The following is a 70,800-nucleotide window of genomic DNA, read 5'->3' as shown; positions in this document are numbered from 1 at the left end:
ACAGCTGCTTTGACAACATAGAACCAACAATTTAGATATCAACTTCAAGGAAGGCTTTTGACCTTGCCTCCCATAAAATTCTCAACATGCTATGGAATCTCATCAGACCTTGATGAGACCTTCAGGAAGATATAAAATTGGCTGCAACACATTAGTGGAAAGCAGCTATCAACTTTTTAGTACAAGAGAAAAATGTGTACTTGAGCAAAGATTTAAGCCCATCTTCGTTCAGTGTTTGTAGTGTAAAAAAGCAATGTTCAGTATACTTTCTATAACATATAGCTCAGGAAAGGAAAGGGCAGAAGTGCACGTACTGAAGAACACTGAGACACAGAATGAGTGTTATGAGATCCTAAAAATGCCAAATAAGTGGGTAAAAACAAACAAAAACGATAAAAACAGAATGCTAGTCCCAAGAACAAGCAGAAACACTCAAGCAAAAGTACCAGCTGCCCAAACACAAAGTGAAAATTCATAAGCAAGTTAAAAGTTCTGAAGGAACTCACCAGTAAGACCCTCAAAACATCACTGTAGATGTTTAAAGTTAAAAGTAACTCTAGTTACTTTTAACTAGAGTTACTTTTAACTTTAAAATCTACAGCATTTGCTCTTTTTGAAACAGTGTAACATTATAAGGACATTCCTCAACAGGAGTTTGGAACAGACATGGTTGTCTAACAGAGTGGAAGGATTATGCCAAGGTGTCTCACATGAGTAATGTACTCCAGACATAGCCAAGTGAGAACACGAGAGACTTCATGTGAGAACAACAAGCTGGAAAGACATAAAATACAAGATCTATAAAGGAAAGATTTGAAGAGCTGAGGAGACTACTAAAAAGTAAAAAGAAAAAGAAAAAAAAAAGCATATGATTAAGACCATGCAATAATTAAGATTATTTACAGAAAGGGAATGAATACTAGCATAACACCTTGTAAAATGCTAAAGGATAGAGAAATCTTGTAAGAGCCCCCAAGGACCCTTGAAAAACATCACTGGAGGAGTTTTATAAGCACTTAGGCACGTATAGAGTGGTATAGTTACAGTTGGTCCTGTCTTGGGTTGGCCAGATCCCTTTGCAACCTAATTGCTCACAATCACTGTACAACAGACAGTATTGCTAGGTAGTAGTCATAAGTGCTTTTAAACATGTATCAAAAAATATGGTACATGTACCCAACATGTACTGAAAAACAACCATGTCTGTTGCAAAGGAATTGTTCGAGAGCCTACATAGCAAATTTCTGTTTTCTCATCTTGAAAGCACGATTGGATCTTTATTTGAAAGTATTTGTTTTCAAACAGCAAAAATCCAAAGGATTTGGATTTTTTTGGACCCGAAGTAAAGGTGTCTCCCATTATCAAGATACAGTAATGGGAACCTATGTATGATACTTTTGATAGAAATTCAACTGCAGGAAGCTATTTTGGGCACAAAATTTGCCTAGAATTGCACCCTGTGCATTATCTTCCATTCTGTAACCCTATTCCTTCTTAGAAAATGCTTCTTGTCTATTTTCATTAATCAAAATGATAAGCTCCTGGGCATATCAACAATCACATTTACAAAATAATGCCAAATAACTAAGTATGGCCTCTAAGCACAAAGAAACTGTATTCATAACATAAATACATACCAAAGTAGCAACCAGTGAGTTTTTAGTAACAGCTCCTACTGTTTCAGTGTTTTTAATGGATGGCTATAACCCTCAAATAATGTATTGTTTGCAATGCATATCTTTCTACCAAGAACTGTATTACACAGTAATATATAGAAGTCATACAGAAGACTAAAAGAATGGCATTCAATTCAGCCGCTCAGGCAATTATTTTTATGACCTCAGAAGTACTGAAATGGAGGCTTTTTCTAATCATTTTTGCCCATGAGGGTTTTTTTTTTTTTTTTTTTTTTTTTTTTTTTTTTTTTTTTTTTTTTTCCATACAAGAAAGCACAATACTTTCTTGATGAAAGCTGAATCAGAATTTGCATTAGTCTTTCCCATGAAGTGTCATTTACAGAAGCCATGACTCTTAGTGAGGTACAAATATCAGCTTTGGAAATCCTGAAATTACAATAAGGTAAGATAAATTGCATTGCTGTAGCTTGATCTTAACTACTGAAAAAAAAAATTGAGTCAAATACCTAGATATATTTGATGGAATCTAAGGATAGATTTATATCACTTTTTAAAAGGCAACAGCCAGTTTAATAGCCCTGCAAACCTGAAGGTAAATATTGAAAGCCTCCTAATAAATGACCTGAAGAATACATAGGTCCACTATAAAGAAGCAAGGTCCAATGTGATCAAGAAATGAAAAGAAAGGAAACACAAAAGAATAAATACTAGCTCTAGAAAAACATTTGACAAGAAATTGATTAGGCTGTGTTATACAGGGGAATAACAAAAATCAAAAAACTATTCAAAGTACCATGGCACACAAATTAAATATATTGTATTGTTTGGGGGATTAACACAACTTCTGCAGAAATTCAGGAGGCTGCAAGTGCAACTGAATTGGCTACTAGAAATTAGTAACTTGTATACATTTTTCTTTTTTTTTTTTTCCTGAAAATAATAACTGGCAGTTTTGAGTGCTACAAACAGCAGAGAGAGACGTTGTTGGACATCAAGAGAACCTGAAGACCTCAGGAATTATAGCTTTATGACTCTCACTTAGACCTATCACCAACATCTAGCAAGTTCTGAGAAAACAGGAAGGTTTAAAGCCAACTGGCAAATTCTGTTAAATGCTTTTGTTATTAAGTATACCTTTCATATCCTATGTTCCACATTCAACTGAGGTCAGAACATATTTACAAAGAGCTTAAATTCTGGGCTATAATTTCAGCTACCATGAAGAGGAAACTCATACAAGCCTCTCAAACGAGTAATAGCATCATAAGGTTGTTTTAAAAAGTCAAATAGCTAATTTAATATTTAGCTATATTAACAAGTATTGTGCAATTTTGACAGATTATCTACCCTACCCATCAGATTTAAGCTCACTAGAGGTGGTTTTTTTTTTGGAGATGCAGTAATCTTCATTCATTGCCAAGGACAGATCTTTTTCCTCCCATCTATAACTTTGTAACATTAGCAGTAAGTTAATAACAACACTATTTAAAAAAAAAAAAGTCAAAATTTCATCAGCTTAAACTCTTGAGGCGTTGTACTGTTTCACATAAAAAATATTTTGTATGCTAATCAGTACTACAACTTCTGAGCTAAGAAATGAACCTTGGCAACCAATAAATACACCTGAACCATTAAGGGCAGTGGAGGAAGTCTTTGGAACAACAAAAGATAAAATTGATACATTTCAACCCCTTTTGCCACTTAAGGAACATTCAGTACAAGTAATTAACTTATTCCTAAAAGTCTCTTACTCATACAGAAATATCTAGTTACTTATTACTTAGGCAGAAGTATATCTTTGGTCTGAATTATCTCATCTGAACATGGATAATAATATCAAAAAAGGATTTCTCTTTTTTCGCTCAGATCTTCAAGGTTTATTCCTAAATCATTCCCAATGAAGCTTTAAGTTCTACAAAGGCCCTTCATGAAGAAGAGACATTTGCCTGGTATCAGAAATTCATCAATTACTACATTGGGAATTTATATTACTGTATTATAAATGTATTTTTAGGATGATACAGGTATCTCTAACACCTCTTCCTTATCGGCTGCCTTAAGAAAATCAGGATACAGGTTTTACAGCTTACCCAAATTAAACAGGTAACCAACACTATGCTAGCCCCTTGGTAGTCATCCTCAAACCTTAGAAGCATAATCTTCACTGATGAACCAAATGCAATCTGCATTTCTTAAAATTAAGTTAGACTTTCTGTACATAAAGCCTACCAACACTTTGAATTTTTCTATGTTATTATTATGGCATTTAAAGCATTTAAATGCTTTAGATTAGATTTACGGACTTTTTTTTTTTTGAGTATATATGTAAAGATATAGAAAAAAAATTATATTGCATTAGTAGCATTTGCCGGTTCAGATTTCAAGAAGTGTATCTTCCAATACAGGTCATGAATATCACTAAGTTTTACTTCTTTGCATTTAGAAAGAAATATTTTAGTCAGACTATACTTGTTCAGAGTTTCTCCTTCAGATGCCCCTGGGTGCTCAGCTGTTTCTGCAGTGTCCTCCGTTGGAGCAGTCTGTTCCATCTCACTAAAACACAAAATACAAGAAGTTTTCACAGTGGAAAAAAACTTTTATTCCCCTTCAAAAGAAAAATATGCACGAAACACAATCTGTTCCAAAGATGAAACCTAATGGCAATGCTTGATTATAGTACACTGAGTTTTGGGTTTTATCTCTTTTTACAATGGTATACTTATTGCATTACACTGATAAGCACACATTTCATAAAGTTAATATCTTCTACCATTAATGCATTATTAAGTACAATTAAGGCATAACAGAGATGCTTTCAGAATTGCTTAGATAATACCAATTAAAATTAATTAATGGTATTGGTAAATGGTATGACCAATTAATGTCACTTCCACTAGATTTATCACATTCTACAAGAAGGCATTGCTATGCATGTTTTGCATATGCTATGCTATGCATGCTTTATACTCATAAAACATGAAGGTGGTGCTATTGAACTGAAAGTTTTAGGTAAGAGACAAAATAAATAACCTTAGCTTTCCTGAACTTTTTAAAGTTTCTATGATCTTCCATAATATACTAAAAAATGGTATAAACTTTGTACCATTGAACAAGTACTTCATTATAGCTGCATAGTTGATTCACATTTTGGAAAGCACAAGTATCTAACCAATCTTTTAATAAGAAATCAAACTTGGTTCAACTTTTCAGAAGAATTTGGAACATGAAAATCCAAAACTATTAGCCATGGAAGTTCTTTTAAAACAAAGAGAAACAAGCAAAAAATCTTTTAGCCAGAAAATCTTAATAAATACAGCATACATTGACAAATATTGGCATGCTCAATTGCCTGAAGTCACATTTCTAAACACAAAATTGTATTCGTAAGCATGATTGCAAATGAATGTGTATGCAAGTCAAAGATCTCTGTTATAAAGAGGAAGCTCTGAGTTTTCTCTGTCTACAGAGAACTCCCATTTAAAAAGTGAAGGTTCATCAAAACTTATGTCAGTCTAACCATATAACAGAATAAATTATTTTCATGTTACTTTGCAAATCCAAAGAAAAGCAAGTACAGAAAAATACAGAACTGAGGCTTTTAGACACATGACGAAAACCTAACTAGTAATAAATTTCTTAATTCTGTCACTGAACTTTATAGATGTCATAATCTATTTCAACAGCATGGTCAGCATCTCTAAAATTTCATTGCATTGCATTATAGCTTTACCATCTGTAATTTAGACATGATACATAAAACTTGAGAAAATGGGACTAGATCTTCTGCCCATTAACTAGACTTCAGTTCTTAATTAGCACTGAAGCAACGTTACAGACAACAGAGTCCCATTTACAAGAATACATGCGGCTTACACGAGGAAAGTGCCATAATTTATTCCCATTAAAAGATTTCTTGTCAAGGTTTCCCAGTCAAGAAGTTTTTCATTCATTCAAGGAGTGTCACCGTGCTTTTGGCTACAGTTCATCTCACCAGCACAAAGGACAGAAGGGTTCAAAAAACTGTAAAACAATGCTCATCACAAAAATAAATAAAAAACATGAGGAATAAAGTTTAAAAAAATAAAAGAAATTTTGAAAACATTGCATATAAAATGATAATCGATGGTGGGCACAAGTATATATTGTACCTCATATCATCTTTAACTGTTCCCCAGTTGCGAGCTCCACTTCCACCCTTTTTGTCGTCTGCTCTAATTCCTCTAGAGAGAGAAAAATAGTATTTTTAAGAGTTTTTCTTCCATCAGAGCCTCAAGCTAAAGCCAGTACTGAATTCTGATAAATTGGGCACAGAAAAAACAGAACACCTAGATACAGTAGTGTTGTGTGTACTGTTTACCTGTACACTGCATAAATGAATAAACACACGAGAACACTTACGTTTTATCACTCCCACTCTGCCTGTCAAACTCCCGTTTTCCTCTGTTATCAAAGCCATCAAAACTTCTGTTAATTCCACCACCTCTTCCTCTACCTCGCATTCCACCTCTTCCTCCTCCACGTCCTCTTATTGGCCTTTCACGGTCAAATCTTTCACTTGGTCTAAAAAGAAGGTTTCTGGTCAGATTTTCATACTGATTTTGTATCATTTAAAACAGACATAAAATGAACACAAAGTTGAAGTTTTTACATAAAATGGGAATAGATATTTCAGCTGCTTATGGAAAACAGTGAAAACATTAGAAAAAAATAAAACATTTTAAGGTACTGTATCTTTGGTGACTTTATTAGGTAATAAACCCATTATTGAAATCCATATTTGTACGTAGCTTCTAATAGGGTCTTTGGAATATCAAAATACTGTGATGGATATTGTGATGGAAATATTGTGATGGAAAATATTGTGATGGAAAAAAAAACCACACATGTTCTTAAGTATCGAGAGTTCAGATATAATTATTCTGCCACCTACAGAGAAAGTAAAAAGAGATATGCATTCACTATGCTAGTAGTAGGCTTATGACAAATTTATATTTTGAGTTTGAACTGTTAAATCTGTTCTAATTTGAATCTGCACATGCAAAATTTGGGGTTATATGAATTCAAAAATAGAGCATTTGTCCTGCAGACTAAGGATTAAGTTTCCGGATAATAACACTTCCATGAATTATTAGAGATACAATATAAAGCTAAAAGCAGCTGCAAATCAATCTGCAGGGAGGCTGAGGCTCAGAGGCACAGCTCTGGCAGACATTAAGAGCCTCAGTAATCTCACACCAAATACATGCACTACTAACACAACTATGCTTCAAACCACCTGTACTAGGAGGTGGTGTTCATGATGTCCAAAGTCTTCCCCCTCCCAGCCACTGTGTAGACTCCTACACCTCCTTACATGATACCTACTTTTCTACTGCCAATTCTGCTTGTCTTTCAGTTTCATAGGAACGGTATTCCCTGAAAGAGGGTCTCCATTCAGATTTATCTTGCTTTATTTCTGTTCCTCTGTTGTCAGTCCATCCTTGTTGTTCTCCCCGTTTAGGAGCTCGCCTCTGGCCTGCACACACATACACACATACAGTTTAAAACAATTCACATTAATCAACTGAATTACAGCTAAATAACAGACTGAAGTTGACGATACCCTACAGCCTTCTTTACCCTCTCCAGTCCTGAGCCCATCCACCAAAGTATTATAAGCATAAAGCAAATGTTACCACTTACTTTCCGTTCTGCACTGATGAGCATGTCTCAGGCTGGTGGAGAAACAGTTGAGTCATTAAAAATAAAACAAAACAAAACAAAAGCTAAAGGAAAATCTTTTTTGTCTACAGATATCTTAAAGAACAAAAACTGCTTCTGCTAGGCTGCCTCAAAGAACTTAAGGAGAGAAAGAAATTTGGCTGAAAGAATATGAATAGCAAGACTGTTGCAGGAGCAATGAAGAGAGAAAGACGAGGCTAGTTATAGAAGGGCTTTAGTTCTTTATCATCAGACAACACACTTCCTGCTAGATGGACTGAATTTAAAAGCTAAGCCTACATTTCTCTACTTAAAGCTCACAGGATTATGATCCCCAGCAACAAAATGGTGGTCACCTCCTTCTCTTATTACTCTATGGGGAAGGAAACCATTTACAAACACCATGAGTCACTAGATTTAAATAGCAGAAATCCACATAGTAAGAACAAGGGCTCTAACAGCACTAATTAATCTTAGAAATCAACATAGTCCAGGATGAAATGTATGCATTTTTGTTTTCCCTTTTGCTTGGCTATTGTCATAGTTGAAGAGGAGGTTATGGGCGTGGGGAAGGGGAATGGAATATTAGAAAAGAGAATAAATTAGTGTTAACCATTCAGCCCATGTACAATTAGTAGGAGAATAAGGTTAGTTCTACACTTTCTTCTCCACTTTCCCAAATTCTCGGCTCTATTTAGGACAAAGTTCCTGGAAAGAAGTCTACCTTTCCCCTATTAAATCCTTACAGTACTAGTTGCAGAAGTTTGAGGTTTACACAAATCAGGCAAGGAACCACAGAAAGAAAATTCTGATCTTAGCTTAATGAAACTGGAAGTACTCTTCCTGTGCAATACTGAGGAAGTTTCTGGATTCAGGTTAGTAGGTAAATGGCAGTCCTAGCTACTGAGCTACAACTGAGCTTCAGTTTATAGCACAAAGAAAGGAATAAATTAACTCTGGGTCAAAATATGAAGAAGTAAATGAATACATGGCTCTGGAAGAGGGTGGAGAGGGGAGAGAAGACTATTCAGACAGGTGGCAACCTTAATGCTCTGACCTCACTGTTAGAAAGAAAGCATTGGGGAACTGTCCACACAATTGTGGCATATATATGAATATATATGAAATAATATATATTTATTCATATATATGAATAAAGAACAACTTCAAAATTAGCCTCTGATAAAGCTTTTCAAGATAGACTGATTTAATAAAAAACAAAATTATAAATAATATAAAACAAAGCAATTAAAGCATATTTAAACTTACTGCAGTGCTGCTTGGAAAGCGTGCTCATTGTGTGCATATTCCAATTGTACCACCTTTCATACTAGTGTTACTTTCAAACTGGGAATCTTGCTATGCATAGCCAGTAGAAACACTCCCTTTGATCTCCTTTTTGATAGTCTGTGGATCTGAACGGCAACTGCATTATTTTTTGAGCCTCTCACTGCCTTTCAGAAACATCAGTTGCTTCAAATAGAGTAACTTAAGAAGAAAGCAGTAGTCAGAGACCTCCTTCTCTACATACTTAACATTAACCTTAATTAATTAACTCAGACATTCAGAGAACTCTTTGGTAGTAGTAAAACAATGCCAAAACAAAGGGGATGAGAAAGTAATTTTAAAGGAGACAATCGGAGACTCTGTTGGCAATCACTGCTTAGAAGTACTTCAGGAACATGTACAACATGCGAGTGTGGCACATTTCACTTGCACTAGGGAAAACACTTGGCTCTACTGATTTCAAAGTAACACTATTTCACTTTGATTCTAACAGATGGCTCTAATTTTTTTAAGACATTGAAGATGAATTTAAAATACCAAAAAGATTAATCGGGATACTTATAATCCATCCATATATATATATATGGATATATATGGATATGGATATATATATATATTTATATATATATATGGATGTTTTGACAGTCAGCAGTGGATTAAAACCGTATCACTCTAGCAACACCACCTCTCTAAAAAACAACAGGGCAGAAAGTTGTGTGTTCTTGTGAAGCAGTACAAAAGCAAGACAAGTTCAGCTTGCCAAATGAGGGCAGAGCAAACCAGCGTTTTTCAGTACTGAAAGCATAAGCTACTCATTTTTAATCCTCTGCAATATGTCCATCACAAGAATGACCGATTTTAAAGTAGCTGAAGGGTCAGGAACCCTTAGGAAGAGCTGGGAGAAATTAAAACAAGTGCACTCATCACCATGATGGTTTTCCTTTACAATGAAAGAATTGAGCTAAACTTTGAATATTCATTAATTCTAGTGTACTCCAATTCTGTCTATTTATTTACATATGTAGAAGACAGGCTTCCTTCAAAACTTTGAAGGAGCCCAAGATTTTTGCAGGTCACCTACCTGAGGTCTTAAAAACACCATGCTAGAAAAAAAAAGAACATGGCTCTACTCTAATTACCAAGTTCGACCTCTGTTTAAGGTGTTTTTCACAAGTTTTCCAGTTGCACGTGCATTAAGCTGAAGGAATCACCTTTCCTCACCTCACCGTTACTCTCCTGGGAAGTTTCTGGCCAGACTCCTGGTCTACCAGCCCATCACTTCTGAAAGGATGAATCTGAAAAATTCTCATACTTAAACTGCTTCAACAAACCTATCTTTTCTTCCCCCATCTCAGCCTTTGACAGAATGACATCTGCAAAAAGTAAAATTACCAGATATGAGAAGTGGACTCAAAAAGCACCCATTTTATCAACTACTGCTGAAGACCAACATCCTTCAGAGCTAGAACAGTTCAATAATTATCATCAGTATTATTTTCACTTTTACTGCAGTATTTAAGCAGAAAGACTTTCTAAAAAAAGTTTTTAATAAGTTTTTTTCACTAAACTGTCAACTGCGAAAGCAGAAATGCTATTTCTAAGCACTTGCACTGTCTAGTTCCCTGCCACTAGACATCTATGTATTAACAAAAGGATTTAAAGCAACTCAGCAAATTCTAGTGCCTTTTGGGTCTTTTCATCTAGCTCACACACAAAACAAAACAAAACAAAAAAAAAAAAGTAGGCTTCCTGAAAAAGAAACGTTTTCCAGTTTTCCTAAGTTACTCACTGATCCCTGCTGAGCTGAGATAGCATGCTCATAGCATTCCCACTTTTTTTTTTTTTTTTTTTTTTTTGCAGAAGACGGCATACCCCCTCCCCGCTCCCCATAAGGTAAGAGGAATCAGGCTGCTGCCTGCTCATTTATTTCCCACTTGCCAAACACCTAAAAGCTCAACTTGTAGTTGCTATCAGTAATTTCAGGCTATAGCAGAAGCCTTGCTCTGGCTCCCCCATTCCCTTATCTAAGCAGCATGCAGGTGATAGTGTCAGTTTCACACAACTTAATCAGTTGAAGGAGATTACAACCAAAGGGAACAGCAGGATTTTGTATCTAAAATATAGCTGTCCATATATTTTGTATACTAAAATACAACTGACAATGCTGTACCAGAATGTTTTATGGATTCTCATAAACCTAAAACTAACTGTCTCCAAGTGGCAAAATCCCACTAAAAAGTTGCTCTTCAAAACTAGTTAGAAAAAATGCATCAATATTTTGTTTTCACAGACACAGATGGAAACCATAGCAGACCAGACTGAAGATTTGCATATTTGCAGTAAAATAAAATTAGGGAAAGAAAACAACGGCAAAACACTTTTCAGTTTCTGCAATCTACTTTTTTTGGCCAGGGGGGCAAAGAGAGGGGGGGCTGTAAGCATCAGCTTAGGGAGGGACAGACCCATAAAAGCACTGACATTTTTACTGGAATTTCTTTCTGATAAATACTTTCAGCATATTGCCATACTTTTGCTACAGCAAAAACTGAGGTAACTCAAAAAAAAAAAAAAAAAAAGTCTTTCTCCTTAATCCACAAGATCTGCTTGAACTATCTCTTTATTTCTATACAATAAGAAACAATAAATATTCTATCTTCTCAAAGTCCCACCTCCAATTCCAGATATGTTTCTATTGTACCCTCACACAACTCTGCAGAACAAAAGCCATAGCATAACTTCTCCCAATACATAAATGATTCTATAACTTTGACCGCACTTGTCACTGATTTGTATTTCTAGTTTTTGAAGCAACCAAGACATCACATATTCTCCAAAATGCAGAAACATCAGATTCACTCAAAATCACATTTGTTGTTGTTGTTTGTGTTTGTTTGTTTACTTGTTTTCTTTGCTACTACTGTTTCAGTAATTCCTAACACTATTTAGCTTTTAGACTGCAACTGGAAATAAATCTGCTCTTCTCATACTACCAGTTCTAACCACTCCAATTTAAACTACTGTAGTTCAGGAAAGAGAGCTTAGAAAAATCCTTCGTAACACATATAGCTAGCAAAGTTGCTTTCCCCATCTCCATGCACATTCTCCTATGCATATTCCTTTATATTTACTGATACTGAATTTATCATTTTTAGCTTATTCACAACATACATTGCAACATCACTTTGCAACTCTTGGCCATTTGCATTTGCTAAGCTAAACTAGCTTGTATCAACAAATCTCACTGGTCATTTATTATTTATAAGTTTTACAGATTTTTTTTTGCCCATTTCCCACCCATATAAACACAAAATAAAGAATTCAGATTGAGTTTTAAATTTTTCACTTCCATAGAAGTTTCACATGCTTTGTGGATATCCAAACAAAGCTAACAGCAGCAGCATTTTCACTGGTATTAAAATCTAATCTCTCTTTTCACTTATTCTAAGAGACTCATATCCACTATCCCTCAGCTTTATGTTTTTAACAGATCATTTTAAAACAAGGAGTCTGTGCCTCAAGAAACAATTTACTAGGACTTGAAAAGAAAGTAGGAACAAAACCAGAAATACTGCTGTAGTTGGTCTGGAAGATCAGTAGTAGAGAAATGGCACTATCATTCCAAGGACCCTGCCATGAATTAAGGCTTCATAGAAAGATGCTACTTCATTAACATTTCAGTAACACAATGCAATGTGCTGATATACATTTCTTTGAAATTGTATAATGGCAAATATCAAAAAGTAGTTTTAATTCACAGACACTTTTTAGTGGGAATTAGAATACAGCAGATTTAAGGCTTCATGTACAACCTTAGTTCTTCCCCTATGAATACATGTAAATCCATGTGATTTTAATTCTAACCTTCAAGTGCTTAATTTTGTGAGCCAAAGCCCAGGCATAGCTAATTAAATGATTTGCAAGTAAATATACTGTCTCTCAAAATATGAAAAACAGGCTACAGCTATTTCATGCTACACATCAAAGGCAGCTAAATGGAGCTATACTCTACGTTGTGACATTTTGTTTCCATATGCGCCAGTACTCAATCACTGGATTGCCCGAGCAACTTTCTTCTGGACAATCCTTATGTCTGTTTCGGAAAGAATGATACTCAAATTATTTAAAGAAGATGATAAATGCAGTCATTATAACTCAAAATTCCTCAGAAGTATTCCATGCCATACTGACCTAAAAAAGTAGCTAAAATTGCAGTCAGATAATATTCAGGAATACACCTAAATGCTATATGATTTCACAAACATATATGAACCTTTTGGAGGTATTAGCAACAAAGGTTTAGAGATTTCCACTGAACAGAGCTTACTGCTGCACACTCAACAAATTTAATTTGCCTGGACTGGTAGAGAATGCAAACTCTGCAACTGGGCCTTCTGAATAAAGAGCTGCCAAATGCTGTTTGTTAAGAGTGAACTAACTTAACATTAAGGGGTGCAATTACAAGGGATGTTATACCTACGAATGGCCTTTACCCTAATCCTCAGTGTGCAATTTAAGAATGACAAAATGAAAATGTCAGGAAAATAAAATAATGAGAAACAAATACAAAACATAATGAGCAAAAAGTAGGCTTCATATAAATGAAATAAGGACTTTAAAAAATATTTTAAAAAAATCTTAGCATTGCATCAGCTCACAATAGTTTAGATTCTAAGAGTCTGAACATTGAACTACCAGGTACAGTAAAATTCAGACTTGTTTCATATTGGAATGATTTTTAGAAATTACATTAAAATGCTCTGGAAATGACAGTCACAAACCAAATTAAAATTAAGACATTGGCTTACCATGTCTTAATGGTAAGACTTAACAGAAACCTCACATCTTAACACCAATATGTAGAATTATAGGAAGGTCTCTCAGGACTTCAATGCTTTACATTTATTGTAAGTTCGAAAACATACAGAATGTCTAAGTTTGCTTCAAGTCTTTAAGTGAAGACTATTTTGCTCAGATTTAGTAGGTTCAAGAAATAAAACAATCATTACAAAAGTAAAATAAACTTTTGCCAACATTTTTGCAGCCCTGACAAGCAATGTACCTAAAGTAGTTGGATAAAAGCAAGACAATCCAGACTGAAATTTGTCATTTCAATAATAAAACTAGAATCTGACTCAGCTGTTTGGGATATTCCTATTTGGCATTTAATTCCAAAATGCAATTAGGAGTTGCACTCTAACTTCACATAAATAAATAAATAAGTCATAGAGAGAGGAAACAAAAATATTTCACCCCGTTTAGCTTTTCATGTCTGGTCAATGTACTGAATATTATTTATCTCTCACACAAATGCCACTCTCACAGCGACATGGCCATCATTAGAAGTCTTACAGTCAAGTTCAGCTGGTGCGAGGAATTATAGGTTGCTCATTATTACTCATTAACCTGAGAGTTTTACTCTGTGCAGAAGTGCTCAGGCTGAATCCTGTATACCAAGTTTCTCAATGCTGTATGACTCAAATAAACCGCAGTTATCCCTCTTCCAAAAGCCTAGTTTTTTTTTTTTTTTTTTTATCTCTGCCCCTCACTTGCTCTGTATCTGTCAGCTAGGCTGTGTGCCCTAGGCCAGGTGTCTTTATCCCAGCAAGGCTGCTCTGAAAGAGGGAGTTGTGGGGCCTGTGGAGAGCACGTCAGCACAGGCAGGACCAGGTCCCACTCCTCCTTCCCAGCTGGTCCTCCCAAGCTCCGCACAGTTACACTCCAGGCTTCACAACACTCAGAGACACACACACAGCGAGCTCCCAAAACCCAGAAGGATCTCCGAAGGAGGAAGTACACTAGTTTTCAGAACAAGTCAGCTCTTCTTAAATTAGATGTTTGTTCACTCTCCTAAAATCTCCTACAAATCAATATTCTTTTTCTTATCTTCATTTAGCAGGAAATAAGAACAAGGTGCACCCACTTGATGCCTCTGCATGGAGACACTGAGTTTCTTGACATCAAAGAAAATATTCAGAAATAATCCACACTATTTTATGCAGAATTATGCCCAGACTCTACAAACTAAGAATTTCCATATCAGTAAAAGTAGTTATTTATCTATTTCCGCAGTCCAGCAGGCTGCTAGCAATTGCCAATACTTGCTCTAAGGCTTCCAAATCAAACCTTCACAGGCCTTATGTTCATAGCCAAGGGAAAGCATCCCTAAATTAAGCCAGTTAGTAATGTGAATAACGGGTCTTCTGGATAGGGACCTATGAGTTGCATAGGAATCTCAGAATATGATCATTTTAGATAACTGTTTGGAAATGACTACTTTCAAGAATATTCTTTACCAAGATGGTGATGAAATAGTACGTATTTGGCATTAAAGAGTCTTTGACAGTAATTTATAAATAATGGAATTGGAGTAGTATGAGATTTTAAGTCTGAGTTCATAGCACTCTCGCTACCTTAATGAAACAGTAATGCGATGTGAGGGGCACATGACTACGGAGCACCTTCCTCTGTATAAAGTATTAACATATATGGCTCATTTGCTACCGTGAACCCAACAGGAGCTGCTGCAGTGAGGAAATCTATGCTTAATACTGCAGGAGGAAATGAAAACCTAATGCTGTTAGCTTCATCCCACTTCTGGTGCAGCAGAGGGGTGGGAATCACGTGATTTACAAGGCAGAGAACTAGTCTTCTGTGCAAAGTTTCTCAGCATGAGGCAGCTACGGTCTAGCCTATACAAGAGACGCCACAGTGGAAGCGTTAGTACCAACACGACACAATGTTTCCCCATTTCTCTCTCTAAAGTTTTAGTTTCCACATCCGAAGGCTCCTGCGCGAGCCTTCCGCAGCCGCAGCCCCTGCGTAGCCCTCGCGGGCGCTGCCTGTCTCGGCGAGCAGCAAACTTGGCTGCATCCCCGCAGCGCGGGCGCGTCCCTGCTCCCCCTGAGCCCTTCGCCTCGCAGCCACGCTGGGCACATGGTGCCAAATTCAGCACTGAGGGCACCGCGGTGGCCCCGGCCACCGGGCTGCCAGGGCCTGAGCGAGACGCCACCCCCCGAAAAACAACCTCCTCGGGAAGAGAGTGAAATAAAATAAAATAAAATAAAATAAAATAAAATAAAATAAAATAAAATAAAATAAAATAAAATAAAATAAAATAAAATAAAATAAAATAAAATAAAATAAAATAAAATAAAATAAAATAAAGCAGCGGAGTGAAAGCCGCGGGGCAGCACCTGCCAAGGCACTGCTCCAGACCTGTCTCGCAGCGCTCTGGGGCCGCAGTGGCCAGCGGCCGCCAACGGCCACCAACGGCCGCGCAAAGGCCACCAACGGCCGCCAACGGCCGCGCAAAGGCCATCAACGGCCGCCAACGGCCGCGCAAAGGCCACCAACGGCCGCCAACGGCCGCGCAAAGGCCACCAACGGCCGCGCAAGGGCCACCAACGGCCGCGCAAGGGCCACCAACGGCCGCGCCCCGTCCCGGCTGCGCGGCCGTACCGGGCTGCGGCGGCGCGGCGGGCGCGGGGGGGCTCTCGGGCAGCTTGCGCTCCTTCTGGGACTCCCTGCGGGGGACGCCGGCCCTGCCGCTCGGAGCGGCCCTGCGCGCCGCCGCCGCCGCCTCTTCGCGCTTCTTGCGCTGCTGCTGGTGGCGCTCGGCCTCGCGGAGGATGTCGAAGGGGTCGGACTCGTCGTCCAGCAGCTGGTAGAAGCGGTTGGCGACGGCGCAGCCGAAGCTCTCCTGCATGACGGCGGCCACCGGGCTGCCCACCGCCCCCTTCATCATCGCCGCGGCCGCCCCGCGGGCTCCCGGCGCTGCGGCGGCTCCGGCGCGGCCGCTGCGCAGCGCTCCACCGGCCCGCACGGCGCCGGGAGGCGGGGAGGGGAGCGGGGGCGGGAACCGGGGAAGGAGGGGAGGGGAGAGGAGGAGAGGGGAAGGGAATGGGAAGGGAATGGGAAGAGGAACCGGGAGGGGAGGGGGCGCACGGGAACGGCGGCCGCTCCCGCCTCAGCGCCGCCCCGCCCGCCGCACCATTGCCGCGCCCCTCGGCAGCCAATGGTGGTGCGGCAGCTACCCGCCGCCCGGAGCCACGACCTATCCGCGCCGCCCGCCCCGCCCGCCGCGAACTCGCTGTGACCAATAAGAAATAACGGTGAGCGCCAGCAGCCAATCCCAACGCCTATCTCCGCCCCGCCCCCGAGCTGGGCCGCCCCCGCATATTCCACAATGGCCCCGCGAGCCGCCGCCTGCGCGGGAGCTGATTAATTATTCATGATCTCATGAATTATTCAGCAGCCGCGGCCCGCGGCGACGGCAGCGAACACGGCGGTCCGGGGGCTTTAAGTGACCGCGGGCTCCACACGGCGATCCTGGAGCCCGCGAAACGCCCAGGGCCGCCAAACAAGGGCACGCTGCCTTACCCGCGGCAAAACAAAACAATGTATATGTATATGGACTTACCAATATTTCTTGTTCAAAGGATGGTTGGAAGGCGCAGAGGAAAATGGAGTGCCTTGGATTCCATAAATTACAGGAAAGCATCTGGGCAAAGTAAATCGGGAAGCCCTGGCATGACAGTGGAAGTCCAGTGCTGCAACTGGAGGTTTTGGGAAAGGCGCTGAGCTGAAGCAGGGCAGGACAGTGCACAGGCAACAAGGAAGGGCAAATACACAGCACGACAGCGACACGGGTATGCTTTATACTTTAGGTGGAACAGCTGCTGTGTCCGACAAAAAGACAGAATGAAACTGACCAATATTCACCACAGCAAAGCTATATAAAACCATACGCTTGTGGGCAATCTTAGACCTCTGAGTTTTATAAAAACAGCCAGCAAAGCAAACACCGATGGAGACTCAGCACTGTGTTTTCCCTGGGAACAGGGACTACACAGACAAAACATCCCTGCCCAGCCTTATCAGCACTAACAACACAAGCAGGTGCTAAAAAAATCCCAACCATTCAGGCTCTATTGCCAAAAAAAGTGCCAGTTAGAATACTGATTTCTGCAAGAAGATCGTGTTTTTATTGTAACCACTAGTGGCAAATGCAGTTCCTCTATTACTTACGTTGGTTGATAACTTCAGTGCACAAAGTCCCCTCGATGGGAAACTGATCTTGTCCTTGGTGCAGGACCTTGAAGCTAAATCAAGCTTCCTCCAGAGCCTCAACTCCATGGGACGGGGAGCAGGGCAGATAACCGTTTCCTCCCTCTCTTCCAGGGCCCAGATAGGTCTGGGCACAGCACAGCAAAACAAGTTCTAAAGCAGCCTCTGGCAGCTTCAGATACTAGTCCAAGCACTGAAAAGAAACTGTGACATCTCTCCCAGTTCCCATGTAGGTCTGCTTGTGCCTGCTGTGCCATCTTACCTGGACTGGCTGCTACCAAACAAAAGCAATTTTAAATTCTGTGTGTTTCTTACAGCCTCCTCCTCACTCAATCAGAGAATCACACAGTGGCTGAGTTTGGAAGGGACCTCTAGAGATCATTTAGTCCAACCCTCCTGTTCCAGCAGGGACACCCAGAGCACAGGGCACAGGGTGCCATCCAGCTGGGTTCTGAAGACCTCCAGAGGAGACTCCACAGCCTCCCTGGGCAGCCTGTGCCAGGGCTCTGGCACCCTCACAGGAAAGAAGTTCTTCCTCACATGGAGATGGAACTGCCTGTGTTGCAGCTTGTACCCCTTGTCCTATCACTGGCCTCCAACGAGAAGAGCTTGGTCCCTTCCTCCCTACATTCCCCCTTCATGTACTTCATATATATATTAATCAGATCCCCTCTCAGCCGTCTCTTCTCCAAGCTGAACAGGCCCAGCTCACTCAGTCTCTGCTCATACGAGAGACGCTCCAGTCCCTTAATCACCTTTGTCGCTCTCCACTGGACCCTCTCTAGAAGCTCCACATCCCTCTTGTCGTGGGGAGCCCAGAACTGCCCCCAGTGCTCCAGGTTTGGCCTCCCCAGAGCTGAGGAGAGGGGCAGGATCCCCTCCCTCCACCTGCTGCCAACATCCTCCTGAGGCAGCCAGGAGCCCATTGGCCTTCTTGGCCACGAGGGCACTGCTGCCTCATGGCTAACTTGGTGTCCACCAGGACTCCCAGATCCCTCTCCATGGAGCTGCTCTCCAGCAGGTCAAGCCCTAATCTGTCCTGGTGCCTGGGGTTATTCCTGCCCAGGTGCAGGACCCTGCACTTGTCCTTATTGAACCTCATGAGGTTCCTCTCTGCCCAACTCTCCAGCCTGTCCAGGTCCCTCTGGATGGMAGCACAGCCCTCCGGAGTGTCGGCCACTCCACCCAGCTTGGTGTCATCTGCAAACTTGCTCAGGGTGCCCTCAGTGCCCTCGTCCAGGTCATTGATGAACAAGTTGAACAGCACTGGGCCCAGCACTGACCCCAGGGGGACACCACTGGCCACAGGCCTCCAGCTGGACTCGGACCCATTTATCACCACCCTCTGAGCTCTGACATCCAGCCAGCCCTCGATCCACCTCACTGTGCACTCGTCCAGTCCACACTTTCAGAGCTCAAGAAAGTGGGAGAAAATTTTCATCTATGGAAACAGTGACAAGCAGTAAAGTAAGGACTAATAACTGCTCACAGACAGCTTTATAAATCCCCGATCTGACCGGGAACCAAGCCTGATCTCTTAGATTCTGGGATTCTGGGGAAAGAACAAGACGTTAATAAAAAATAATTGAATCTTTTCCAGTGCTTACTTCAATGTAGGTTTCAAGTCCAAAGCTCATTAAAAGTCATGATATTCTAAAATTGAATTTGCAGATATTCCAAAATTGAACTTGCAATCTTTTTATTTACACTTTTCCACTATGTTTAACATTAGTCTACGCCTCTAAAATTACAGAAACAATGCACAAAATGTAAAGAAATAGATGAACAAAGAAGTACAACTCATGCCTAACCTCTGGCACGAAAGAGAGCATTTTATCCTGAATGTGCACTCCAAGGAAATCAGAGTGGGAGGCCTAGTATGACTGCAGATTTTCTGGGATGTCTGGGATCTTGGATCCCACACCACAGTGCTCAGCATGGGCAGTGACCTCACCAATGGCAGCTCACTCCTCTTACTTCACTCATGACAACAGCCACCTGCCAAAATTCCTCTTGCATCCAGGTTCTCTCCATAAGAGGATTTTTAACATGCACAGAACAGCATTCCCACAAGCAGGAGAGACCCAGTTCCCTAAGCAGGTACAGATTTGGCATACTGTGCCTCCACCAAGTGACCCCTTGCTTCACTTATCTTTTAAAGTTCAGAGGTGCCTAATTACAGGAGGCACCAAATGGAGGCTGACGTTGCTCTGACCTTTACACGAGGCATCAATCACCGGCGAGGGCTGTCCTGCCTGTCACCTTTCCTGGGGACGTCTCCTGCATGGCGCAAGCTGCCCCTGCCTTGCATTGAGGCTTCCCAAATGCACCCCAGGGCTCAAATTCACACTTTGGGGCCGGGCACCTGGGCAGGTAGAACACAAAACACTGTGTCACTTAGTGGCATCAAGCCGTTTCACAACAATGAACTTCTACTGGACAAAACCCCAGCCATTTTGCAGATGATCTTATGGGAACCCAGAACACAGACACGACGTTGTCTTGAAAGCGCAGCTGATCTGATGTAAAGCAGAATGCGGAAATCTGCCTAAAGGCCATCACCATCTAACACCTTCCTGGTTAGCATATAGTAATATCACTAGACACATTTGAAGTATGGCCAAAAGAGACAAAATACCTTCTTTTCTCTTCATTTATCGCATCTACCCATTCTGCTTCACTTCAATTGATAAATATTTTTTGTCCTTTAATGATCTAATGTCTTAGCTTTTATTCTAAAAGAGTTTATCTTTCTTAAAGCCCCAAATTACAATGCTCTTATCTGAGTCTAACCAGCCTAATAGAGGGCAGGTGCTTTTCCTTCTTTCCTTTTGGCTTCTTGCTCCAAGTCCTTTCCCTGTTTCCCAGACTACACCTCATGGACAGTAAGGGGCACACTTTGTAGAAACATCTTTCTTGTTTCTAGACTATAACCCTAAAGTATCAATGCTTTTATACATGCATATTATCAAAATTATATCTAAAAATATTAAGTATGTTAAATGCTATAGCTTAGATAATTCTTTGAAAAAATCATTTTACATAAAGTTGAATGCTTTATTAAAGTCCTATATATTAAAATTATATGATTCAAAAGCAGTGCATTTTAAGCTCCTTGTATCATGCACACTCTGGGTGCACTTTCTCTTTTTCTCTCTATTTTCTACTGGCAGCTGGATCTGGACAAAGAGGCCACTTCTCTCACTTCGGTAATTGTTACAATTTCCATAAAACACAGTTGCTCACAGAAGTTACAGTATCAAAAGTGGTATCAGATCTTCTAATCAGCTTTATTCTCATCTATTTAATTAGATATTTAAGTATTAATTAAATATTCAAGCAAAGAGAACCATGTAAAAACTTAATCTGCAGCCTGCCCCTTAACTGTCATTACAAAAATTAGCATGTACATTGGGATAGTGAAAAATAAGTATGGAGCTATTTAGTTCTGTCTTTACTGCCTTGTATCAATTGACATTGTGTAGTATTGTATGTATTGAATTCTAATGTTAATTCAATCAGTAACTGGAGTTTCTAAGCAAGCATGTGTTACTCAGTGTCCTTAGAGAAGGGCTTTCTCAGTTTTGTTGGGGAGTTCTATTATTATATTCTATTATTTTCATATAAAATCAGCTTTTTTTCCCTTTTTTTTTCCCCAAATAATTTTTACAATGCTTTTCTGTCCTAGCACTGCACTGCAATGTTATTTTCTTACAGGAAGATTCTTCTTTAGGCTATTTTTAGATCTGAAACCTTTAAGTGTGACAGAGCCAAGTGTATGGAGACCTATGTGCTCATTCTGGTAATGAAAGTTACAGGCTATACTGTTTGGGTTTCTTTTTCCTTTTTTTTTTGGTTTTGTTTTGTTTTGTGCTTGTTAAGGAATTGTCATGGCTGAAAATATTGTCAAAATATTTTTTGTCAAAATATTGACAATATTTTGATAATAGTTTAACTATTTTCAGTAGTTTCACAGGCTGGGTTATTGTGACTACGAACAAGAATTTTTCTAAGTAGAACTTAAATTAGTAGAGTTTTTTTGTTTGTTTGTTTGTAGGAAATGGAAACTGTGTCAAAATGAACACTAACTAATACTGAAAAGTTCCACATCTCTGGACATTGCTGTATTGCAGTGTGGTACTAGTCTCTACATTTTAAGAGACTTGATGGAGGGTTTCTATTTATCTGGATAAGGTTTAGTTTGTTGTGACACATGGTGAGTTTGCTTCCCCTGCATTTTCTTGTTCCTGACAGCAGCATGGTTGGTAGCAGCCTCTCAGGACACATTCACAGCAGAGAACAAAACTGAGCACAAAGAGACTTCCACTTGTGGTACTTGGCTTCCTCATATCTTTGGCAGTAGAGTTGAAATTAAGGTATTAACGAAAGCAATAGGAGATTCTCATTTCATAATCTGCAGCAACTCAATACAATTCACTGTGATGCTAGTATGGTGAGGCAAAAAGTAGGATGTAATCTTACTGCTACTAGTAATTTCTAGTAACTTTCATGTTAAAAGGCCTAAAGCAAACACCAAAAGAAATTACACTAATAATAAGAAATTATACTGCATTAATGAGGTCTACTACTTAACAAAACACTTAAGCACAGCACAAGATAAATGAAGCGCTGCTGTATCTGATACAGCCATTTATTTCAAGTAGTCAGGTTGTGAAAGGATTTAGTAAATGAGTCACAACAGCCAGCTTGGAATTTAAAAGCCAAACACATGACTGATCTTTCATGTGTTCACCAGACAAAGCTAACTCGGTGCATTCCACTATTTTACTGTGTTATTCCTCCTTAACACCAAACCAGTCACTTTTTAGCCACATCTCTTCTACACACATGGATCAAGCAGAAGGTGTTAACGCATCCCGTGATCCTGCGCCTGTGGGAGCCTTGCTGGGAGCTGCCGACTCTGCTCCTGACAGTGCAGCTTGGGCTCACGGAGAGCAGACCAGGCCTCAGCTCCCGAGGATGCAAACTACAAGTTTAGATCCACAAACGTCCTGTTAGTAACTGCACTGCTAACAGCTCGAGAACTGTATTAAACTCAATTTGGAAAAACAAACAAACAAAGCAGTAGTGTGATATCAAAACCAGTAACTTATAGAAACTTTCATCGGAACATAGCAGGTAAGGCTCAAAAGCTTCCTCGTTCACATAGTTTCATGAAATTTTATGAAGCAAAGGAATGCTGGGGCAAAGTGCACACAGGAAGAGGGCACCCTGCTCGCACTGGGGGCAGGAACGTTGGGAATTGTCCCTGAACAATCAAGAGCAAGGGCAGCTCTAGCTGCGTTACACACATCGCCATAGCCTGGAAGCCCGCAGGGGAGCCGCACCAAGGGCCTCCTACGGGCCAAGCACCACTAGACCCGCCGGTAGGGCGGCGGGGCGGGGGGACCGCCGAGGTGCTCGCGCGCCTCCACGCTCACAACGGCCGTAACGGCCGCCCGCCGACCCGCCACCTCCACCGCCGCCCCTTTAAACGCGGCGCGTCACGTGCCGCGAGCCGCACGCCGCGATTGGCCGCGTGGCGAAACAACAACAGTGCGCGCCAAGCTCGGGCGGGCGGGCAGGCCCCGCCCCACCGCCGCTGCAGCTGACCAATCAGCGGCTGCGCTGCGGAAGGGAGGGGAAGGCTGGAGGAGCGCACCGGAGCAGCCCGCGAGTCCCAGTCAGTTTCGAATTCTGCCAATCGCTGAGGCTCGCGGCCAATGGGAGGGCGGGAAGGCAGACAGGCCCCGCCCCCAGAGGCGTGGCCACGGCGTTCCCGCCGCGCGGTTGGCCGGCGCGCACTGCCGCCCGGTGACGCCAGTGGCGGGATGGGCGCTCGGTACCGCCCAGGCGCGAAATGTAACGCGGGAAAAGCTGGGGCTCGGCCGGGCTGCGGGCGCGGAGGGTCGCGGCGCGGGCGGCTCCTCCTCGGGCGCCGCCGCTAGCGGGAGCCGGCGCCGCCTCGGAGAGGCGCGGGAAGACTGCGGCCGCGCCGGCGCTGCCGCCGCTATGGCCGGCGGCCGCCGCTGACTCTGCGCATCGGCTCTCGACAGCGCGAGAGGCGCCGGCCATGAGCGGCTGAAGCGGCCCGGGGACCCCCTCGCCCGCCCGCCCGCCTTGCTGCCTTCCCGCCTGTCCGCCCGCCCGGGTGCCCGCCCGCGCGCCGAGCCGCAGCTCCGCACCCCTGTGTCCGCGCCGCTGCGCGAGGCGATGGCGACGGCAGAGCGGCCGCCGCCGCCCGGCGCGCCGGTCATCCTGTGCCAGGACTCGCCGAAGCGCGTCCTCGTCTCGGTCATCAGGACGACGCCGAGCAAAGCGCCGCGCGGCGAGGAGGCGCCGCCCGCGCCGCCCGTGCCCACCAGCCCCGGCTTCAGTGACTTCATGGTGTACCCGTGGCGCTGGGGCGAGAACGCGCACAACGTCACGCTGAGCCCCGGCGGCGCCGCCGCCGCCTCGCCCGCGCCGCCGCAGCGCCGCGCCGCCGCCGCCAGCGCCCACGCCGGCGAGGACGACGAGGCGGCCAGCCCGGACAGCAGCGGCGGCGGCCACATGAAGGTGAGCGGCGCGGGGACGGAGCGCGCGGGGCGGCGCGCAGTTAAAGGGACCCGCCGCGCGCGCGCGCGCCTTCCCGCTTCCCCCCTCCCCCGCCGCCGCGCGCCCCGCTCCGCCCGGAGATTTAAAGTGAAGTCACTTCCGCGTGCGGCGCGCGCGCTGCGCCGCGTCACGCGTGGGGGCGGGGCCCGGCGGGGGGCGGGGCCGCACGGAGGAGTTGGGGAGGGGCGGGGGGCGCGTGAGTCGGGCACGTTAACGGCTCCTAACGGCCCCTAACGGCCGCGGGGCGCGCGGCTCTGCCCGCCTGGCGCCGCTCTGCCCGCATGGCGCGGCTGCCCCGCCGCCGGGCGCGCCTCCTCCGCGGCGCTGCTTCTAGAAGCTACCGCGGCGGCCCCGGGAGCGTCGCCAGCGGCCGCGCGAGCTGTCGGGGAGGTAACGGTGCCCTCTGGCGACGCCTCGCGGCACGGGCCGCGCTGGGCCGGGGGCCGGCGCGAGGGGCCGTCCCGCCGCCCCCGGGGCGCGGGCGAGGCGCGCGGCGCTGGGGCCGCGTGTGCCCCCCCACGAGGGGAAACGTGTTGGGTTGTGGTTGCGACCCGTGCGGTGTGTTGAGATGGTGGTGCCGCGCGCTTCCAAAAGCTGCGCTCAAGTTGCACCGCTCTGATTTCCTTTCCTCCAGTCTGTAATACAATTGTGTAACTTTGGGGGCCCTGAGCCAACTTCGTTTAAAAACTAAACTGGAAAAATTCTTACCTGTTCAACAGAGAAATGCTGTAACTTACTTGTAAGTCTTTCAGGGAAAGATGTTGCTGCTTAAAGCTTTGGATCACCCTCTACAATTTGGCTAAACTGTAGAGGGAAGCACAGTGCTTCATTTTCCTAATTATTTTGATGCAGGATGGGATAAGACGTGGCCGACCAAGAGCAGACACAGTTCGTGACCTAATAAATGAAGGAGAGCATTCCTCTAGCAGAATACGTTGCAATATCTGCAACAGGGTGTTTCCGCGGGAGAAATCGCTGCAGGCGCACAAGCGAACCCATACTGGTAAGTGAGGAGGCCAGGAGGAAGAGGTGGCATTTACCCCAACTAGGGGAGAAAAAACCCTCATCCACTAATGTTTTAATGTAACTGCTGGATTGATTGTACTTTTATCTTGTGGCATACTGGTGCAATCGGGGAAGAATAGAAGGCTTTGCATAACCTTGTTTGTTGACTGGGTAACTGTAGCAGCAGTTTGGGCTGAAGCAAATAGAGTAAATATTTCATCTGCTGTTGTCAGAAATTTACTTAGCAGGAGGCTGTGTTTTTCTGAAGCTTCGTGTTCTGCACTTAACAATAGTTTTCATTTTGACCACCTGTTTTATGTGAGTGGGAGATAGTTTGCTTCATGTTTGTGCAGTTGCACATAGCAGTTGAAAAGTATCTGTTAGCAGAGAACAAATCTTCAAAAGAAAGTGACAACTGAACAATGTAGTATAACTTAACTGTGTAGCTTAAACATTTAAGTCTTTAAATGAACAAAATTACTGTCCTGTTGTCTTCCACAACCACCTGCTTATTTAGAATTTATTTTCTGGAAGTGGCCACTTTCATTTACTACACTGTAATTATAGAGCATCTCTAGAAGGCAAGTCACAGTTCAGTTAAATTGCAGTATCCACTCGGTGCCCTTTTGAGCTTGAACTGAAATGCTCTTTACACTAAAAGCACTTTTTTCTTTGCATTCCAACAAGACTTTATTTTTGTAATAAAATGTGAACTATTGTAGGCATTTAAAAACAACAAAAAGCTCTTGGTTCCCATGTACCTAAGTAAGATGAGATTATATATACTAATACTAAATGCAAGGTTTTTTATGTTGTCTTCCAAAAATAAAACTTTATTTTACTTTTTCACATATTTGAATTATGTGTTGAATTTGGGGCTTATATGTGGAATACTGAACTGAGAATTCCTGCTGGTGGGGCTGCATTATCCTCTAGCTGTCCTTCTGTAAAGACAGAGATTTTCATTTTGCTTTCTTTTGTTCTTGTCTTCCCTCCCAATAATGTTCTCTGAAGTGATGCTTCTGCAATGTTCTGTATCCCTGTATTACTCACCTCAGATACGCCCTTTTTACGCTTCTACTAATGATAAAAATGTACCTGTTTGTAACTTTTCTCTATACCTATAACCTGTTCCTATACCTGTTCTGCTATAGTTATGTTTTATTTGCAGTATAGTATGTCTTTTTAACAAATCGTTTATGTAGGTGTACCAAGCTTTATGATATAGTCATGTGAAAAAGTTTAAAAAATAACTACCATGGTAAGACTGAAGGCCTAGACTATTTGAAGGGCAGCATGTGATTGAGTGAAAAACATTTCCCAATTTTCCTCTCAAACTACCACTCCTTTAGCACCAGTGCTGAGCTACTGCTGTGGCTCTGCAGCCCTGCAAGACTATTTCTACCCAGTGTGCCTGGGAGAAGTTCGTAACATTTAATATGTGCTTTCACATAAGCATTTGTTTGGGATCAAAGGAAGGCTCTGGTGCCTGGCCTACTAGGGCTTTTTGGGTGGATGCAAGTGCCCAAGGCAGTAGAAGGGGAGCTTGGTTGTGCAAGTCTCAGGCCAAGGACTAGCATGGGACACTGTGATGACTCTTTTTGAACTCAGCTGTCATGAATCTGCTCTGTCACTGTTTTTAAGGTGAAAGGCCTTACTTGTGTGACTACCCGGACTGCGGGAAAGCCTTTGTTCAGAGTGGGCAGCTCAAAACTCACCAGCGCCTTCACACTGGGGAAAAGCCGTTTGTCTGCTCGGAGAATGGTGAGAGCCCCGGGAGCAGCTCGTGTGTTCAGTGCCGGGGCAGCCTCGTGCTGGAAATGTCGTGTGGCAGCCCTCCCCACGGGATCCTCACTGGGGAGGAGCATCTGTGTGAGGGAGGTGCCCCACAAAACCCATGTGTGGCTGTGCGGATCTGTATGCAGTTCTTGCATATAGGCATATTCTGGCACTAAATGCATCAGTTGTTACTGATGTAAAAAAATGATTGTGTAGCAGGTACTGAAGTTGAGTGTGTTCTCAATGAATCCAGGCTTTTGTGGAGGTGTGGCGTTCAATGTTCAATCTTCATCCTGCAGATCATAGGCTCTCCTGCTGTTTAACTGCTTTCCTTAATGGTTGGTATTTTCTGTTCTGCAAGGTTGTTTGAGCAGATTCACGCATGCAAATCGCCACTGCCCCAAGCATCCCTACGCCCGGCTGAAGAGGGAAGAGCTCACAGACAGACTGAGTAAAAAACAGACGGCTGATAACAAAGCGGTGGCCGAGTGGCTAGCAAAGTAAGTTCCTCCTATGGTGTGGTCTCTCTCTGAAGTCCAAACAGAGTGGCCTGAGGAGGCCTCTCTTGCTTGTCTTAGGAGCAAAAGTCCTTAAAAATCCTAAACTGGCAATTCTTTAGCATGATTCAGCCCAGTTTTGCCTTTTCTTTGAGAAGTGTTGACTGCTGGTTAAGATGAAACTCCTTGTGGGGCCTGTTCTTATCACTTTTTCATTCTTCATTTCTCTGAAGAGAATACACTAAAAATGCTGAGCAAAGGAGCTCTCTGACTTCTTAAATACCACCATACAAGGTTTGAGAGATAAAGCCAAATGCACTGTCTGTAGTCTCAGTACTGATAAAGTTTTTGCCAACTTCAGATGGTAGTTGGCACATAATAATAGTTTATACTTGTACAAACTTATATAATATATGTGTTATGTGGCTTTAAAGCGTTCTCTGCCTTTGATTCTAGATACTGGGAGACCAGAGAACAGCGGACCCCTGCTTTGAAAAGCAAAGCAATCCAGAAAACAGACCAGGAGCAGCAGGACCCCATGGAGTATCTGCAGTCCGATGAGGAGGACGATGAGGACAAGAACGACGCTCCGTCGGCTGCCCAGCGCCGCCGCCTCCAGGAGCAACGCGAGCGCATGCACGGCGCCTTGGCCCTCATCGAGCTCGCAAACCTGGCCGTGGCTCCGCTGCGGCAGTAGTGTGTGAGCAGAGTCTGCCTATACCACGTCCTTGCCGGTGGTACTCAACCAGCTAGATCCTGGGCATAAGCTAAGCACCTTATTTGCTTATCATAGGCTGCTATTCTGTAGAATTTATGAAGAATGTTGCTCCATAATGTGGGGTGAGAGAATTGCACTTTTTGTAAGGTAAAAGATGGATGTAAAGTTTTAAAGTATTTTGTAAATATGGGACTGAATAATGCAGGGTGGACAAATTACATGTTGTGGGGGGCTAGATTTTGCAAGGTTAACTCATTTATTTGAAGCAGTTTTCACAGGAAGCACTTTCTGAACACGGTGTTTATAGTTGGCAGAATGGTACGTGTGGCCAAAGAAGGCTGACAAGAGAAGTATTTATCTGACTATTTAAGCAAAACTAAATTAAGTGGCAGGTCTGAAAATGCTGTAAGCAGCAATGGAACCATGTTTTCTAATGTCGTGATGTTTTTATCTAGTATCACTGAGGCAGAAGACAGATATCTCAGTCTCATAGAGGGGAGGAAACTGCTTCATGCAGGGAACTGTAAGAAGATAGTTCAGGATCTTTGCTGTGACCGCTCAAGGTATAAGACATGACTTTGCTGTTTTATGCTTTTTGATTTGATCTCAGCAGAATCTTGGTTTGAGTAGCACTTGTTATTCTTGACATATGATGTTAGGAATGTTTGCACATTGTTGGCTTTATCTGAAAATGATTAGTCTTGCAAAGTCTAGACAGAGGAAAACAATTTGGTAGTATTTTTTTCAGATGTTTCTGGACCCTGTAATGATTTGGCACTTGTTTTGTTAATAAAAGGGGTATTTACAGGGTGGTATTGGTTTGTTAGTAAACTATTTTAGATCTCTTATTAGCAAACACTAAGTTTAAAGTATTGCTTTTTTATGATTATTAGCAAATAGAAGCCTCCGTACTTCCTGTGCATAAAGCCACCTTATTGCTGTACTTCAGGATAACATACCAATTTTGTGTTCACTAACTCTAGCACAGCTATCAATTAAACACTGTAGAAAAATATTCATTATACAACTAGAAAATAGGCTTCCAAAGGTAGTTGCCAGTGTGCTAACTATATGATTTCATATAGCTCCCAAGTAAATAAAGTTGCAGAACACTGCCTAGTATTCTTGATGGCAGAAAGAAAACATTTAGCAGGACATCTTGTCACCTCATGAATATTATCTACTTTGAAATACCATTGTCTCGCATGGTACTTTTTCTGTATTTTGCATGGAAGACCAACAGTGATTCCTAGTATGTAACAATTTTCTTTTCAAATTGGACACACCACACTTTTTAAATTTTTTTTTTTTCAGCTGAGCTACTGCTTTAGGATTGTTAACAATTCATCTTTACTGACCTACTTGCTCTTAACTCCTCCCTCCATGGCAGGTCAGGAAGTTGAGAAGTGAAGTCACTTCCCCTCTTGCTTATTCAAGAGGAAAAAAACTCTTCAAGTACTTGCTACTGTGTGACCAGATGCATACAACTGTTTAAGAAAAAGACAGAAATCTTACAGCAGAAACTGCAACAGTTGAATTATGTTTTCTGATAATCGATACCTGCTGTGGTAGAAGATGGTATTAACCTTGCTTGTTTAAAATCATGTATTGATGCACTTAACTGGAGAATAATCTGATTTAAAAAGAAAAAAATCACTGTCACTGAATGTAATTAGTTTTTGCACCAATTATATATGATTTAATTCTGTTTTCAGTTCTTAGTAGACCTCGAATTTATTTGTTTCCCTTTCAAGCCTTTTGGATTTAAGGAAGCAAAAAACTCCATAACCTATTTGGGCTGCTAAGCCTACATAAAACTGCCTAGCAGTTGATGGGTGTCCTTTCAAAGCTTCTAAAGCAAATTAAGTCCTTTTGACCATTCATGGGGCTGCAAACAGATAGTCTGATACTAAAACTAGGTCTGAGTATTAATGCTTTGTATCTGTGAATCTTGAATCGCTCTCGAGCAGTGTTTCACAGGGCACAAGATTATGTGGTCAGACCTACGGGCTGCAGGTTGAAGCTGTAATTTATTTCAGTAGATCAATCTTTCTAATCAGCTGTGTTGCTTTGGGCTACTTCAGTGTATTTGTATGGACAAATATTCTGCAATGCTATCTATAGACAAAACTCAGCTCAAGCAGTTTTGTCTAAGTGACACACAAAGTGTAAAATACCAAGGAAAAATACTGAGGTGTGGAAAACTACCTTTGTTTTATTAAAGGGTGATGACCTACAAGATACCTTGAAGTGTTCTGTGCCTCATAAGATAAGTTGTAGTGTGGCGTGACTTAACAACAGAAGAATAAATATGCTGTCATTTTAATAGACGCTTTGAATAAAAGGTTGGTTTAACTTTCAAGTTTAGCATATATGTGTGGTATTTGGTAATTCTTAAAGCTTCTGCTCTTATTTCTACCATTCTATTGCTATGACACATAAAGGTATACATTTTTTTTCCCATTTGCTGACACTGTGCATTTCAAAGTTATACTGTTGAAGCATGTTTGGAGGCCACTTCTTTTGGAGTTTTAGCAAAATTTTGGAAAGTGATTTGAAGCCAAGGAAGGCCCGATGTGACGCAGAGCCGAGGCTGGTCAGCAGGCTGTCCGCCTCAAGCCCTTCCCCACAGAGGTGGGCAGCACCACCTCACGTTCTCCTTTTCCTGCCGCGTTCTCTCCAGAGAACCGATGTGGGAGAGATGTGGGAATTCCCATGCACTCAAAGCGCTGGGAGGCTTTCTCCCACAGGGCACCTGTTTCCCTGCAGAATTACAGCAGCGTTTGGGATGCTCCCAGCAGAGCCGAGCTGTGTTTGCCCCCTGCTGCATCCCGCCTTTTGAGAGAAGAAGCCCCATAGGGAAAACACGACCGCAGAGCCTGGCACCTGTTTTCCTTGGAGTAGCTCCAGGTGGGAACGGGGAAGGTTTCCGGGAGCCCCAGCGCCGCCAGGGGGCGCCCCGCGGCCGGCCGGGTCGGGCCGGGCCCCGCTGGAGGAGGGGCCGTGTCGTGTCCTGCCGGGCCGGGCCGGGCCGTGTCGTGCCGAGCCGGGCCGGGCCGGGCCGGGGGCGCTGCCGTCGCCGTCGCCCGCGGCCATGAGCAGCGCGCCGGGCCCAGCGGAGCCGTCGCCCGCGGCGTCGCCGCTGCCCAGGGTGCTCTCGGCGCTGTTCTACGGGACCTGCTCCTTCCTCATCGTGCTCGTCAACAAGGCGCTGCTGAGCGCCTACAGGTGAGCCCGGGCTCCCCGGGACCGCGGCTCGAGCGGTGCCCAAACAGCCTGCTGCAGGTGGCAAAGCCTCCGTGCTTAACCCTGCCTAAGTGTAAGCAGCAGCTGGAGCGCAGGTTAGGCAGAACGTGGCTGCCAGCAGAGCAGCTTGCAGCTCCCATGTTTCCTGGTGCCTCTGTTTCCTGGAGGTGTTTTCCCGCTGGCCTCTCCTAACCCCTGTGTTATCTGTGTTATGGCTCCAGCTCTCTGGTGTCCTTCAGCCGCCGAGTGCAGCGTTTCTCGCTTTCCCTAGCGCAGTGCCCGCTTGTCGGTGCCTCCGCTCGCCAAGCTGCGTCTTGGAGGTGCTGGGCAGCCCTGCGACGCGTGGCCGCAGCCCCGGGGATGTTGTGGCCTTGGAAAACGTTTTCCCTTGGCTGTAGAAAACTCCCAGCTGTCCAGAAGGTGGGATCTTCTTAAGGAGTTCTTTTCCTACAGGCGTGGAAGGAGAATAAAGTAGCTGTTTGACTTCAGGTTCCCAGCGTGTGAGTTCGTGTGTGACCGTCCAAGAGGACGCGGTTCAGCAGGATGCTCCCTGGTTCCTGGAGGGCGGCAGCAGTTGCCTTTAGGGAGCCCCTCGGCACCTAAAGCTTTTGGTCGGAGAGGCTCTGCACTCTGCTGGTTGCCCATACTGAGCTACCTCCTTGCTTGTATCTCAGTACAGACACAGATAATCAGCACCTACTGCCACAGCTTTATTCGTGTTTTAACTTGAGCGGGATCTAGGAGGCAGATGAGCCATCCTGGGAGTCTTCCTGCACCCTGCTTAATCTTCTGCTTCCTTGTCATTCAAGTGTCCTGCTCACAGCTCAAGCTCCTTGGAAGGGTATGGCCTTTCCAGGAACCAGTAAGCGTTTGTACAGCATCTACACAGGAGCTTACTTTCTATGAAAACATGCTGTTAAGCTTGCTTGGCTGCCACGATAGGCTTCCAAGGGAAGACAAGTGACAAGAGATGTAATTGACTGCGCAGCTTTAGGATATTTTGTGTATGTGAGGCCTCCCAAAAAAACACACATTTTGTTGTTATAAAACTTATAAATATATGAGAAACAACTGACTCTTTAAAATTGGTCAGCAGTGTGTATGCTGTATTATTTTGATATGGCTTGCATCCTGCTGCAACTAGGACTCCAGTAGGTGTTGCAGTTCCTCAGCTTTTTTGAAATTCCAGCCAGTCATCCACGTGTCCCGTTGGGCATGTTGGTGCTAATTTTGAACTTTTTGTTTTGTTTTCCTCTGATTTAAATGTCTGTTTATGTTTTTCAGCTTTCCATCACCAATATTTCTTGGAATTGGACAGGTATGTTCTCAAGCAAGGCATACTAATCTTACTGATTATGTTGTAAATTATCACTTAGCACAGAGGTATATTTTAGATAGATAAATCCCTGTGTATATTTCATGGCTGCTCTTATAAATTAATCACACTGTAAGGAAGAGTGATTTGCTCTAGTGAGATGGAGGAAACTTCGAGTTAAAACTGTTTTCTAGGAGAAGCCATGTAAAGGACTGGAAATGCTACTGTTCTTTGCTTGTAAAAATCAGTAATTGAGAAATTGGGCCTTCAAAATGTTGAGCATCCCTGAGAGTGCACAAATCCTGGACAATCCTTGAGCATGTATGAAATACCTGAAGAGGCAGTGCATCAGTATGTAGACAAACTGCCTATGTATTTCCTCATAAATCTCTTTCTCCATTCCACGGCAGTTTCCTGTCAGGACTGCAGTGTGATTTTGGTCCTTTCTTGCCTGTTTGTCTGCTATGTGGTGTTGAAGGGAATAAAGTGCCCTGTCTTGGCTGTGGAAGGTGGAGAGGAAGAGGGTTTGGTGTATCAGGGTGTACTCTGGGATGATTCAGGGAACCACACATCCTTGTGAGCTTATATGGGTATCCTTGTGAGCTCATGCTTCCCAGAAGGCAGAGTGGAAAATATGGAAATACTTCATACCGAGGATGATGATACCTCCTTGTTGCCTTGCAGAGTCTAAGGCTCCATGGCCTTTCCATGCTTTTTCACTGACCCATCTCTTAAACAAGCATATGAGATGATTTAATCACTACATATAGTTTCGAGAGCACTGTTTTACCCCCCTCCCTGAAGATTAGAATTATTGTATTTTTATACAGGGAAAACATAACGTTTTTGTTCCTCTCATCATGACCCACATTAGGTTCTGGTAGTGTGTATTTGCTCAGATACTCTTCTTCATTCTTCATTATGTATTTATTTATTTATCTTCCCACTTGCCAACATGCCTGACCCCCTCTCACATTACCAAAAAAGTCACGAGGGTGATTCAAGAGCCCTAGCATAACACTCTGCATAAAAATAGCAAGATTGTTCTGCGGTTGGTTCCTATTTCATTTTCTCAGCTGCTTAATAAGCCCTGTGTTGTTTCACAAGGTGCCACTTACTTTCTCAAGCCAGTAAGAAACACCATAGTTATTTTGCATTTTTAAAGAACAGTCAAAATTGGCAAGACAAAGAAAGAGATTATCCATGTTTATTCGTTGCACACCATGTCATTCTTTGGAATGTGTAATGTCTAGTGTTTGTCAGATATGCATATAATGGTTTTGTCTTTAAAGCAGTTCTCTCTGGTATCATGTATACGTTAGGAATTTGCTTTTACATAAGTTTTTGTTTGTTTTAGATGGCAGCCACCATACTTATCTTATATGTGTCAAAATTAAACAAGATTATTCACTTTCCTGATTTTGACAAAAGTATACCTGTGAAGGTAAGGATTACTTAGGTCTTCATGTTGATAAGAATGTTAGCTCTTCTGACAGTGTTCTTTCTGCAGGCCTTCACTTTTTTTTTCTAATGATAACAGAATTTAAAACAAAATACTGTATTTTTGAGCTTCTTTATCAAATGTGGTTGTCTGTATCTTTGTTTTATTTCCCTAGTGGATTAAATTATTTTCCTCTCGCTGTAATATTCTTGCTGTCTGTCTGTCTGTAGAGAAATCTAATGTCACTTAGTTAGGTAGTTCATGGAAAAAGATGCATTGGAGGCTGTACCTTCACATAGCAGGATGAATCTTCTTGGATGGCTGAAGTGTTTTTCAGCATTTTTACAGCTTCCTGCGGGCCTCATGAGGGCTGTGTTTAGGAGAGAATTTTGATCACAGTTACAGGATGGAAAGTGGTGCTGCTCAGAAGTGTGAATAGCCTTGGTGGAAAAAAAGCAATAGAAAAATAATAAATCACTGACTAAAATCCCAAGCAGTTCTTGCCTCAAAGGTGGACTAAAATAATGACTCCATAGAGTGGACTAAAATAATGCCTGCTGCAAACGTCGCAGGTAGGGGCTACCTGCATTTTATAGTCGGAAACATGTATAGTGTGTGGACACTGCTGTATGCAAGAACATCCAGACCAACGTCAGTATTTCAGTATGTTAGATGTATTTCATTTCGTAGAGGAAGAAACAGCCCTTGCTACCAAGCACGTGTGCTCTTAACCGGTCAGACTGAGGGTGCAGGGGGCAGTGTTTGGATGTCTCAGCTGGAGACCAGCCTGATGGGGCTGCAGCCCTGAGGCCACCACAGCGCTGAGGCCACCACAGCCCTGAGGCCACCAGCGTCGAGGCCACCACAGTGCTGAGGCCACCACAGCGCCGAGGCCGCACATGGCGGCGCTGAGGCCACCGCAGCGCCAAGGCCGCACATGGCGGCGCTGAGGCCACCGCAGCCCTGAGGCCGCACGTGGCGGCGCTGAGGCCACTGCAGCGCCAAGGCCACGCGTGGCGGCGCCCGCAGTCCCACGCGCTGGCGCCGGGCGCGGGTCCGCGCTGGTGCCCGGCTGCAGCCTCAGTGCTGCCCGCCGGGGCACCGAGGGGCCTAGATCCCGGCTTTGCTGCTGTTCTGTGTTTTCACCACAGAATCGGTTGGTTTTGGTCTTGGTGTGAGTCTCAAAGTCACAGCCCAGGTGCCTGATTTGGTGATCACTCTGTACTTCCAAGGCACGCTCAAGTTCCTGTGGTGACAGCTTTTAGTCATCTTGCAGCGATATCTAGCTGTCAAATATAAACATGGGCATTTCAGATTTTTTTTTTTTCTTAGTATGAATGAGGAAGTTGTCTCAGTTGGTAGTTTTGAATTCCACATAAAATCCAGCCTGAGCCCACACATCCTCCCTCATCCTGTTACACTTTCTACTGGAGGCTTCACCCAAACTGGAATACAAAGGCATTAAAAATGTGGTTCTTGATTTTTTCCCTTTTATTTTTTTTTTAATCTCTCCTTTGAAAGCCGTTACAGGTTATGCTGCATTCAGCAGTTGTCTGTGTGGTGGTCACAATGAGTCAGCTGCATTGCTCTTTGATTTCTTTTCTCTGTAAAGCAGAACAGCCCTTCCCTGTAATGAGTAACTCCAGCGTCCTGCCTTCACTGGCATCAAGGTTCTCCCTTTAGACTCCCAGATCAATCTGCGGCCTCAGGGATTTCCGGCGGAGTTTTGAGGTGGCAAAGTGCTTGTTTTAGTGAGAAACCTTTGGAGTTCTCCATCTTTACATAGATGTTTCCTTAATTTCTGAGGTTGTGCTAGAGGAAGGAAGGTAATTGTAACTTTGCCTTTACAGCAGACAATTATTAGTGGGAAGAGAAGGTACTGTCTGCTCTCTTTTCATCCTATACATGAGTACTGCTTTTATCTGCAGAAGAGGTAGCGTTTTACCATGCCGTGGTAAGCCCGTGCTTTCTGGGCTGTGTGTTTGCTGCCATTCCTTCCCTGCCCCTCCTTGCTGTGACTGGATGGTGCAGTTTTCCCGGGAGGGTGAGAGGGAAGCTTGTCTGTTGGTTTCAAACTTGTGCCGCTTTCCTCTAGCGGGCAGACATGGACTTGGGACTACTGCTGACAGCCCAGCAGATCCTGGCTTTCCTCGGCTTTCCTTAAGGCTGTGAAATTCTGTTACTGTTCTGTGTTGGGGGTAACATACTCCAGTGAAAATATTGTTATGCTGGAGGCCAGGAATGCTAAGGTTTTATACAGTTCTAAATGCTCATCTGTCCTGTTGACTAATTCAGGTAGCCTGATTCACTAGGTATGCTGAAAATGATGTGGAGTACCCGGGGAGATGTAGCATGCTTGCTACACTTTGCTTGCAGCTTATTCATGCTCTTCTCTTTCTGTTCTCTTGCTTGTTTTGTCACTGTTATTAATACTTCTCTTAATAGTAAATCCAAATATTAGGAAGGTTATAGTAATTAAAATGAAATGTAGTATTGTAATATAATGTAATATAATCCAAATAGACTCTAAGTCTCATTAGAGGTAAATCACTGTTGTTCCACAGAAATTAGTAAAGGTGGGGTCGTAAATGGCTGAATAACAGGGAGTGAAGCTCATTTTGCACCATACTTGTTTTTGTTTGCTCGTTTGCTTGTTTTTTTCTTTTTCTTTTAAGATCTCCCCCTCTTCTTGTCGCTAAAAATACTTATAATATTAGATGTATCAAATTCTATCAAATTTTTCAAAGGTGCTTCAAAATATAGATTTAATCTAGGATGTCCTCTTAATTTTATCACAGTTGTTTCCTCTGCCTCTGATTTATGTTGGGAACCACATAAGTGGATTATCAAGTACCGGCAGACTCAGGTACAGTAAATAGAATTTATAAGTAGAGTCTTTGGCTTTCACCCCTTTTTTATGGGAGGGAAAGTACAAAATAAGCACTATAAGGAAGCATTGCATAAGGACTTATACGCTTTCATTTCAATGGGTGATGTCTGCCTACGCCCCGATACTGCTGCAAAACCCTAACCTAGACATTTTACCTGTTTGCAAGTTACCTGCCTCTTGAGGAGGCTGAGCATGGCCTGTACCAGGAGAAGATCAAAGCTGTACCACCATGGAAGTGCTTTCCACCTTTTCAGACATCTTATCCCCGGCTTTTTGGGGTTGACCTAACCAGAGGGATGAAAGCTGTGAGAAAGGATTTTTTTTTAAAGGAAGAAGAGCGTGTTAAAGGTTAATGCTGTGATATTGGCCCGTGTTGTTGTGGACGGTCTGAGCGATGCAGTGAGGGGGTAGCAGCCCTTACGAGGGCAGAAAGGCAGGTGGGCTCCTCACCAACAGCTGCTCTCACACTGAGATGTGTGTGTTTGGTAGAGGACCTCCTTGCTTGATCAAGTGACCTTGGAAGAGGGATGCAGAAGCATGAGGCCTGCAGGAAGGCAGTCACAGAATCACAGAATGGTTAAGGTTGGAAGGAACCTGTAGAGATCATCTAGTCAAACCCCGCTGTTCCAGCCGAGACAATCCAAGTGTCGGTTTGTTGCACTTTAGCTAAGCTCATGTTATGAATTATATCATGTATTAATGCAATTGCTAGTAGCTATCCTATTACAAAAGATTATTTTTTTCTGGCTGGCCATACTGTCTGATTTCCAGAGTATCAGATGCGAGTGTTTCCTCAAATTGATTCAAAAGGTTTTCAACTGCATCACTTTGCTCAAATGTAGCCATTTATTTGATAGTTGCAGGTGGTCCAACCTTTGATGTATATTCTTTACTTTCTTCTTGTGGATTTATTTTACATTTTCTCAAGTACAACTTGTTTGCTAAGTTTATTTGCTTTGTGTCTAATTTCTAGCGTACTTTTACAGGGACAGGTTTATTGCTTGTCCTTCAGGTTTACAACCTTCGTTACCTTGCCCAGGCTTTCTGCAGAAGAAGTTATTTCACTGGGGCTGTGATAGGCAGAAAATAGACTTTGTGTTCCCTCTTTCTGATATAAAAGGGGTTCTAAGGTGATAGCTGATTGGGGTTGCTTTAAAAACTGGCAAATCTCATTCTTTTCAATGATTTGGTTATCTAATCTGCCTCTAGTGTCAGACTGACATTTTTATGTATGGTAAGAAGATGGGAATTTGTTTTGTTTACTTATTGCTAGACTAATCTTTTCATCCTATGCTTAGTAAAAGTAAATAAGAATTAGAACACACAAATGCTGTTAATCTGACTGTATACTTGGTGTCTTTTTTTTTTCCTTTTTCTTTTTTTTTTTTTTAACAGTTTGCCGATGTTTACAGTGCTCAGGAAGTTTACCATTCCACTTACATTACTACTGGAAATCATCATACTTGGGTGATCCTTTTTTATTGTTTTTTTTTTTTTTTCTCCTTATTTTTGGTTACTTTTATTTTAGACCATACCAAATTTCATACTTGTGGCATCTCATCAGGTTATTGGATGACTGACTTCTACTGTCAGCTAGAGAGGAGCAAAGAAAGGGGGTTTGTATTTTATGTTGCTTTTTCTTTGAAGGCACAGATGCAGGTGAATATAGTGAAGACAGGAAAAAAAATCTGCTTGCTCTCGTTTTTTGCAAATCAGTCTCTTGACTGCATGCGCAGGAATGAGGTAAGCAGAACGTAACCCAGGCAGGTGGTCTTTTTTGGGGGGATTGTCATTTGCTGTTTTAAATCTTGGAGATTCCTGTGCTGGAAACTCCTTGAAGTAGACAGGTCCTTATGTCCCAAACCAATGGCTGAAGTGTGGCAGCCTGCTTCTACACAGCAGCTTTCTGGGTTGAAGTCTTAGCACAGGCCAGTTTAATGGAGCAGAATGGTATCTGACAGTGTGCTTAACGAAAAAATCTTTAATTATAAATACAGCAGTTTTCTCCTTTATGAGAAATTAGAATTTTAAAGTATTGCATCTTGAATTAATTAGTTTCAGTTATAATATGGCTTGGAGGAACAGCTATATGTGCTGCTTTGTGTTACCACATAGTTCTAACCACATGGCTTGTGCTTGTCTGAAATTAGGTCACAAGGGGGAAAACAGCTTGCTGAAGCTGAAACCAAGCAAGATGAGAGCAGTGGTTGGAGAAAAGCTTTTTGAAAAGCCCCTGTTAGGTTGCCATCCCCCTTTGGGAATTGGGGTACTTGGAAATACTCCAGAAGCTCTGCCATACAGCACCCCAGGAATGGATGAGATGGCCAAACACCCAAGGGAAGCGTAGCACTTTTCCCGTGTTTCGTGGTCATCCATTAATTTGGTAGCTCCCCTGTGGGTACTAACGCGGGGCGGACGACTGTGGTGCTTTGCCAGCCCCTGTGCTCGGCGCTGAAGCGCCACCGGGAGAGGGGGACAGGGATCCCCGAGCCGGCAACGCCGCCTCCGAAGGGCTCCCAGGGCTGTGTCTGCACAGCCTGGATGGATGGAACTGAAACTCGCTGCCCTGTAATCGCTGCCTCTAATAACAGAAATGTGAACCATTTTCATCTGCAGGAAACGGTATCCGCTAAGTGTTATAGTCAGCGTATTTGCTATCATTCTCGGGGCCTTCATAGCAGCTGGGTAAGGCTTTTACTTGTTTATACTGAGTACGGTGACAGGAGGGTTTTTGTCCTTGCTAAGGCCCAGGGGGCTCTAAATTGAGTTCAGCCACTGTGGGTGAAGTTAATTTGGAAAAATCTGTCTACAAGCATCACTTAGTGATGCAGGTACACAGAAGGAAAAAATCAGATTCCAACTCGAAGCATCTTTCGGGTTTTTTTTTTTTCCTTTTTTTTTTTTTTTTTTTGTTTTAGTATTTTTTTTTTTTTTTTTTTGGCTTTGAGGTATACAAAGGTAAATAATTTCCATTTGATATGACTTGGAGAGAGCCACCTCCTATTAAATAAATTACTCTATAGCCATGAGGGAACTAGTCAAAACAGAAAAGATGACAATATGTCTGGTCTGACTGAAAAACAAGTAGTCAGATTTTTATTTCCTAGTATTTTTTTGTTGTTGTTGTTAAAAGAAATAGATAAATATATTCTGCAGTAATTGGACAGATTTTCAGGATTGGAATGTATGAAAGTTTTCTCCATCCTGTGAGAATTAAACATCTCTTTTCACCATGCTGAGTTCTGAGAGCTCTCTGCCTTTTCTTTTTTTCATGTAAGTGTGACAATGTGAAATATCTGGCTATAATAAAGGACTTGTTGGAGTTGTTGGCATTTATTTGTCCTCTTCTGTGCTACTGCTATAGGTAAACAAGGTAGTGCAATGTACTGTCTGCTGCTTGTCTATTTACAATATTATTTATTTTCAAGGTCTGACCTATCTTTTAATCTGGAGGGCTACACCTTTGTATTGCTAAATGATATCTTCACAGCAGCAAATGGAGTTTACACAAAGCAGAAAATTGATCCAAAGGTAATTGTGGGGTGAAATTAGAATTATGAAAGTATGGTGACAATGGTTACCTGTTTTATGAATGTAGTGATATAGCCTAACAAGTAGGTTTAATTTGCTCTCAGATTTCACTCGATCAATGCATCATTAACATGGAACAGTGAGGGGAAAATTATATACCTGTAAGCTTGATATATGCCTGAGAAATGCAATTGACCAGCAGTAACACTGTGAGCAAGTTTTATGTAAAATCAAGTCTAGGTGAGGAATCATGACCTCTCAAGTTTGAGTCAGCAAGTACCAATACCGTTATAACCATAACAACTGATAGCTAGCTTTAGCTGTCTAAAAGCAAATCTACAGCATACATGGTTATGCCAAAGAGATGGGTACCTTGGCCCATTATAATTTAAATAAACGTTGAACAGGCTGCTTTTCAAATACAATGCCAAAAAAGCTGAGCAAAATGTAGCAAAGAGCAGTCTTGGACTGAGATTTTGTCAGTCACTTTATAGAGTCAGTCTCTACAGTGAAATATATATATTTTAATAATCTCAGAAATCACACCGAATCCAGGCTCTGCATTTTGCTTTATGAGCAATGCTTAATGGCCCCATAGGCTTCTGTAAAACACAGGCCTTCCTTTTAGAGGAAAAGCTAAGCCCCAGGGATGTGCCAAGGAGCATGGCTGGATCTGGAGCAAGGGGAAGTCTCCTTTTGTGTTCCCCTTGTCCTCTTCTGCCTTGCGCCAGGCGAATTACCCAGCCCAGCAGGGTGTGGAGAGGCCTTGGAGCTGCTCGAAGTGTCCTGAGGCGCTGGTGGCTCTGGGGGCTCTCTCTGAGAGCCAGGCTTGGTTCAGCTTCCCTCTGCAGAGGACTGCCAGAGCCGCGCTTAGTTGGTTGGGCTGTATTTCCAAACACTCTTTCCTTTTTTACAGGAGCTGGGAAAGTATGGCGTCCTTTTCTATAACGCTTTTTTTATGGTGATTCCAACAGCTATTATTAGTTTTTCTACTGGAGATTTTCAACAGGTAAGGAGCAATATTCGATATTGACACTGCTATTTTTGTTTTGATTTTGTTTGTTTCTGCTTAGGAGGTGCCCCTTCAAATAAAAGAACCTTTAGTTATTACCTGTAAGGAAAAGCTGAGGCTGTGCCATGAGATTTGCCACATGCTCCAAGACGCGACCACAAAAACCAGGCAGACTGCAGTCCTCCTTTGTTCTGATAGACAAAAGGGGTTTCAGCTTAGTTCTAGCCTGGTTTAGACCAGGGCCTACATTTCATGTCCTCAAAGAACTACCACGTGACCCTGGTAGTCATAATCATAATATTCTATATATGCTACTGCAAGTAGCATTTTCTGTCTGACAAAGTATCAGACCAGATTTGTGTTATTTTGCTGGCCCCTTACAGACTGACTGCGTTTCCTTTTGCTTACTTCTAAAGTGACGTTAATGAATTATGTTCTTCCTTTGAAATACTTTATATTTGATGGTGAAAATCACTGCAGAACTGGTAGGTCTAATAAATCATTTCAGTGTCCTTTGCTGTGTGATATTTTTCCCTTAATTCACATGGTGCTTTGTTGTTTTGTTCTTAAGAGACTATTTTACCTGGAAAAAAAAGTCAGTCCCTGAAAAGAATGTGTTTTTTATTTATGGGAAATGGCTTTCTTTGACGTCAGTTCAGTGTGTCCTTGTGCCAGCTTAAGGACAAGGCAGCTGGTGCCCTGTTGGGACTCGGTATAGGCCAGTTTTTTATGGTTGTCAGATTTCAGCTGCTTTCCCACCAAACAGGATTTTTTTTTTCTCATTTTGGGAACTCTGGACAAGGAAGTTTGCTTTGTGGCTGGGTTTATTCCGTGGGAAAAAATATTGCTTTCTACTCACTCATTGATTTGACACAAACAATTTAATGCTCAATTACTTGAAAAGAAAGAATAAATATCAAATAAATGCGTAGTGCCTGTTGTGTATGCACATATTGGCTGGTTCGTTCAGTTTTAAGTACTCCCATTACATGAAATGGATGACTGGTGTCAATGTGACGTATATCGATTAAGTCACATTTAAAAAAAAAGAAAAAGAAGAAATAGAAAAATGCTGATAAATAGTAAACAAACAGTATAAGATGACATCAATAGTTATAAATGTAAATTTTCAACCATAGGTGTTAGCATGCTTCTAGCCTAGGAGAGGCTTTTTTTTTTGCATAAAATCCATCAGAGACAATGCACAGCATATCCCAGTCAAAACTACTGGTGTCCTGTCTGTGATGGGAAGATTGTGCCTGCTCCTTCAGTGGGAGCTGTGGAGCAGCAGGTGCCGCGTTTCGTGAAGGCTGCGGTCACGAGCAACCTTGTTATTCCCTTCTCCTTTGGCACCTGGCTGTGGAAGTGGGCAGGAAACGTGAGGTAATGGAAGAGAAAAGAAGCCTGGAATATACTGTCTCTCTTTAGCCCCCTGCAGTTTGTCAGGGCGCTTCCAGCCACGTGAGCAGGCCAGGGCTGCACAGAGCAGCTCAGGTCTCATGGCTCGGGTGCTGAGGCTGGGATAGTTAAGCGTGGACCAACAGCCTTAGCATTTACCTGGTTACTGAGCTTTGTATTGATACAGGTGACCTAACCAAAGCAGATTAATTCAAATATCTTTTATTTGCTTTTTGCACTTTTCAAGTCCTAACTAATTGTAATATAATATTAATTATAGTATTAATAGATCTCCATCAGTAAATAAAACCTCAGATCCTGTTAAAAATATATACTTTGGTTCATTGCTTGTAGTGATTATGCCTGAAAATTTAAAAATGTGTCTAGATATCATGGTTGCTGTTTTCTGGTTGTTTCTAAAGTTAGATGCATCAATTTTTTTTTTAGTAGTAGTATTGGACTCTAGCCTGTTTTGTTATTTTGCAGGGTTTCAGTCAATTATACCGCATGTAATCCCCTTTATTGCTTTTGAACAGGCAACACATTTCCAGCAGTGGACAAATTTTTTGTTCATCTTCCAATTTCTTCTTTCCTGTTTTTTGGGGTAAGACATGGAATGATCGAGTAAGAAGTCTTGATAATTGTATTTTAAATCTCAAGTGTAAGATATACTGGAAAGTTCTGTGGGAACTGAAATGTATTTCTCTCCTATGATACTGTCTTATCTTTTAATCCTTTCTAGTAATGTCAGGAATTAACTATGCAGTTGCACTACAGTTCCAGTGTGTGTTGTCATCACAAGTACGGTAGTCAACAACCTGATATTTAGCTTTACACCTTCTGTGCTGAATACGCCTGTCTGCCTGTCTGATTCCTTGTCAGACTCCCTTTGCAGTTTAAAGACTGTAAGTTTGTTAGTGTAGGAATTGTTTCAATGTATCTGATATTTAAAGTCCTTGTTAAAGTATGAGGGACATAAGTAATGAAAAAAAAAAAATTGTTCCTGTTGGCACTGCAGTACCAAAAGAAAAATACAAAAGTGAGTTGGTTCCTATTCTGTTCCCTTTCACACATCATCAACCAACACTTCAAATATGAATATTTATATTGCTAGTACTGATTAAAAAAAATAGAGAACAGTGATAACTCTCTGCTAGAGCTCCAGTAATATATAGAAAGACTTGGTTTTTGTGCTATATTTTGAATAGCCTGTATATTGACTTGAAATGCAGGCCCACAATATCTTTTCTAGGGTTCGGAAAGGTAGGGTTGAAGATATTAATAAAATATGATCCTGAAAAAAATGTTAATTACTTCAGAGTTTTGCTAACCTTGTTATTTCCTATAGAATGAACTTCAAAAATTTGTTGCTTTACTTTAGGTTTCTCCTGATGTATTCTACTGTCCTATGCAGCCATTACAATTCTGCACTTACAACAACAGTGGTTGGTGCCATCAAGGTAAATTCAGTGTTCTCTCTTTCTGCACTGTTAATTGACAGGAAAAGGCATTGCTTCAGCAAACATCCTGATTATGTTTAGAGCTGAAAACTCAAAAATAGAGTTGATCCTCTGACACTGCCCTGATAAAGCTGCATTTTGCTTTATGGAGATTTACTCTACAAAAGGACTTTTTCTTCTCACTGAAAATCAGGTGCACTCTGTAAATAAATATGATTTGTTTGTTTGTTTGTGTTTTTCCTTTCCCTACAAGAAACTCTTGAGCAAGTTTAGTTAAGACTTGTACCTTAAAATACATTTATCTTTAATGTAGTGTGATCTGTTGTTGTTGTCTAGCAAGTTACTGTCTGCTGAGTCAACCTAAGCAATCTGCGTATTGGTGCAGATTAGCTGTCTTTCACTAGGGTCTAAACTTGTTTTTATTGGTGCTAATCAGGAGGGTATTAATCAGTTACAAAATAATGGCTAACCTGTAGGAGATAACGAATAACTTGCTTCTCCCTCTGTGTGGGAACTTCCATGGTAACCTAATGGATTATTTTACTTTAGTTTATATGAACTCTGGTAAATTTGGTGAAAATTAAAACAAGCTCCTATTCAAAATAGAAACTGTTGCCTTCACAGTCCGTTTTCTGTAATCCAGTGTGCAATAGGAGCAGTGTAACTTACTTTTTGCTGAAGAGACCAGAGCTTCCAAGCTGAGAGAATCACTGACTGCACAAGCACATTTTTGTAGGCCAGTGTGGGGAGAAGCACGGAGTTGTAAGCTAGAAGCATTTTACTGAAACATCCATCTTTTGCTGCTGGGGATGCTGACAGTTGTGTCACCCAAACTAGATTAAATGTAGGATTAAATGTCCTCAGGGTGCTCACTTGCAGAGACAAGAGGAAAATATGACAAATCCTGCAAAAGTAAGATAGCAGTTCTCTTTTCACAATTGTCTTTTAGCAGGCTAGCAAGACTGATGTAGTAACCTTTCTTCTGTAACCTTGAAGGTGTTCTTTTAGATTTTGTATGTCTGCATTGAACCATTAGAAGAGAGCAATGCTATTAATATATTTTCTTAACAATAATTACTTTTTGAGAAATTCTGGATTGCTTTGAAGTTGAAAAGCACTTCATGACTCACTAGTCCCCAAAGAAATTATGTCATTGACCATGCTAGCTACTAAAACATATGAAGTCAACAAAGTGTTGGTAAAATGAGCACACAGTTCCACAGCTTTCAGTCTGTCTATAGGGGGCAATTTTCATTTTTTGAAATTTGATGGCAGGGAGATTTTTTTTAAATAAAAAAAACTGACTGAAAACTGCCAGCACTGATGTTGAGCCAAGTGCTTTCACTGCCCTTTTAGGCATCAAAACATGGAGGTAACCCTTTTAAAGCGATAATAAAGAGCTTTTGTTGTAACTTTACAACATACTCTTTTATGCTTGGAGAAACCAAAGCATGCTCTCAGGAAATGGGTTTTGAAATGAGTTTTCCAATTGTCTTGAAAAGAAATGCATTTTCAGAAGGTGGCCTTAGTTCCGTTTTTGTCTAAAGTCAGATAGTTAATTTTCTTCTTTGGTTCTTGTATTACTTGTGTGTAGAAAACATGCTGATTTTATTTTGCTGTTGTGTTACCCATAAAGTTGACATGCCATGAAACTGATTCAAACACTAACTTTAGGGAGATCAGCAAATGAGTATAGCTATTGGCTTAGAAAAATGAATTAATTGGTATCGTATATATTCTTGGAGATGAAAACTGACTTTAACTGCCTGATTTTTGCTCTCTCTGCAGAATATATCCATTGCTTACATTGGAATGTTGGTTGGTGGAGATTACATATTCTCTGTGTTGAACTTTATAGGGCTTAATATTTGGTGAGTGGAACTTGAACTTGGTCTTTATTTGTTAAAGCTGAAGATTTCTGTTATCTTTTGTTTAATTTGACCCATTTGACTGTTGCAATTTTGAAACTCTTGGCCTGCGGAAGCACTAGGTACTGCCTCAGGATGTAAAATTCATTACAATTAGTTACACTTTTTTGTCTGTTTACATGTATTGAGTGTTATCACAGTTAGGATCTTAACTGTGAAATTGTGCCTGTGGATTTAGTATTAGAGGTTGTGAGCTCATCCTTCTCTCTCTCTTTTTTTTTTTTTTTCTTTTTTTTTTTTTTTTCTGTTAGCAGTATGTCTGTTTAACTTTGAGCTCAAAGGCTTCCAAGGAAAAGCCAAATTGTGTGGGAAGTGACTCAATGATTTATGCTCTACCATATGAGCTATTATTTCTGAGCTGTTATTATTTAGTGTTTGAATGAACTGTTAACTCTGCTCATATGTATCCATTGGAGCAACTGATTATTGATCGCTGTGTACTCGGGGCTAGTTTCTCAGATTGCTGACATGTACACAGCTCTACAATGCTCTAATTTAAGCTGGATGGCATTCTTTGATCCTGTGGAAGGAAAGTTAAGTACTCATAAAATCTGATGCCTGTGTTAATTCTCTTTTCTCTAGTATGGCAGGAGGACTGAGATACTCATTTTTAACGTTACGAGGAAACAGCAAGCCTAAGCAACCTGGAGATGAAGAGAGTGCACATCCTGAGTCAAAGAGTTAGCAGAAATGCCTGCCTTGAAGAAGATACAAGTTTGTTTAATGCTGCTGAGAACTTAAGTGTGTGCTGGAACGTATTTGAAGCAAGTAAAAAAAAAAAAAGTCTACCTCATTTGCCATAGATCTGAACACATCTCATCAGTTCAGAAATATTCTTGCACACTGTGTTTTTTAAAAAAGAAACCTTTGGAGAAGTTTATTTTTAGCTATTTTTACACCCCAAGCTAATTTACAGGAAGCAGTACCACGAGCAATTCTTAGATGTGAATTTCTTTCTTCTGCTAGACTTTGGAGCTATTTATACTCAACAAAACAGTCTTTTTCAGTTCCTATCAGTAGCCTCTGAGGCAGAACTCTGTAAAGATCATGAGGCTTGTTTCGTCATTGCCTTATATCATATGTGGTCTTTTTGATCAGTGAAGAGATGAAAGTGACTAGTGACTCAGAATGATTTCACATAGACATTTGCCTATGTGTGAGTGACAGGAGAATGCATATGTGCAAGAGGAGCTGTATCTGAGATTGTTCCTGGTGCGTGTTTCGACTGAAGAGCACTGTATATGGCCTTAGGTGTTTTGTGTGCATTCAATAGTCATTCTCTCAGTCCTTTCCTTAACCTCAGTAATCTGAGGTTAAAACTACCCCATGATCTTCTGCCGCAGTTATCACTTTCTTACAAGTGGATCCTTATAATTTTATTGTGGAACCAAAGGAAGAAAGAAAATTGAGAAGGGCATTCTGGTTCATTTTTGCCTTTTTCCTTTTTTTTTTTTTCTATATGAGCCATATGGGCAGTTGGGAGAGACAACAAAGGTGAATTTATTTCTATTCGGGTACATTCACCTTTTGATATCAGTCCCTTCCTTTGACCTTTTTTATAATAATTTTTTTAACACTGCACAGAAGGGATACCATGATGTACAGACTGCAGGTGGGGAATTGACTGTTGTGTGGAGGACTGACTGTTGTGTTTGGCTGTGAGGAAAAAGAGCCAGTGTCCTGTTGTGTCTTATTTGTGCAGTGAAAGCTGATCTGGTACGGTTTTATGTGCTAAATTCAAAACAGGGAGCCATTACAAGACCAACAGGTTGCTGCAAAGGGCAAGGCTAATCTTGTGGTTATAAAAAAAATAAAAGGAATCTCGTGGGCCAGATTTTATGGGGGGACAATAGTGATGAGGCTTTATTTGTTTCACTGCAAATACAACGGATTGATACATACCTGCATCGCCGGGGATAAAGCATTAGTCTTTAAAAGCACCTTAGAAACACTGCATTGCTGGGGGAGGTAACTGATCTTGCTGAAGTTTTTTATTCCGGGTGGGTATGAACCATGTTGTTCTTTTTTTCTCTTTTCTTTTTTTTCTCTTTTTTTTTTTTTTTTAAGGAAATTAAAAGAACAAAGATTTTTAAAGACTTTAATATGGAACTGGGTGCATGTCATGACTTGTTCTGTCTGAGTTGGGTTAAAATACAGAAAAACCTTAAAAAATATTTTTCTTTAGGTAATGAATGAATGGCCACACTGGATTAACTAACTCGTGTGAGTGAATAACTCATACCAAAGGCTTTGATGGAATAACCAGTTTTCAGCAGATTTAAGTTCTTAGTTTCTTGGCCACCTGTGGCAATGATTTCACAGTACAGTTGGATATGCAAAAAATATCTCATATAGTAATGAGTTCCTTCTCTTATGTAGCACTCTTACAGCATTGCTTTCTTTAGTTGTTACTGAGAAAGGACAGAAGCTCCTGACCTACTTAGGTATTTCATGCCTTCCTCTATCCATCTCGTTTCTAAAACCTCTAAAACCTACATAGTTCATAAAACCCTGTAAAATGAAACCATTGTCTTTTCAAAAGTGCTAGGAGCTACCTTCTTTAAATGGGATTCTCCACAGCTTAACTATACTGGAATAATTTTATAGGCCTACATCTACTGAGGTGAACATCTTCATATTAAGAAGACCTGACGCAGAAGTCAGTATGTGCTTCAGTCTGTTCCCTCATAGAAACCAATAAGAACTCTGGAAAAATAGGTACAGTTGCATCATGATGCTCAAACACTGCATATGTCTCATGCTTTTAGAAACAGTTCCTCTTGTGGAACTTAATTCTGAAATCTTAGACTTTGGGAGATAATGTGGCTATTTTAGCCCAGAAGTAGAACAACAGAAGCTGTTTGCAGTCTGGGTTTGGATTTCAAGAGTCCTTCCATAGACCAGGTGTCTTGTTCAAGCTCTGGGCTGCTCTCTACATGATATGAAACAAAACCATCAAACCTGTTTGCTTGCTTGTGATGTGCATTTAGGCCAGTGATCATCAGTTTCTATTTAGATTTGACATTAGTTCATGTAAGTGCATTCATTTTGATGCTTTTGGATCCATCACTGTAACAGCAATATCCTGTTTCTGTAACCATGTCACTGTAAACCTATTATGTTTCTTCACTATTCTTGTAAATTGTATTCCTTAAGGAAAAAAGATTTTGGGGTTGCTTCTGCTTTCTGCCACTAGAAGTCAGTGCTCTAAAAGGAAGGACTGGCTTCTGCTGGACTGCCCATGGATGTGAATGGCAAAAGAAGGAATGATTGCAGATTGTTAGAAGTGGAAGATCCTAGAAATGGAAGCAAAACTCTGGATTTCCCAGAGCCTGACAAGAGATGCGACTTCTTTTTCTTCATTTGTTCTTAATTACAAGAGAGATGGGAGGGTGAGGGTCTATAAATATTTTTGAAATATCTTTGGTTTTAAGATATTTTCTTTGTATTTAAAGTCTTCAGTATTTTTGAGTGAATTCTTTTCTAGGACCTTCCCCCTGACACCTCTACCTCCAAAATCTTAAATACTGAGCCTCAACACTCAGTGCTGGGACAAGGCAATAGGAAAGTTTTTGTCAATTACTAAAAGATTACCAGTTTGATTGCAGTACTAATGAATGATCTACTGGCACTTACTAAATAAGAAAGATATAGTTCCTGCAAAGGAATAGCTGCCATTTAATTAATTATTATTTTGCTGTACCTTTTGTAAATAAATAGATGCAATCTATGTTTCTCTTAATTTCTTTATTTCTGTGGGTATGCACAAAGAAAAATGCTTTCAAGCACATATGTAGCATAAACTGCATTGTGTACAGTCATCTTTTCTACTGTAGTTTAAGTGGTTCTGTCTGTATTGTAGTGGAATTCATTTTTCATTCGCTATTCGTAAAATACATTTTTTTTCTGTATTGTAGCAGAAAAGATTTACTTTAATTCATTGTTAATTTCATGTTTCTGAAGTCCCTCTGACTTACATTTCTTAGCAAAAATGCAGACGCTCCGTTCTCACAGTTATTCTGGTAATATTACTCAGAATGGCTTAGAAGATAATTTAGATACATACTAACTAAAAGAACTTTTCAGAGAACAAAATGGGCCAAGGAAGAGAGAAGAATTCTGTTCATCCTTTCAAAGAGCAACTCAACTCCAATCCTTCCTCCTTATCTACAGAGAAAATACTAATTCTTCTGAATTAGCCAGTTGAAATTCTGATTATGTGGGGTCATTTAGACATAGTTCTTGTGTAAGAATTTAAGCAATGATGGGAGTGTTCTCCTCATTCAGGTCTTCTAGTTGAGTAATTTTCTTTCAGCAAATAAAGCAGAAATTTAAAACTGATTCATCTTGGAAAATATCTGTAAATAGGGGTGTGTATGTATATATATGTATATACATATATATACACGTGTATGTATATATATGTATACACTTGATGCTGGTTTTCTACAGACTTCACATTAGCTTCATCATCATATACTATATAATGGTAAAACTGCATGACTTAGTTGCTGTGTGAAGCTTCATTTTCCTCCCTTTTGGAAGTGAAGAAAAAAAAAGTGTTTGCAAAGAGCATTGGCTTTCAAAATGCATATTTAGGCATAAGTAAGTGTCCTACTTTTAAAAATCTTGGATTGACTTCTGAAAATTAATTTCCCTTGCGTAATTTTCACAGTCATGTAGATACATGTTGCTAGCCATAGAACTTGATTTTCTGAAGTCAGTTTAGTATTTTTAAAACTTCAGAAGTCTTACAGGTAACAACAGGTACCTTATATAAGGGAACATAAAAAGAAGCTTTACAAAAACCTGTAAACAGGTTCCAGTTAAAACAGCAGCTGGCTTGGAAAGGAATATGTATCTGTGCGATAACCTGTACAGACTAATATTACAAGGATTGCTCAGGAGCAGACGTACAATAATGGAGGGGGATTAAGAATAAAGAAGAATACAGGGGCTATCACAAGCAGTTCTCTGGCCACGCCATGTGCAATTCCTGAAACGGTTCTAAAGGGAAACAATATCTCAGGGAAAACTAGGACTGGGCTCAAAAAGTAACCACATTCAGAAGAATTTAGTTATTGGTTTTTTTTTTTTTTTTTTTTTTTTTTAGTTTGTTTGCTTTGTTTTTTTCTCTTGGTATCTCAGCCTATTTTAAGAATATGAATTATTGGAAGATATATCTGAAGTATTGGAAGAAGAATATTAAGTACTGCTCTATGAAGTACTGGAAAACCAAGGTCCCTGTGAAAGAAGATGGCCAGGGTGGCTTGGGAGCATGAGCAGACCTAAAAGTGGAGCTGAGGATGCTGATAAATTAGAGAAGTTTGGGTTGTGGCTCCATAGTGAAACTTTTGCTTTGTTTTCCCCTCTAATTGAAGGAGATATTCAGCATCACTGTTGCACGTAAAAAAAAGAAGTGTCTCATGCAAATTTAAAATATTCCTTGAATAATGAATGACTGTCTACTGCCTCTGTGATTTGTTTGTAAATACCTCGACGAATTTAATATTCAGGCTTTTTAATGTTCTGAATGATGTTACTTACAGAGTAAAACAAGAGTTCCTAGGGTATAGAAATTTGTTGCATATAAAAATATGCTGAAATGTTATGTGGCAAGAAAATTGAGTTCTTGTTAGGCTAAATAGTAATGATCCTCATATCTTGCTACAGACGGACTTAGTGCTGCCTTTCTTCTGAACCAGTCTCCAGAACTGAATCAGTTCTCTGCAGTGCATCCTGTTGTGGTTCTCTGGCTGACAGAAGGTGACATGTGGCACGTGCTGCTTCCCTGCATTTGAAGGTAACTGGATGTCAGAAGTTCAGATTGCCTCGTGTTAAAGACAGAAGAATATCCTTAAAACACATTCACTATACACACTACTTTTATTTTGCTTTATGTTGAGTGCTTATATAAGCATCTTCTGTATCATCATCGTAAGTATTCTTCTGCTCCAGTTTTAACTGCTCTTTGAAGAATGAAAAATCTCTCAGATAACTACAAAGAAAAGTTTGTTTCTGTGCTTGAGAATTTTTAAATGCTAACTTCTTTTTTTTAAATGCATTTTTTTCTGAGAACCGTTTATTTCAAATTAATTTTTCTTGCAGTAAGCATGTTGGTGATTTTTTCAACTTTAATAACAGTTCAAAGAGATTTTTTTTTTTAAACAGTTGAAAGTCCTAATCCTCCTTAATGCATTAATACTCCTCTATGCCATAATTTCCCCCTTTGTAAAACAAAGACATAAGACATAGACATAAGGGTATTAATCTCTTTTCCAAAAGTTCTTTGAAAAGTGATATGATATTGCTTTCTCTATAGAAAGAATTAGATATTATTATTACCCTTGAAATTTGAAGATAAACTCTTTTCTTTGGCCTTAACTCAAATTCAGTGGAGGAAGTATCTGGACTAGGGAGCAGCAGTGCAAGACATAATGCTGATGTGCATTAACTCCAAGGCTTGGAATGTTCTTATCCAGGGTTTTGGTTTAGACCTGTCTTTAGTCTCTTCAAATCTTAAGCAATGACAATAACATTTTTTTCTTCTTTTTGTTCCTGGATACTTTCCAGAAATGGAGCAAAATCTAGCCTCTAAAGCAAGCACCAGAGATCATTGTATAATTTGGATTTTTCAGTAGTTTACGAATTTGGGTGTTTCATATGGATTGTATCCTAATCTAAACTCCGGACACGCCTTGGAAAAAAAAAAAATCACGTGATTTATTAGACGCCTCACATCTAGGCCAGGGCTCAGAGACTAGCAGTGCACTGAGGCATTTCTGAGATAGGAGATAGGGACAGTTTCATCCCAGCTCCCTGCCTTTGCCTTTGCCATGGAGGAGTTTCAGCATCAGCTATTCACTGTTTTGGGGGCTCTGATCTGTTTCCATATTCTGGTAAAATGCATCCTATTTCTGAAATATATTTTCCCACATACTTGGAATGCTTTGCCTCAGGCGTTCTTTCGGTCGCAGGGAGAATGGGCAGGTAAAGGAAATTTCCTCACGTTTTTCTTCTGTAACTGAGTGGTGAACTGTTACGTTACTAACTGGAACCTGTTATGTTACTAATCATTACTAATTGGGTTTTCCTTACATTTCCTTATCTTGTCACTCCAGAACAAAACAAACCCTCCAGTAAGCATGGATTGCTGCTTTTTCTTTTTTTCCTTCTTTTTTTTTTTTTTTTAATCTCTCCTAGTAACTTTGAATTAAAAACCAGAAGATTTTTCACACTGAGAGTAAGAAAATAACTGAACTGATAAAAGCTAACACACCTGATGAACAGAAGTGAATTCCTTCCCCCTTCCTACTTATGTTTTATTTTTTTCCTCTCTCTCTCACTACTGGAAATGCTTTAGTTTTAATAACATTGCCTACATCCTCATTTTACTGATATGTGAAGCAACTAGTTTATGTTTAACATATGGCCTCCTTTCTGCAAAGCAAATTTTCTTCATTCCTGGTGACTTTGCTCCAGTTTGTTTTCCCTGAAATGGTATCCTGTCCTTAATTGTGTCATTAATGAGGAAAATCTACTTTTGCCTAGAAACTTCAAACACTGGGAGTTCTATTTTAAGGGTATTACAAGTTCTCATGAAGATCACAGAAGTGTTTAATGAACACCTTCTATTGACTGGTTTTTGTATTTTTTGTAGGTTTGTTAGATTATTGAAATGAAATAGGTATGAAGAGTTACTGAATTTTCTGCCACAATCAGTGGTGGCATCTTGGTAACAAGAGACTTCTGTCAGTGCTCTTGTGCTTTCTTCTTGCCCCCACCTTAGAGCATCGAACTCACTGGATTTAATAAGCATTGATTAAACACATTTCACAGTGGAATAATGAAGAGCAAAATTCACTCTTTTGCAGAAGAGATGCCTAAAGGTCAAATACTTTTGAAATAACATGTAAGCACTATTTTAATTTAAGTGAGGAACAATCCTCAGATCTGTACATAAATAGTGAGCTACTTAGTGGAAGTTTCTGTTCAAAAATCTTGTTTCCACTGAAGATTTAGAGACTATGGGACCCACCACTCCAGTGGACTCACCTCTTATGCTCTGTCCTTTTAAAAACTGACAGTATTCTGGATACATTAATTTCACAGATCTGAATGATTTGCAGCTTCATATGGGACATGAGAAGTGGAGAACCAAAGTGTAATTGAAGCTGGCAGGTAGATGTTCGTTTCCCAACAGACATTTGCTCTGTTTTTGCTTGTTTTTCAGGCACATAAAAAAGTACAGAAGTTTTTTTTCAGATAATGATTAGCAAACCAGTTTGCTCTGAAATTTGCCTTGATTTACCTTGGAACTGCCTTTGTGTTTTCCTATTGTATTTCTTCCTTATAGTGATAAACAATGCTTTCTTTCTGTATTTCCTCTTTGGTATTTGTTTGCATAACTTCTAAAGTTCAAGATCTTTACATATGCCAATACTTGGTTCCTTTCCCAGATACTAAATCCTGAAGTAGACTATGAGCAGGAAAACCCTGGAAGAAGAGCATTTCATAGGTGGTGGTAAATTTGCTGTGCAGTTTTCTTGCAGACAGATTTCTTGTGAGGGAGATTCATCAGAAGGAAAGACTATTCAGGGACCAATTAGTCCTTATGTCCCACCATTCTAGCAAAAAGCTTGCAAAGCAAAGCTTGTAAAATTATGCATACAGAAGAAATTTCTACCATACTGTGGACAATTTATTTGTTGCTGTGTTTTGCAATATTGAAAATGAGAATAAAAATCACCTATTGTGCTAGCTGGAGAGCGATTTGCTAATATTAGTAAAATGCTTAGAAGAGGAAAAATGCTAACTTACATGATAAAAACTGTTAGCAAAAGGAAATAAAATATAATAATAAGTTGATTCTGTGCTTTAGGAGTACCATTTTGCTAGTAATGGTCAAGAAACTCAGAAGATGAAGACTAAAGAATCCAAGAAAGAGCAAAACTAAAGCAGAGCAAGAAATGTAATCCCTCTATTTTTTTTTTCTGTTTACTTTCTCTAGTGGTCACAGGAGCAGGAGATGGCCTTGGAAAAGCATATTGCTTTGAGGTGAGTATATTGTTTTGAAGATTACTTACCCTATGGTTTTTATTTTAATTAAAAGGCAATTTCAACACACACACCCAGCAACCTACCTCTAAAAATTAGTAAGGTTATTCTAGCATTAAGAGCAGGTATGAAATACATGGTACCAACCCTTCTCCTCTGCCTTCGTAGAGTTACAGTAATCAAATTCTGAAAGGAAAAGTGGGTACTTCTCAGAGGAAAATCATTCATGCCCCAACACTTGTGTTAAGACCAAGAAGATCAAATGGAAACACTGAGAACTCCAAAAGATTTTGTGTTGTGCGTCCAGAGCAGGAAGTCTCCTAAACTGGCTCTTTTACCTAGTTTTGCCACTGCTCTGCTGCATGTCTTTCTATAGTCCTGTCTAGCAGTAAACTTATAAAATGTAGCTCTCTGTAGCCCAAATGATCTCGAAGAAAAAGCTTGATAGGTGCATCTGCAAGCACAAACAAAAGGGAAATCCATAAATGAAAAACAACTTTAAGTTATAAAAATTATAATAAAGGCTAAAAATGTAAAAGAAGGATCAGTAGCCTTAAGGGTGGTAAGAGAGCGAAGGGAGGAAGGGTGAAGCTGAGGGCTGCCGTGGGACCCACTAGCGCTGCCCCTTCCTACAACCCGTCAAGACCCGGGAGAGGGGCCTCTCCCAGCGACCTTGCTACCAGTGCAAGAGAGCTACTGCTCCCACTAGATATTCTCTTCTTTTACCTTCGCCTTCATTTCGCCTTCATTCAGAAGTGTCTGTCTTTCTAGAAGCTGCACATCAATGAAACACAAGCTACTGCCTTCAGTGCTGAGATGACTAGGTGAAAATTAGCAGCCTCTAATTGTGGGCATTTGCATTAGATGCTATCCTTTCTGCTAATAAATGATATATAAAATGCATCCCAGAAGAAATGAAAATGAGTTTACTTTTGAGTTAATTGACACGAATTTGAAACCAAATCTTTTAAAGCACATGCATTAATTACTTTAAGCACCTACCTCAGGATTTAGATTCCTGGGAGTAGCTTTTGGAATACACGCTGTTGGAAGTGTGTTAAATGTAGGAAGCACAACAACAAATGCCAAATATTATAATTTAACATTCATCATAGTTATGACAAAGATCACAAGCTCTTATATAGGAGAAAAGGGAAAAAGTTGCCTTCTATTTTCTCACTGAACTGCTCCAGTCATTAGCAAATGGAAAGGATTTGGGGAATGAATGGGTTAGGGAAGGATGGGATGGGTGAGGAGAGGATTCAGCTTAATGGTATCTTTAAAACTACGCCTTCGAGTATAGCCACCTGCACATGCAGGTTGCTGAACTAACTTTTTAAGTGAGCACCTGGTTATAATTCATCCAGTTTTTTGACAATTTTGCAGGTTCCTGTGAGTGTCTGGACCACAATCTCTGTCATTGTTCTGCCACCTTGACATTTGGGTGACACAAAAGTGAGTCCCATTAAAAGCCAGAAAGGCTGCTTTACACTATGAAAAAGAAGAATAATAAAAAAGGAAGTGTGGTTTCTTGAAAAACTTGACTGGAAGTGGCAAGTTTTTGTGCTGAGACACCTTCCTCCCCAGGTGGTGGCTTTGGCTTAAATGTTGCTCAGCCGGTGCGCTGCGGTGCAGATCCCCAGCCCACGCTGCATGAGCTTGCCGCTTGGCACCTCCGTCCTCTTGGCGCAGGTCACAGCACACACTTGTGTTGGTTCATGGATAAATAGATCTGACCCTGCTGTTGTAATGTCCCGGTGCCTTTGGAGTTTCTGGCCCCGCTCTGCTGTCTTACTGCTCTGGTGTCAGGGTTCAAATGCCCCTCTGGAGCAGGGGCAGACCCTGTGGTGCACATCTTCTTTCTGGGCCGCAAGGACACAGGTAATTCCAGTTCCTCTGGAGTCTGTGCTTTGGCACCAAGAGATGGATTTCTGTGTCAGCCTGAGCTCAGAAGAGGGCTGATAATTTGCAGACTCCATTCTTGCTGGTAGTATATGGGAATTTGCTTTCCAAAAGCCAAGAATTGTGGCTTGCTTTGCTCAGCGTTTTATGGGGAAATCCCAGTAGGTAGCTCTTTGGGTACAGAGCAGGCAGCGGTCCAGCAAAGAACATTACAATTATTTACTGTTTCAGTAACCTTCTTTCCAAGGTTTATAGCTAGTATGGGTTTCTGCAAAGCTTATCAAGCTCCATAGCTAGCTGAGCTTCCATGATGAGTCGCACACATAGCTGCGAGATGTTCTGGAAAACACATGCACACTGCTTTGTCGCCTTGAGGACACAGATTTTTTCAGAGCAAATTACTGTCTCTGTAGCTTCCTGAGCTTTTGCTGACAAGGAGGCTCGCAGTCACCTTGAGCTTATTTTCTTTTGTGTGCAAGTCCAGGCCTCCATGAAGACAGAGGCAGTGTTTCTAGCACAGCAGGCTGATTTTAAAGGTCAGCAGTGATCTCGGAGTAGTGGGACGTTGGCTCTAATTTGCTATACGAGTTACAAAAGACAGGTTTGTTAGATTTGCTCCATTAGTTTTTGTACTGATGGAGTCACCAGACTGCTAACAAGACACAAAAATATGTCACCTGTGAGTGTGCTGCTGGTCTGTCACATCTCAGAGCTCTTAGAGATGTTAAAACTCTTGATGTTTCACAGTACTCTCAACAGATCTGTTTTTTCCTGAGGTGATAACCACAGATCAGCTCTAAGGACCATCAGTGGCTTAGCACCTTAAGCTTAGTGGGCTTATGGAAGAGGTCATGCCATACTCTGAGATTTATAGTTTATCACCTGTTTATCTCAATAGATGTTGAGACACAAGCAGGTCCCACACCTTAAATATTGTCTCTTTTCCTCGAATTTTTGACACTATTAGCTGCAGTGTAATGCAAGCTAAATGTGATTTGGGTTATCCTTCTCCAGTTACATCCATATTATAATTTATCCACCTGATCCTGGATTTATTCCTGTAGATATTGCTATCCTAGCACTGTTTTGTCAGGTAGAAGTTACCACAGAATTGCAGGATCTGTCTATTTTGTGGTCTAGGTCCTAGTCTGCTTGGCCAGAAATATTTAAGAATTACAAAGACCCTCCAGTCTGAAGCCTGAGGAAAGAAAGTTAAAGAAGCATCAAGACGTGCTATTTCACTATCAGTGCAGTTTTGAAGAGAGAAAAATTTCACATACAATAGGTAGAAATGTAAGAAATACGGCTTCCATAAAATATTATTAGTGCTTCTGTGTTATTAAATTGAAAGGTCTGTGTAGACTATTCACAATTACTGCAGTGGAATTGCAGTAGTTATGTACATGGTTCGAAAAAACACAAAAATATGTGCCTTGCATATAACTCGATTGCTTGAATATTTATCTAAGACTGAGCTTGAAAAATGCATTGTGAAATGCATGGTGATTTTTTTTTCATTAGTTTAATGTTGATATAAGTTTTTAAAGAGCTACTTTGCAAGATCCTGCTTGCCTTTTTTTTTTTTTTTTTTAAATCCAGTTTCTAAATGCTGTGTTGTTATTGTTTGTTATAACTGGAGGCAGTAATAACCTTACATTGCAGTAGTCTCAGAAGCATTTTAATCCTTTGCCACGGGGCGTCAGGATTTCCTAACACATGTGAGTTCCCCCTGCAGAGCGCTGGGAGCCAGTGCTCTTATCTGCAATGGGAAATTCCATTCTGCAACGTCAAAGCTTTCATGTGGTAGCAAAACTCCTTGTGCTAAGGACATCTACACTAAAAGTTACACTAAAAGTTGTTAAAATGACTTGTGAAAAATATGCGTGCTTTCTATGTGAGTGAGCAAGCAAAAGAGTAGTCAAGTTCAGCTTCTTTTGCCATAAGAAATGGCTGCTACAACCATCTGTTATCATAGCAACAAGTAGTTCTGGTTAATTTGGTAAATGGGAGCAATGGGAAGTCTACCTCTCTCACTGGACAATTAACAGTTTTTACAAATTGCCAAAAGCATCTCGCGTTAGCTATGAGACAACTCTTAGGTCTTGGAAGAAGAAAATTTCACATAGTTTTTTAGAAGGGGAGTTTGCCACCAAATGACACAAAAATAACTATTAGTTGAGATGATAGTAAGGATCCCAGAAAAAAAAACAGACTATTGCCTTATTTTAACTTATTTATTTGATACAACTGATAATTGGTCTTGGGTCTGCATGCTAAAAAATTAAAATAATCCCCATCTGAACATCCCTAAGTTACGAATAGGAATAAGTGACCATGGAAACAGAGACCACATCTCCATTGCTTTCCAAATGGATTGGAAACAGCTTGAGTCAATCTCATTGTGGACAAAGGGAAATTTGCCAGTATGTGGACAATTCTCTTCCTGAGTTCTCTTCCTGAGTACTTCAAATGCAGCCCTTAAAATGAGCTTTCAAAACTCCAGAGAGTTCAAGTGTTTGCATGTCTCTTTGGAGCACCGGGCAATTATGTAGGAGGGTCTCCAAAAGCGGGGAATTGTGAGCACGGTCTTTGTGCCGAAAATGCAAATGGACGTGGCTGGTACATTTAATAGACAGTCCACCCCTCATACTCTCAATGTAGCGATTTTTTAAACAAAGGTCCTTATTTCTTAACATTCTTTGCATTGTTTCAGAAGAGCTCAATGGGACAAACTGTTTCCCTCAAATAGGCTGAAGGAGAAAGCATTGCAGGGAGTCAGCGGCAGCCGTGAATGGGTGTCCAGTGTGTGGCCTTCACCAGCTCCTTTCTTGTTCTAAGCAAACCTGTTACTTTCGGATGAAGTTGGCTTTATCTTTTGTGCAGACTAATTTAACTCTCTTTCCCTTTGCTCCCATGGGCATTTTTCTAGTTTTAGCTCCTATTTTTTTTTTCCTTTGTTTGCAGAACTCAGTTTGGCTGCAGCTTGTTAGTAACCTAGTTTCACAAGCTGGGGGCCTGTTTCTCTGTCAAGGCTTGCCTTAAACTCAAGCTGAGGGGAATGGAAGGCTGAAGGAAAAAGGGGAATATCCTTCTCTGTTTGTCCTGCATTTGTTCTGCACATGGTAATACGAAAGTGACTATAAATGGACTGTTGTGTTAAATAGTGTCCACAGCTGTAAACTGCAATTCTTGCCAACATCTTTGTGGATATATCTTTGTGTGAGTGTATTTTGAATTTTCATGCACAGACTTCACCTTTTTCATTCCCCTCATCCCCCTTTTTTTTTCTTTCCATCATAAAACAAACCTTTATAAATTAGCTATCTGATCTGCATGAGACTTTTTTCTATAAAACTCATGATTAAATCCAATTCCTTTCAAACACTTTCAAGACTTCAATGTATTTAATCCACTTCTTGGAGAAAGAGAAAGAAAGGAAAAAAAAAGATGAGGGTGGAGAGCAGTCCTGTGAAATGACCAAGAAGTCATCAATGTATTTGCCTTTCCCTTTCCAAGTAAAAATCTTTTTTCTGGGGAAATGTCAGATTGTCTTCACTGCCTGTAGACATTCATTTGCTTAAGCAGTGCATCATTTGAAAAGATGGTTTATTTAGGGCCGTATTTTAGGGGTTTTGGACTGTTTGGACAAGAGTCCAGTATATTTTCTCTTGCAAAAGCCCAAGACTGTATGAAGAAGGAGATGTTTAGACAGACTGTAAGAACTCTTTAATATTTGACATGGTTTTCACATTTCTTGTTTGCTCGTTAGGCAGGTATGGGTGAATGAAAGCAATTACAAAAAATCTGTATTAGCTTTTATCACAAAACTGGGAAAATACATATCTTGTCACCTGTTTTTCTCTAACAACTTTTTTGTTTCTCTGTTGTAGCTGGCAAAACGTGGCCTAAACATAGTTATGATAAGCAGAACTCTTGAAAAACTTCAGAGAGCAGCCGCTGAAATAGGTAAGTGCTTGCCTCAAACTTACCCACAGGTCCAGCAAACCGGCAAAATCCCCAGGGATCTGAGCCCATTTCCTGGGTAGGCCGGCACTGCACAGAGTACAGTGCGGCCCCAGACACAGCTGAAGCCCCAGGTACGACTGCAGTGCCCAAGCTGTTTTTTGCAATACTCCCTTGCTTGAGCCTCTCCAAATGACTCAGAGACAGCTTTGAACACACATGCTGCACTTCAAACAGTGGAATTGGCTACATGCAAGAAAAGGTGCAGGTTCCTGACTGTCTTCACCTGACTTGAAAAACTGTAAATTCAGTCAGTAACCTTGCCTAGAGAAGCTGCTATAATCAATTTATGACTGCAAAAGAAACAATATCTTTAGGCTAGTTCTTATAATCTGAAAAAAGTAACTCACCTAAGAAAATAAACGTAAATGAAACACAAAAAGGTAGGATTAAATGAATACTTGCTAGCTTTTTCTCTATAAGGTTTACAAGTTATATTTAGTTTGGGGTAAAGCAGTTAAATAACATGGAGTTAAAATTTGGAGTTAATGTTCCTTCTTTTATCTTCAAAGGAAATTGGTTTAAGGAATGGCTTGTTTAAACCCAGGGAGATACAAGGTTGGGATCCCTATAAGAGTAAAAGGAGTTCATATCCGCCCCTGACTTTAAAGACTGCCCTAGTCAAGGTTATCCTTCCCACTGTCTCCCTGTCTATCCACACGGTGTTTGATTACATATTCCCCTGTTAAGTGTCTGTCCCTTCAAGATGATACCTCTGCCAGAAAGACCTTGCTTTAAATGGGGAGCTGGACAGCTCACTCTAACAGAGTGTGAGGATACCTATCCACAGAGAGAGCAGAGATAGGATAGGCTCAGAGATAGGATAGACTTCAGGAAAGCAAGGCAATCTGTAATTTCTGAAACTGAAGCTGTTGAAATCAAGTCCTAATATCCTAAATTTCCAGCCCATTTCCCTCTCTCAGAGCTAACGTTATACCTGTTTTCCCTTGAAAAGCAAGTGGTTTCAGTCAGGGAGAGCAGAAGCTCTCTGTGAGCAGTCTGAACATATCCATTTCTGAACATAGTGGCCATATCCATTAGGCCAGTGTGGCTATAGCCTCCCTTAGCTGCTCTTAAATAAACAGTCAGAAAAAGTAACTTCCCTGGGAATTAGGCCAGCCACACTGTCATTGTTGCATTTCTTTGCAGCTAAATATTAAAGAATTAAAATAACAGAATCCTCTAAAAAGGCTAAGGAGTTTTTATGGTTTCTTTGTGTTGTAAATTATAATCAGAACCAAAGAATGAAAACAAGAAGATTCATGAGACTGACATAACTAAGTAAAGAGAAGAAGTGGTGGAGGACTGGAAAGATAACATACTGTAAATTCCTCCGTACTGTGATTTATTTAAGGCCATCCACTGGCCGCCTTCGTAATTGAGGCCCTCCTGTACTGAGCCCTGTAAAAACACATAGCAGGAGCCTGACCAAGTCCTGAAAGGTATTGCTGAAATGGCCTGTCGTGCAGACACTCCTGCGTGCCCTGCAAGCGAGTGGCTGCATGTGAGGAAGCCCTGCTGATTTTAGCAGTGTTGTTCTGGTAATCTCTGGTGCTCATTAGACATCTGCACTCTGTTCAGGTGGGCTGTGGGCACCAAGGGTTTCCCCCAAAGTCTGCCCAAGATGGGGCAAATCCCAACGAGCTCTTATTTTCCATGGGTTTTGGCTGAAGCCCGGAGGGCCTCATGTTATTTATTGTGTCAGGTTAGAAGTGAGTACATAACAAGTAGATGGTACAAACAAAAGGAAGGAGGGGAAGACGGAGTGAAGAAAAGCACAGAGTGTATAATCTGGAGGCCATTAAATCAGCAGGGAGCTCTGGGTCAGGCTTTTAAATGTGTGCTTATGTTAAAGCTTTGGGCACGTCCTCCTGATTTCAGCTTGCTAATGTTGTCGTAGTTAAGCTAAGCAGTCATCAGAAAAGCAGAAAGAAGCTAAGCACCAGAGAAGAGAGAAAGGTTAAACTTACTCTGATGTTATGTGAGCAAATAAAAAATGGAAACCAAAGCTGAAGCAAAAATTTTACTAGATCACTTTTATGGTGTTTTTTATTTTCTGGTTTATTTTTTTTTTTCTCTTTAAACTGCTTAAGCAAGCAGCGCCACAGTCTGAGCAGTTATCACTGTCCCTAACTAGCATGCAAGGAGATTAAGGCATAGAGAGGTCTAGCCAAAAATATTTGCTTTAGGCAACATAAGTAAATTGTGGGACTGGGCAGTTATTCATTTTTTCCTCTTCCTTGATTTCTACACTTTTTTTTTTTTTTTTTTTTTTTTTACCCCCTAATGGGCTGGACATCATTAATTAATTGAGTTGCCTCTCTCTCCAACCAGACAATATTTTTTGCCTAATTAATCTGCTACCAGTTTCGATATAGAAAAATATAAAAGAAAGAATATTTAACTGTGGATAAGTCCAGAGATCTCAGAGTTTGGTCTTCAAAGAGTTCAGTGAATCATAGGTGATCCAGAGAACATCTCTCAGAACTGGAATTTGGAATGGACAGAAATCCACAAGAAGCAAAGCATTTTTCCAAAAGAGCATTGGAATTGAAAGCAAGATTTCCTCCCATTCTGACAGGAATGGTTTTCAAAACCATTTGAGAGATGAAAGGTAGCAAAGACAGTCCTGCAGCAAGCAGACAGACACATTCTGCTATGCTTCTCACAGCTTGTATTATCGTTTGTAGCTGTATGTATTATTGATCAATCCATGAAAATGGGAGCAAGCTGCATGGAGCAGGTTGGTCCTGACTGAAAAGTTGCAAGCAAGGATGTGTTGATGCAACCAAGGTCTGTAGTTTTCAGGTGTCGTATTATTACAACAAACAGATGAGAAAAATGCCACTTCTGTGAGACACACAAGTTCTCACACAAGACCAGAGATTTAGGGCCTTGACCAATGTTTCTGAGTACTCTAGTTGTTAACAGGATTTCCTCTTCTTTTATTCTTTTTTTTTCTTTTTTTTTTGTCTCTTCATTGATTTTTTCTGAGTATTTTCTATCATCCTCTTCTGTTCTATGTTTTTATTTCTTTAGGTTCCTTCCGTTTTCCTATTATTTCTGAAGAGGTTTTACTCTGTATTTCTGAGGAAATATACTTTTCAAAAAACTAGAGCCAGAATTTGTGCTTTATAATTTTTTTACATGTATTCCCAGTCTTAAATCTTGTTTTTAACATTTTTTTAGGTAAAATGGCTTACCTAGATGCTTATTTTGCCCTACTCTCTGCACATTTCATCTGAATATGGATACCATCTTAGTCTGAGTGCTCTTCTCTTCATATTCAAATTCTACTACAGTTCTTCAGAAATTTCTCTTACTCCCCCACAGAGCAGTTCTTGAGCCACTCAGGCCTTCGTTATTTTGCTACCTCAAGTTTTTGGGTGACCTTTGTAACTCTCTAAGCCTAAAGGAAGAGTTTCTGGCAGAGTGTGTGCTCCAACCAACTTTGTGCTTCAGCCTGATTTATTCTCTTCTTGGTAAATTTCAAAAGGCAGCATATTATCCTATCTGACAAGCAGGATTCCCAAATGGTCTGAGGTCAAAAGGAGTTAGATGTATCCTTCTTAATGATGCATTTTATAATACATCAGATTAAACACCTCAATTCAAGTTTTAAATTTTCATTATATTAACCTTCCCTTCATTAAAAAGAAGTGTATAACCTGCGCTCATGTTTGAAAACCTAGGCTCATTGCTTCTGGCACACTTAGGACTTTTTAAAAACGTTGAATGGCTTATGCCTTCAAAGGCTGTCATAAATCTCTGTCAGAGAGAGAGAAACATTGGAAAGGGTTTTTTTGGCGCTCTCCTTTATGGAATTATTATAATTTTCTAAAGAGCTATCCCTGGATAATTCATTTATCAGCATGATAGTTTTATTGTTTTTTAATATATTGTTTCATTCTTAAATGAGACAGAGCAAAGCCATCTGGAGTCCTTGTTTGTTGGCTCGCAGCGCCGGTTGCAGCGGTACCGCTCTGTGCAGGCAAGGGGACACAGAGGAAGGCCAAAGGGTTTGTTTGATCCTAATTTTTATGTTACTGTAGTTTTGGCTGCCCTTCTGATTGCCCGCAGAAAAGATGGCCACAACATTACTGCCTTTTTAAAGACCATCTCATTTTGTTTATGGAGCTCTTTGAATCCAAAGGTCATATAGGCGCCTGCTCCAGCTGTTGCTCTGTTCTTTTCCTTCCCTGCATTTATACTCACAATGTCCTTATTCTTTGTAGTGATACCATTCCTGCAGCCTGGGACCACTAGGGGGTCATTTGCCACTAGAGTTGCTTTTATAGGTTGAAGGTTCAAAGGTTTTATAGATTGAAGGTTCGTCCCTTTCATACACAGAAACACAGCCTGGAAAGAGGCAGGGAAAAGGGCACTCCTTCCCCCTCACCCCTGTCATGGAGACGAATGCCTTCTAAAATTGCACATAAGATGCAACCCGCTCTTCAGACCTGGAGCCAGAGAGTCTGCCGTTCCTCAGGCTGCTTGTGTTGCCCGACTGGTGAGAGGCAGAGGAGACCGTGGTGCATTTGTGTGGCGAGGAGGGAACAGCTCCAAGATCGGCCGCTTTCCCTCCAGCATGGGCCCTGCTTTGGTGCAAACTGGACCCCAAAATGCAGCTGGCTTCACGTCAGCCTTACTGTCATGCAGGAGTCACCACAAGGAGTAACTGGTATTTTCCTAAACCTCAGTGTGCTCCAGGAGATGTGAGGCAAGATCTCTGCATGGAAGTCATTGCATCTGAACCCCATGTGGGGCAATGCGCCCTCCTGCCTGCATGAAATTAGACACAAAATCAAGCTCTGAACAAACACAGGGAGTTTCCCAAGCGGGGCTCCCAGCAGACTTTCTGCCACCCCTGTGTGCCTGAACTCCTGCAGCTTCCAGCCTGTTTGCATCCAGATCATCCACTGATGTGCCCAAGCTTCCCTTTGTCACTTTTTTAGCAAAATTCATCTGTGTTTCAGGTTGCCCATAAAAGTTGAAAGCCGGTTTGGTAGCCAGAATTTACAACGTCATCCTCTAGTTAGCGGAGACCTCACTGTGCCCCTTTAAAGGAGATCCTCACCTTTAAAAGGGAATACATTAGAGTGTCTTCCACTTTTTTTTCTCAAGAAAACTCATTGAAATATGGACAGCAGTAAACTGCCTGCTGTTAAAAATGGTAATGTTCAGCTGGGGTCTGCTCCTGCATAGCAATGATAGTGGAAAAATCATACGTTTCCCTTTCCCTTCTGCATAAATTACCTTGTAAAATGGAAGTTATATCCTCCTTTAAATGCCTTCTGGTCCTGCAGAATCCTAGGGAAGGCCCGGTCTATAGGCGTGCAAATGTAAGAATATGAGAGGAGTAGTTTGGAAAGGAAGCAGAAGATCCTGCCTCATGAAGCCTGTTTTCCCCTCCTCCTTCACGGAAAGATAAGCTCTGCTTATTCAAATGGCCACCCTGTACAGGAAAACACTTTGAAACAATCCTGCAAAACGGAGCTAATGCAGAAGATCTGGCACACACATTCACTTGTCTAACATATGCTGACAGCACTCTTTTGTAAATATTATGATAACCTGGTGAAGAAGTTCCGTATTGTTTATTTCTGGATTTTTGGGTTTTTTTTTTCCTTACTTGAGTACCAAACGTTCAGGTTTTGAGGGAGTTTCTGTTTATTTCAGGGCATAATTTGTTTCTTTATTAGTCAGGTAATTTCCTTGAAAGCAACTTGTTACAATGAGGGTGTTTTACTTGTGTCGTAATCCTTCTCAAAGCCAGAAAGTTGAAACAGTTACTTCTTCTGCAGTGCATATTATTACATGGGACACCTGCTTATTTCCCTCATTATTCAGTTGCAGTTCTCTCTCCCCCTGTAGATGCAAAGATTTTTCTTCTTTTTCTTGATTACAGAGCAGGCCACAGGTCAACAAGTGAAGATTATACAAGCTGATTTCACTAAAGATTCAGTATATGAGAATATTGAAGAAAGTCTTGAAGGTTTGGAAATCGGTGTTCTGGGTGAGTCACTAAAAGAAGCCTCAGGCGGCTGTAGTGGGGTTCACGTCTGCAGCGTAATATATGGAGAAGTGCATAAAATGCTGCATGCCATAAAAACTTGTTTTATTTTAGCATGCACTGCTAAAACCAAGCATGCCTACTGCTTTTAAGCATTTGTTATTATGGGCAAATTTTAAAAGTGAATGATAATTCTCCAAGGGCTTCCCATTTCTCCGCCCTGTGCTATGACTTCTTTCCCGTGAAAGCTCCTCGGCCACTTTATAAGCAATATCCAGCCTGTGGGGTGACTTCTTCCCCTGCTTAGTCCCAGGGAGGTGATTTTCACTACTGGCTGTTTTACAGCTGTGTGCAATTCTTGCATTCAGTCTGAAATGTGCCCCGAGGCTAGCCCTAATTTGTATGAACCACAGAGGAACAATGAAAACTTTTTGTTGGTGGTGGTAAAGAAAATCATCCATTCAATAGTGAAACAAACAAACAAACAAAAACCAAACAACCAAGCAAGCAAGCCCAAGCAGCAGAAACAGGCTGTTTTTCCATTCTCTGAAGTCAGTGCAGATAAATTCAGTAGGAGACTGAATGCTAGACGGCAGCTCTCCTCACACACAGCTTAGAGACTTATGAGTCTTGTGGAGAACCTGCTTGTTCAATAGCTGAGCTATGTACTTTGTCTAGATGTGGTTCTTATCATTGTGTCTCCCTTCATTAGTTAACAATGTTGGAATGCTTCACAATCCTCTTCCGTGCCGTTTCCTTAATGGACCAGACGTTGATGAGGTAGGATTATTCTGTGGTTTCCTACTCGTACTATAACAATTAGAAGTGCAATTACGCTTAACAAGGGACAGATTTTGTCCCTGCTGCAATCAGCACATGCTTAACTGTGCAATTGAGTGGGAGAAGAACTGGGCCTGAAGGAGCATGGTTTGTTTTGATTCGTTTTTTAATGCTCAGAAGAGCTTGTGAGAGAAGCAGAGCAGTAGATTTCAGCTAAATTGGTGCGGATGTTTAGGAATGGATCAGAGGGTGCACCCGGCCAGGGCAAAGCAGAGATCAGCAGCCTCTCTGGCTCACTGAGCACAGGTGATGCAACGAGGTCCAGCCCGCTCACCGCCACACCAAAGTGTTGGGTTCTTATTAATGTTATTAGAACCTCTTTTCTTTGAAATACCGTTACTTTAGCATGTGAAAACTGGAGGAGAAAAAAAAAAAACCACCCACCCACCCAAACAAACAAATAATAACAACAAAAAACCCAAAAAACAAACAAACAAAAAACCCCCAAACCAAACAAAAAACAGCTTGAATGAAATTTACTATTTTGGGAAGCAGATTATACATGTGGAAGAGTTTTATAGGATTAAGGACATAATCAAAATTCTCTTTGCCTCATTATTGCTTACCTATACAAACTTAATTGTGGAGAAAGCAGATTTCCCGAGCCCCTCCATTTTTCTCTTTGGCTGGTATGTGCCACAGGACCCACGAAATTGCTGCCCCACAGCCTGGTAGGACACAGAGCCTTTGGATGGCTACTGCGCTGGATGGAGCTCAACATAGCAGCATTCCCTGCAGCAGCATTCCCTGCGGCAGCCACAGGGAATTCCCGGCTGCCGCAGGGAATGCTGCCGCAGGGAATGCTGCTGCCTCTGCTGCTCCTCGTGCACCACGGCTGCTGCTCTGCATCCACCCGGACTCACTCACGGCTCTCTGTTCTTGGGCCATGGAGCCTCCAGCTTTGCCATGTGCTAAGGGCTGGCTGGGCTCCGCTGCACACAGGATCGAAGGAATAGTATCAACCTGAGGCGGTTGGACGGCATGTCTAGAAAACATAAAATAATAAAAATATATTAAAAGTATTCCACAGTTGGCTAAGCTGCCTTGAGTACCTCAAATGTACCTCACGGTTAATGGTACTCCAAAGCAAAATTTGCAGCTGAAAGAGCAACTGCTTTGTAGATACATGTTTTTAGCTGGAATTTCTACCATGTTGTCTGGATAAGATACCACTCTTGTGTTAACTATGTGCTTATTGTTTTCTTGCTCCTTGCAGAGTCTCATCAACTGCAACATTATTTCTGTTACAAAGGTATGTGCCACACATTTATCTAATTCATAATGTTTTTCAATTGAAAAAAAACCAACCCAAAAAACAAACAAACAAAAAAACACAGCTCCATGTGGGAGTGACCAGTTAGCACTCAGATGTATTTTAAATTTATTTATTTCCAGACAGTCCCTAATGACACGTAAGTCAGCTTCATTTTAGGGACAAGCTTGGTAGGACTGGTTCTGCTGCCTGGGAAATACTGAGTGGAAACTGCTCAACAGAATTGCTTTTGCCAGACACAGTGTTACACTGCAGCTGAAACACTTTCCAAAACCTGCTCGTCTAAATGATTGGGGAGATCCTGTTACAGAACCATAATCTGTAAAAGATACTTGGTGGCATTTTTGGTACAGGAAGAGCACTTTCTGACATAATTCTGCCCGCAAAAATGTTCTTGCATCAATATGGGGCAGAAACTTAAGGATTTGAATCCCAGTTGTGTTTCATTTTGCTGCCTCCTTGCTTAAAAGAACAGTTCGTCTTTTGCATTTTCCACCTTTGGTTGAGATTTGTGTTGCTCTACTGTTTGCAAGCAGCGTGTTAACATGAGCAAGAACAGGACACTTTATTTCAGATAATAAATCATGGAATATCTGTCAATGAAAACACATTATTTTATAAAGTGATTTTTGGGGAACAGTCTGCCCATAGGTTTTGTTCTATTTATACACCAAAAGATCAGAAACATCTGCAATACTTAAGTACTAAACATACATATCCCACACAAACAGGCCTGCAACACACACTTAGTGCCAGCCCAGTCTGGATACAAAAGGACCCTCCCTTTGCCATTTCATACTTTGCACGTGCCACAAAATCAGCCCTTTCCAATCACTGTGACCTAGGGCTTCGTTTCACGTGCTCATGTTGTGACCACTGCATCTTTGGCCTCTCACAATACTCTCTTTCCTCTGAAGCACAGAGGTGAAGTCAGATTCCTAAGAGCGTTTCAAAGGGCTAGATCCAAGTTATCCCGCAATCTTTTGCTGGCTTCCTCTTCCTGGCTGGATCCCGGGGAGGATCCTGCCCACTGTCCAGGTGACTGACTTCCAGATATTTGCGACTCTCACTGAAGTCATTGGGAATTTCAGCGTTTTTGCACAGGCAGGGCCTTCTTCACCATTTTCCACTACTTTGTTATTTTCCTTCTATCCAAAGGGAATCTATCCAAGCTGTCATGACCAA

The 70,800-nt window shown here is 41.3% G+C and overlaps 4 protein-coding genes across 8 annotated transcripts in view; 3 read left to right on the top strand and 1 right to left on the bottom strand.

The window, feature by feature from the left end:
* HABP4 (hyaluronan binding protein 4) overlaps window positions 1-16,368 on the bottom strand; it is a 22,908-nt gene extending 6,540 nt beyond the window's left edge. The window contains exons 1-5 of the mRNA XM_026053213.1: window positions 16,083-16,368; window positions 7,002-7,152; window positions 6,036-6,197; window positions 5,786-5,857; window positions 4,107-4,190 (exon numbers count right to left, since the gene is read on the bottom strand). Of these exons, the coding sequence (XP_025908998.1) occupies window positions 4,107-4,190; window positions 5,786-5,857; window positions 6,036-6,197; window positions 7,002-7,152; window positions 16,083-16,368 (755 nt within the window). The remainder of the gene's footprint in view (window positions 1-4,106; window positions 4,191-5,785; window positions 5,858-6,035; window positions 6,198-7,001; window positions 7,153-16,082) is intronic.
* A 7,535-nt stretch (window positions 16,369-23,903) lies between these two features.
* Window positions 23,904-30,415, top strand: ZNF367 (zinc finger protein 367). Its single transcript, XM_026053413.1, has 5 exons — window positions 23,904-24,248; window positions 25,140-25,290; window positions 26,937-27,056; window positions 27,433-27,571; window positions 28,025-30,415. The coding sequence occupies exons 1-5, from the start codon at window positions 23,904-23,906 to the stop codon at window positions 28,263-28,265; spliced, it is 996 nt and encodes a 331-aa protein (XP_025909198.1). The 3' UTR covers window positions 28,266-30,415.
* A 965-nt stretch (window positions 30,416-31,380) lies between these two features.
* SLC35D2 (solute carrier family 35 member D2) lies at window positions 31,381-47,806 on the top strand. The gene is made up of 12 exons (XM_026053242.1): window positions 31,381-31,514; window positions 32,817-32,850; window positions 34,205-34,291; window positions 37,087-37,154; window positions 38,574-38,645; window positions 39,795-39,863; window positions 40,607-40,709; window positions 41,626-41,718; window positions 43,656-43,723; window positions 44,501-44,579; window positions 46,368-46,450; window positions 47,090-47,806. The coding sequence occupies exons 1-12, from the start codon at window positions 31,381-31,383 to the stop codon at window positions 47,190-47,192; spliced, it is 993 nt and encodes a 330-aa protein (XP_025909027.1). The 3' UTR covers window positions 47,193-47,806.
* Window positions 47,807-53,216: 5,410 nt separating this feature from the next.
* Window positions 53,217-70,800, top strand: part of HSD17B3 (hydroxysteroid 17-beta dehydrogenase 3) — a 22,717-nt gene continuing 5,133 nt past the window's right edge. For 2 of the 5 annotated variants that reach the window (XM_026053322.1, XM_026053315.1), the window contains exons 1-6: window positions 53,217-53,497; window positions 55,518-55,564; window positions 61,357-61,432; window positions 67,398-67,505; window positions 68,215-68,282; window positions 69,559-69,594. In XM_026053322.1, the coding sequence (XP_025909107.1) occupies window positions 53,344-53,497; window positions 55,518-55,564; window positions 61,357-61,432; window positions 67,398-67,505; window positions 68,215-68,282; window positions 69,559-69,594 (489 nt within the window). In that variant the 5' untranslated portion in view covers window positions 53,217-53,343. The remainder of the gene's footprint in view (window positions 53,498-55,517; window positions 55,565-61,356; window positions 61,433-67,397; window positions 67,506-68,214; window positions 68,283-69,558; window positions 69,595-70,800) is intronic. The other 3 variants (XM_026053329.1, XM_026053336.1, XM_026053344.1) reach the window with 3 other exon arrangements.

The sequence above is a fragment of the Nothoprocta perdicaria genome, unplaced genomic scaffold (genome assembly GCF_003342845.1).
Source record: "Nothoprocta perdicaria isolate Ctin4 unplaced genomic scaffold, notPer1 scaffold_114, whole genome shotgun sequence".
Lineage (NCBI taxonomy): Eukaryota > Metazoa > Chordata > Aves > Tinamiformes > Tinamidae > Nothoprocta > Nothoprocta perdicaria.
Note: the sequence above shows the minus strand (reverse complement) of the source record. Positions and strands in the feature narration are given on the sequence as shown.

Bases quoted from the DNA above. Each gene is read 5' to 3' on its own strand.
- ZNF367 (XM_026053413.1), top strand. From the start codon at position 23,904: ATGGCGACGGCAGAGCGGCCGCCGCCGCCCGGCGCGCCGGTCATCCTG. The intron at 25,291-26,936 runs GTAAGTGAGGAG...ACTGTTTTTAAG, and splicing joins GCACAAGCGAACCCATACTG to GTGAAAGGCCTTACTTGTGT. The intron at 27,057-27,432 runs GTGAGAGCCCCG...CTGTTCTGCAAG, and splicing joins GTTTGTCTGCTCGGAGAATG to GTTGTTTGAGCAGATTCACG.
- SLC35D2 (XM_026053242.1), top strand. From the start codon at position 31,381: ATGAGCAGCGCGCCGGGCCCAGCGGAGCCGTCGCCCGCGGCGTCGCCG. The intron at 34,292-37,086 runs GTAAGGATTACT...ATTTTATCACAG, and splicing joins ACAAAAGTATACCTGTGAAG to TTGTTTCCTCTGCCTCTGAT. The intron at 37,155-38,573 runs GTACAGTAAATA...TTTTTTTAACAG, and splicing joins TCAAGTACCGGCAGACTCAG to TTTGCCGATGTTTACAGTGC.